The sequence below is a fragment of the Miniopterus natalensis genome, chromosome 2 (assembly GCF_054644295.1).
Source record: "Miniopterus natalensis isolate mMinNat1 chromosome 2, mMinNat1.hap1, whole genome shotgun sequence".
Lineage (NCBI taxonomy): Eukaryota > Metazoa > Chordata > Mammalia > Chiroptera > Miniopteridae > Miniopterus > Miniopterus natalensis.
In genome coordinates, this window is record NC_142082.1 from 11,005,900 (window position 1) to 11,066,847 (window position 60,948).

The 60,948-nt window shown below is 44.3% G+C and overlaps 1 protein-coding gene across 1 annotated transcript; it reads left to right on the top strand.

Annotated features, from left to right (window-relative positions):
- The first annotated feature begins 9,354 nt into the window (after positions 1 to 9,354).
- Positions 9,355 to 60,511, top strand: MTMR7 (myotubularin related protein 7). The gene is made up of 13 exons (XM_016208985.2): positions 9,355 to 9,460; positions 10,607 to 10,769; positions 17,061 to 17,218; positions 24,147 to 24,275; positions 30,500 to 30,634; positions 39,138 to 39,270; positions 50,017 to 50,126; positions 51,367 to 51,492; positions 52,308 to 52,357; positions 54,223 to 54,423; positions 55,851 to 55,991; positions 57,473 to 57,599; positions 59,775 to 60,511. The coding sequence occupies exons 3-13, from the start codon at positions 17,132 to 17,134 to the stop codon at positions 60,135 to 60,137; spliced, it is 1,602 nt and encodes a 533-aa protein (XP_016064471.2). The 5' UTR covers positions 9,355 to 9,460; positions 10,607 to 10,769; positions 17,061 to 17,131; the 3' UTR covers positions 60,138 to 60,511.
- Positions 60,512 to 60,948: the final 437 nt, after the last annotated feature.

Sequence of the window (60,948 nt, forward strand, 5' to 3'; positions counted from 1 at the left end):
TCCGCAGGCTGCAGGTCTTGGCACCTTCTGACCTGAAACACACCAGTGCCCATTTCAAGACCGGCCAGCTAGTCCTGGGCCCCCTGGGGTCCAGGCTCTCCAGGCCACCCTGGGTACCCTGGGGGTCTGCCCCTCCGGACAGGAGGGTTCAAATGCCCCACCAGCTGCTGTCGACTGAGTCATCAACGCTTTAGCTCTAGCCAGGGCTTTGCCCTTGTCAACCATATTTCTTGCTAATTGAAAGTTTAGGGAGAATAGAGGGATAGGTTTTGAACCATGACGCCTTTCCTTACTCTACAGAATTAGGTCTGGACTGAAGCGGTCAAGTGCAGGAGAGGTCGGGGTTAGCAGATATGGGAGCCAGGCACTCCTGGTTTGAAACCTGGTTCTGCCACTTTCTGTCGTGAGGCCCTGGGTGGTCAGTTTACTCTTCATGCCCTTCTGTGTTATCATCTGTAAAATGACATAACCATGTCTACCTTCCAGAGAGGGTTAGAAACAGCATATGGACAACACTTAGTGTAATACCTGGCACTCAGGAGTTGCTCAGTAAAAGGTAGTAGTGAGTGTTATTCTTATGATTACTTTTTCTTCTTTTGCCCCCTCTGGTCAAGGGAGAAGTTAGTTAGGAATCTGCCACAAATGTGCTTCCTTCTTTACCATCAGCTTTTCTGGAAACTTCGTCCCGGGTTGGCCTGCTTGTGATTCTCAGCAGCTAGCCAGTGGGGAGTGAGGGAGTGGGCACCGCTCAAAGCCAGAGCAGCCCCCGCGCCCAAGACCGTGGGCCCCCAAGGGCGGCCCCCTCCCTGGGAGCTTCCAGGGCTGCAACGGACCCACGTTCATTAGCGTGCATTCTGAACTGTCGTGTTCGTGCATATTTTTTGTGCTGTACACATTTTGTGACTCATGCTGTGCTCTGCTTACAATGGAACATTTTAGGGAAAATAGACTCTGCCTTTGCTTTTAGCTTCTCATCATTATAATGGTCTCAACTTTGGTGTCTGCACAAGTCCTCCTTGTCGCTTAGCCACTTTCTCACCACAGGTGTGGGAATTTGATGGGTGGGCACTGAGAAGCCGGGCTGGTCTGCATGCCATGTGGCCTGAATAGCATCATTAGATTGTAAAAATAAAATAAAATAAATTGATGGGTGGATAGACAGATTTTAAAATATTACGGTTTTGGAAATCGGGTTGGCATTTTGATGCAAACGTACATTTTACATAATTCTTTTTTATTGTATCCTAAAGAATTTTATAAGCATTAAGATTAAATGTAGTACTTCTAAAAAGATGACACTGATGTCCTTTGTGAAAAAAAGGCAACCAGAATTCTTTCTTTAACTGCAGTAAGATGCTTTATTAGGCGGTGTGCTTGGGTGGGGCCTGTTCATCTTTCTTCTTTGGGCCCTGAGCCACTTCCAGAGACTTCCAGCATCTGTTTTTGCTGAGGCTGGTGCTTCCTTTCCTTGGGAAATGACAAGAGTTTTGTTGGCCAAGAACATTACTAAGGGGCTGAATTTCTGGAAAGAGAGGACACCAAGCATGCGATTCCATTCAACAAAATGCCAATGTGCAGCCCAGTGTTAGGCTCTGAGAGGAACAAAAGGGTGAAACGATGGAGCTTTTGTCTCTCGAGAATCTTACAGGCTCAGTGGAAAAGGCTGTGCCCCAGTTTAACAGCCAGTGAGTGATTATTGTGTGCATTTTCACAGTTGCTGTTTATGTGCCTCTAGCTTCTCTGCATGTCCCCACTGAGTTGGAACTGTGGCCTGTTAGAATGGAGAAGGCCATTAAATGCCCGTCAGGGCCTTTGTAGGCATCAAAGCCCAGAGACAGTAACTCAGCTGCCTGCGCCCAGCAGTTCAGTTTCCAAAGCAGAACGAGAACCAGGGTCCAGGCCTCCTGACTCACAGACAAGTACTTTGCTCTTCGTGGTGGTAGAGTCAGAAAATGTCACGGTACCAAATTTAGCATAACAAACTATTTATCTAGCTGCTTTTCTTAGATTAGAACATAAACTTGTCTCAGGTTTTGGCTGCTGCAGACATTTTGATTTTTCCCTGTTCAACAACCCCTGGCCCTGTCCCCCCGAACGGCAGTGACCTGCAGCCTCACTTATATGGTACTGAGCGTCTTGGGTCCAAGGAACGCTGGCAGCCAGTGCCACAGGGTTTTTTTTCCTGTCCTTCTGAAGACAAGATAACCCTGCCCTGCACTTTGGGCTTTCTGTCCTGCAGAACAGCTGTACTTTTCCAGATAGTCCGAGATGATTCTGGATCCCAGAATGTTCAGCCCCCCAGTGTTCGACCTGCAGGGGACAAAGTAAAGACCCCTGTTCTGTGAAGGTTGCCGTTAGTCGGTGGAGCGATGGGAGTGGCCCGGAGGCTCCTTCTCTCGGTGATTTAGCGGGTCCTCCTGATTCCAGGCCGACTGAGCTCGGCTTGTGTCCTGCAGCCCCGTGTCCTGTTTCAGGCCCGGCTTTGCCGTGTGGGGCCCGGTGTTCTCACTGGAGCTTTCAGCTTGGCCTAGAAAAGCCAACAACATCTTTCTTTTTTTTCCTCTGATCTAACCTCAACCGAGCAGGGATGGGAATGAAAGGCTGTTAAACTGGGGCACAGCCTTTTCCACTGAGCCTGTATGATTCTCGAGGAGAGACAAAAGCTCCATCGTTTCACCCTTTTGTTCCTCTCAGAGCCTAACACTGGGCTGCACACTGGCATTTTGTTGAATGGAATCGGATGCTTGGTGTCCTCTCTTTCCTCAGTCCCGGGCATCCTGGCATCTCCCCCCCTGGCCAGCGTTCGGGCCCTTGTGTCTCATTCCCAGGCTTTCTGTCTTTGGGTTTATCTTGAAGCATACTCTGATAGTGATTTGTAAATATAGTTTTACAGCACATTTTTTGTCTCGAAGTGCTCTATTTGCAAATACTCAGTTCACTTATAAAGTTGCTTAAAATAATTGGTCCTGGGTCATCTTAAACATATTGGTTCTGAGTAACAGTTAAAATGACGTCAAAGGCCTTCACCAGTGCTCACTGCCTTGGTGGACTTGGGCTTCAGGGTTAAGCAGACCTTAGCTCCAGGCTGGCAAAACCTGTCAGGTGTCCAGACGTAAACTGTGAAGTCAGGATTGTGTAAGGACCTGACTCCTGGGGTTATCATGGGGATTCACTGAAATCAGATATGCAAAGTGGTAGCACAGTGGATGCCATAGATCAGTACTCTAAAATTATTTGTTATTGTTTTTATTATTATTTTGGTAATTTTTACATAAGCCAGGCAGCTGGGATTGGCCGGATCCATGAGATACTGGGAGTTATTTTGAACACCTCTTTCCATTCCCTTTGGGAATTCAAATCTCTCCCCAGAATTTCTGCCAGCTCCCCTGGAGGTTTGCATTCTCAGTCACCTCTGGCATGGTCTTCTGCTTCCACTGGATTTGTTTAGGTTATAGATTGTTTCGTCACACAGTTGTGCATCTATATTATGACACAGCTGTGCAGAATTAGAACCCGCCCCTTCCTTAACGGCACAGCCCGCTCCAGCTCCTCAGGGCATTAAGGGGTAAAGCCCAATCCGTTGAAGATCTGGGGCAAAGGAAAGGTTCATAAAGCAAAAGACAGATTAGACTCTTCCTCCCCAGCCCTGGGATTATCGCCCTGGCTCTTCACTACCTAATCCAACAGCACTTAAAATGAGGTATAAATACACCAAAAGATGAACAGTGCTTATGTTTGAATTATGGGACTAGGGATGATTTTCTTTAGTTCCTTCTATGTTTCTGAATCTTAAAACATTACATAAATAAGTATATGTTTCAAAAAAATTTTAAAGACCAGTTGTTTTAAGCTGGAGAAAGCTTCTTAGGACTAGGGAGACTTCAACATAAGCAGGATAAACCCTTGACCAGTGGTCTTCATCTCCTTTTGCTCGCCCTTTAAAATGTATTTCTCACAAATTCCTCCTAATGGGAGTTATTTTTTTTCCTGTGTGTATCTCAACTTGAGATGCCCCCTCATTGGCAACATTAATAGGCTGCTTTCTTGAAAACATTGTGACATGCCAGTTGCTTCTGGAAAGCTCTTTGTATGCTTTGGCCGTTGGCTGCTTTGGGACAGAGTCTGAGTGGCCAGGCTATCCCCTCTGGTTTCTGCCCAGTCCCAGCCTCACTCCTACAAGGACTAGAGCCTCTACTTTCTCAGCTCTCATGAGCCCACTCCTCTAGCCACTGTCTTATGGCTTCTGATGCAATGGTTCCTGGACCACTCCTGCTAAGGTCACCAGAGTCTTCCATGTTACTGAATTCCATGGGCATGTTCCAGTTCTTGCCTTATTTGATCTCTCAGCAGCACCTGACAGAAACACTCCTCCCTTAGACCTCTGCCTCTGTGCCCTCCCTTAACATCCCGCTCTCCTGGTTTTCCTGCTAACTGGCCATTCCTTCCTACTTTGCTTTTCTGATTTCCTTCTCTTTCATCCAACCTTTAAACATTGGATTTCCTCAGATCTCTTCTCTTCTCCCTCTACATGGTCTCCCTAGGTAACCTCTTTTGGTCTCATGGTTTCAAATACGATTTGTATGCCAATGGTTACAAACTTAACTGTACTTCACAAATCTAGGATATCAGTGATTGTAAGATGCAACAAGATTTTATGTTCCACAAAGAAAGACGAAAGTACTGTCAGTGAAATGACAGTGGCTTCTTACCACATTAATCATAAGGTGCACTGCATTTTCAGAAATGTCAGAATATGAAAAATGTACACCCAAGAATTAGTGATCTATTGTAATGTTTTGCACAGATGAGCTGCCATTTGCAGAGCATGAGCACCTAGTGTGTCTTAAGTGTGGTATTTCTAGGAAAATGCAAATGAACTGCAATAACTTTGGAGAAGCTGGTAGTTTCCTAAGGGTCATATCTCTCCAAGGATGAGAGAGGTCTTATTACCGCATAGCTCATTATATGTGTTGATGGGATAGAATTAAGTTAGCTGAACATTGAGGCAGAGTTACTGAGCCAGTGAGTCTTCAAGATGTTGGGAAAAATTTTGAGATTTATTTTATCTAGAGTTGACTGGCTCTAGAGTCACAGTGAAGGATGTTCTGGCTACCTTAGTGTAAACCACATGGTGGAACTGAGCAGGGCTCCTAGTCTTCACAGATTTTCTCAGACAACTGAATTTTAATTCTCATTGACCATTTCTTTTGTTGTGACACAGCACTGGGAAATTGTGCTGTTGGTGTTTCCCTAATTGTTTTTGTTTCTTTTTCCCTTCCTCTACTTCAAAATTACTTCTGACAGCTGTGGCACCTATAAGAACTATTGCCAAATTTTGAAATGTAATTGTCCTGCAACAGCCTCCAAAGGTAGCATGGAGACATGGGGGGGAAAAATCTCATTAAGTATGCTAATCCACCACCATCTGCAATCCTTGTTCAGTCCTGAGGTTTTCTAAAAATACTCTAAGTGGTATAGCTTCCTTCATTCACTTCTATAGAGAGAATAATTCATACTAGATATTTTTGTCTCAAAATATTACCTTATGTTCAGTATGATTATCTCAGGAAAATGATTTGCATCTCATTCTTAGACATGGACAACTGGTATATCACTCTTGGACCTCTACTTCACTTAGGCATGTTTTAGCATGCAAATTAGTTTTTTTCCCATAGAATGTTCCAAAAATAATATATCCCCTTGCTTCTTTCTTCCCACAACTCTCTTTTATTATATCTTTGTTGGAGTTAGTTTAAAATAGAATGTTTAATGACAAAAGTTCGGATAAAATAATCCAGTCACGTGGGAATTGAAAAATATTCTCCTTAAAAACTCTTGGGTCAAAGCAGAATTTAAAACTCCAGTTATAGTCTATCTGGAAAGTAAGAATGATAATACTGCAAACAAAACTTATAACATGCAGCCAAAGGTTGATTTGGAGGAAAATGATTGGACTTAAACTTTTGTTACTAAAGAAGACTAAAACTTAATAAGCTGACCATTAAACCCAAGAGCTTGGAAATGAACAAAGAAACAAAACCCACATGATATCCCCGCAGAAAGCAAGTTAAAACATTTATTAACAAGCACGAGCAGAATTAACAATTAGAGAAAAATTATTAAGTTAATAAATCCAAGACCTGTCACTTTGAAGAAAAACCTTTGCCCATCTAACCACAGAAAAAAAGAACACAATTTACAATATTTAGAGTGAGAGAAGAGATAAAGAGAGGGATTTACCCGCAGGTAAGAGTTAAAACATTATAAGAATCTGAAAATCAGTAATTAGAAGATAATTTGTAAATAAAATAGATGTCAATGTGAGATTTAGTAAGAAATGTAAATATTGAACAGATTTATAACCATGTAAGAAATAGAAAGAATTATTAAAGAATTATTTCTGTATAAAGAGGTGTCTGTATTTGTTTCAAATAATAAATAATTTGTATGTTAAAAATCTTTCTAAATTGATGTAATCATAGCTATGCTGAATTTATCTAGTATAAGTAGCACAAATAGCCAGTCTCTCTTAAAAGCATAGCTACAAAAGAGAGAAAAAAAACAAGAATGAAAACAAAACAAAATAATCATAGATAAAATGTAAGCAATATTAAAACATCAATACACCAATTTCAAGGTGGTCATATACCAAGAATCTAAGACTTCTTTAAAGATTAAGAAATCTGTTACTATTATTGATAACACAGAACTAAAGCTAGAAAGCAAATACTCATCCAAAATACTATTAAAATGGCATAATGTTTATTCATGAAATTAAAAGAGCAAAACTCTTAGTAAACTAAGAATTGATCATTTCCACATGTGATTTAAAAAAATAACATCAAACTCAATGGTGAAATATTGGGAGTGTTCCCATTAAAAACGGGTGTACATGGAAAGATGCTCAACATCATTAATCATCAGGGAAATGCAAATCAAAATCACAATGAGATACCATCTCACACCTAGTAGAATGGCTGTAATCAGAAAGAAATTATAGCAAGTGTTGGCAAATATATCGGAAAATTGGAACCATCATATTTGGCGGTGGGATATAACGTGATACAGCCACTTTGGAAAATGGTCTGGGAGTTCCTGAAAAAGTTAAACACAGAGTTACCATCTGACCCAGCAATTCCATTCCTAGGAATATATATATACCCAAGAGAAATGAAAACATATGTCCTCACAAACACTTGAACAAGAATGTTCGTAGCAGCAATATTCACAACAGCCAAAAAGTGGAAACACCTAAATGTCCACCAGCTGATAAGTGGATAAATAAAATGTGCTATATCCATATAATGGACTATTACTTGGCAATAAAAAGAAATGTAGTACAATATATTCCACAAATGGATGAATTTGGATTAAGACATAGATTGAAAACACGATGCTAAGTTAAAGAAACCAGTCACAAAGTACAGCATATGCCATTTATAGGAAATGTCCACAGTAGGCAAATCCGTAGACACAGAAAGTAGATGGACAGTTGCCTGGTGCTGAGGTGACTGGGGGGGACTGCTGCTGGGTACAGGGTATTTGGGGAGGGTGATGAAAATGTTTTAAAATTGATTGTGGTGATGGTTGCACAGTGACGATATGCACAATGCTGTGAATGTACTTACAGCCATTGAATAGTGTACTTTAAATGGGTGAATTGTATGGAGTGTGAATTATGTCTCAGTAAAGCTGATGTTGAAGGAACCAACAGAACAAGAGCAACTGTGGCCACTGCTGTCATTATTATTTTGAAAATTCTAGTTCATGTCATTAAACAAGGGGAAAGGAGGTATAAATACTGGAAAGGAAGAGAGATTAGTATAGAAAATATTCCTCTCTACTCAGAAGATCCAAGGGACTTTATTGAAAAAGTTATTAGCATCAATAGAAGAGCTTGATAAAGAGGCAGTTTTATAAAACACATAAAAATTAGGCCATAGGCTACTATCCTTGCTATATAAACTGTTCTGATGAATATATAAGAAATGATGATCACCTAGTAGGAAAGTAAACAATGATATGAAGACCATGACAAAAGAGACACAGGGATGAGCACCCACTGAAAGAATGTGGAACATGTCAGTAGCAAAAGAAGTACTTTTGAAAACCATAGGTTGATAGGTTCTCAAATGAACATCTTTAAGAATCATAGCCATTCACAAGGCCTCAGGAACTGTGCAGCCACCCCAAAGTAAATGGTCTCACTAAAGAAAATATTTTTAAACACCTAATTCTTTATTTACTTCATCAGGTCCCTGGAAGTTGGTAGGAAGTGGGATGGGACCGGGAAGGCTGGTTTGGTTCTAAGGGCTCAGAGGAGACTGAGACGATGGGTGCCTGGAGTGCTGTTTGCCCTTGGAGTTGTCCTGAGCAGCGTTCATGAGGTCGGATACCCACCTAGGTCTTCCCTGGAGCAGTTGAGAAGCCTTGGGCACTCCAGTTACATCAGGACCACAGCTTCTACACTGGGCTAAAGAATGGAGCAAATACGATTCGGGGGTCCCTAAGCTGCCCCGTGGCAGCAAGTGACCATCCTGACTTGCGGGCTGAGCGTTGAGACAGAATCTGTCTTCAGTTTCCACCTGCCCTGTAGAGACTGTCTTGTCATCTCCATTACATTTCCTATTGGAATGATCTCAGTGCACACACCCTTGAAATTGCTCTGCATGTAAGAAATGTATGCTTGATAAAGATTGTTTCCAAGAAATCCCTCCTGACAGTTCAAATTAGCTCAGTGATGAGAATTCCATTTGTTAGAGAGATTGTATTATATATGAATGTGAGCATCTTAATTTGGGAGGTTTTCCTCGAAAACATGCAGAACATTTCTCTGATACCTTTTCCTCCCAGATGTATATTTCTATTTTCTGCTCATTTATGTAGAAGCAAACAGCCTTGAGACAGTTTCTACAACTGAGAAGTACATAGGAAAATACATTTTCTTTTTAATAGAAAATAACTCATACATAGTCATTGTGTAAACTTGGAACTTTGCTGCACATGCTTCCTGCCTTAAATTAGAATTATATAATTACAGTGAAATAAAAATGCTGACCTATTTAAAATACAGAAAAGGTAACCTTAAAAACGGAGTCTATAAATCTTCTGTGGTCCATTTAAGGTTATAGTTAAGTAATTGATAAATTTTTATCTTTTGATATACAGATTCATATCCTGAGATGTAATTAATTTAAGGGGCAAATTTTGGGTTTTCTTACTGGGAGAATTCTCAGAATTGTATTTTGGGTTAAGTACAAGATTACCTACTTGTTATTTACTTTGCGTGACTAGCTCTTGTGCTTTAACTATAACTGTGTCAAACTGCTTTTCCTAGGTCGAAAACGTCCGCTTGGTAGATCGAATATCTTCCAAAAAAGCAGCCCTGGGTACTTTGTATTTGACGGCTACTCATGTCATATTCGTGGAAAATTCACCCGACACAAGAAAGGAAACATGGGTATGCATTCCTTACTTTGGGCTTTATATTATTTGAAGTAAAAAGTTGGATCCTCTGTTCTTTGTCCCCAGGGTGAGGTGGGTGGGCTCCTAGTATTTGAGGATTCAGAGGACTGTTTTGGGAATGTGACCTTCGTCTTTTTCTGTACAGAGTCCAATCTACTTCATCTACTTATTCATTTTAAACCCTATTTGACCATCATCAGAGATAGACCTAGAAATAGCCAGAGATACAAGCAGTTCATGTCCAGCTTTCGAGTAGAGTTCCCATAATGTCAGTATCTCAGATACAGTCATTTTATTCTCTTGCCTCCACTTTTCTGATAATTTGAAAAACAAAAAGAGAAAAAGAAAGCGAGGGAAGAGCCCTATTATCAGGTATTTCTGCAACTTAATCGTAAGACCTCTGGATATTCCTTACTTTATAGAGCCCAGTCACCGTGAGCCAACGACCAGAGCCAGAATCGCTGAGTTGTAGATTTGGCCTTTTCTCTGTTCCATAGACATTGTTAGGTTTTCAGCAGAAGGCGGCAGGTTCTGCTTACTGGAGGGGAATTTAAAGAATGAAATGCTGCCTTTGAGGACTGAGCAGAGACCCTCCTGAAACAGCAGATGTTCCCTTCTGTATGATTTCCCCTAAAACAAATCTGCTCTGCAGCCGGCCTGACCCCCCAGCAGCTTAGAAAACAAGTGCCAGTTGCTGTTGAACTTGAGCATTCCATGTGGAACTCAGGAGCATGACGGCCCCTCCCAGTGGAGTCATCTCGAACTTTTGTTGATTGCAAGATTTATTTTACTAGCTTCTCATGACCTTGTTTCATTTTAGCTATTAACCGCAATCAGCATCTGACTACCAAAATGTTCCCTTACCCAGACTTGTGCAAAAGAATATGCTGAGTAGTTGGCTTCAGACAATGAGCCTGGATACCAGAGAGCTTGGGACTGAAAAACCACATGGTGAATTTTAGACAGTTGCTCCTTCCCCAGAACGTCTCAGTTCTTGTGATCTGAGTGCAGGTGCTGAGCTAGCTGAAGGTTGGGGAGTGTGGCTCGTCGATCTGTGTGGCTCGGAGGAGATCTGTGTTACTCCCTGTCATATTTATCAATCTTTTGCGCTTAGCTTACCCGCATTACCTTTCGGTTGTAGATTCTTCACAGCCAGATTTCCACCATTGAAAAACAGGCAACAACCGCTACTGGGTGCCATCTGCTTATTCGTTGTAAGAACTTTCAGCTGTTACAACTGGTCATACCCCAGGAGAGAGACTGCCACGATGTGTACATCTCCCTGATCCGCCTTGCAAGGCCAGGTAGGACAGAGGAGCTCGGCACTTCACGTGGGCCCACTCAAGAAATTCACAAATCACATTCAAGAAATGTGTTTCAGGAATCATATGCTATCCCAGGCCTCAGATGAGGCCAAGAAATCTCAATAATAGTGCTCCTTGTCTTTGAGGATCCATCCCTGAGTTGTCCCCTATAGGAACCTCTTTCATTTATCTTTATTGTTGAAAGTTTACAAATATCCCCCTTTTTCCCCATTGACCCCCTCCACTCCATCCCACCCCCATGCCTTCTCCACACTGTTGTCCGTTTCCATGATGCATATATGCATATAAGTTCTTCGTTTAATCTCAATTCTGTATCTTGTCTCCCTGTGTGGCCTGTGTGCGCCGTGGGGTGAAAAGAGGTCATTTATGTAAAAGTCAGCCACGAGTGTTACCCAGAAGTCGTTAGTAAGGAAATAGGATATGGGGCTTGCAGTTACTTTGCTAAATGCTTTGTGATTCAGGACAAGAAGTTTGATTATACTCTTCAAGGCACTGGGTTGGGTTCTTAGTTTCTTGTGCTCTGACCATGTCATCTATAGACAGCTAAGAGCTAAAGTTAGGTAATGAGAATGGTGCCAGGGAGCTGCCAGAATCTGATGATGTTGGTTTTATATGCTCCTCTTTGAAGGCAGCTGGTTGAAGTTTTTTTGTCTTACTGTGTTGCAAAGAACTGCAGAGTTAGCCAGGGAAGTGGTTGAACTTTTTGGAGGCGGCACTATAATTGGAACAGAGGTCTGGGAAGATGTGCGTTGGGTTGCACGCAGCCCAGAATGCGAGGACAGTTGTCGGCCAGCAGTTTCTGTGTCACTGATTAATGGGTGTACTGGATAATAAATGTGCTCTGACCGGATTAATGGGATTTAGGAATAGCCTGGAGACCTGGGAAAGGGCTAAACAGCTGGAAGATCACAGGGGTGGTGAGGGCTCTCACCCTCGGTGATGGCGAGGACCCAGACTCACATCGTGAGGGTCCCCAGGGGGGGAAATCATTGTGATCCCCTGATTTTAAAAATACGTGCTGTTTCTTAAAAATGAAATTTTGAGAGTTAAGAGTTAGACATAGCCAGAGACTGAAAAAGGGAAACCATAGTAATGAATGGAATTAAAGCCATTATCTTAGAAGATTTTTAAAAGCCGCCAGCATTTTGAAACATTAGAATTGGAAATGACAGTTTACATAAAACATGGTACTTTAATAAGTGTGGGGAGATGAAGTAGAACCCAAGCAGTTTCACAGTTTAATGTTAAAGGAGATGCTAAAATTAGGACAGATTCCAGCCTGTAGCTTTGGAAGCAGGGTTTTGGATCTGGGTGGAGGTGGGGAGTGGGGAGGGGTTAGGGGTGGCTTGTCAGAACCATCCAAGGATATTTCACAAAATACACCTTCACCCTCCTCCAGTTATAACAGAAAAGAGGGGTGTGTGTGTGTGTGTGTGTGTGTGTGTGGTATCCTTTGAATTCTAGTGGTACAATATAGCTCTGTGCTTAGTCACCAACACAGACCACATATTTTCAGTTTCCCTTTTGGACACAGGTAGCTGCAAGGTCCTGTAGAGGACAATTTTTATTTTTTTTTTAAACAAAAGAAGAAATGTTTGGGAGCCCATTGAAGTCAAGGCCTACGAAGGAGATATTTCCGAAGCTCTCGACATTTCCTTTTCTCTGAATTAGGATTTCTGGGGAAAGGGTAAATCAAATGACTAGAAAACTTGGTGAGATTTTATTGATTTGCCTTTTTTATGAGTTAAGATTGGTAAGAATTTGGTCATGGACTATAAAGTTTGCTGTGAAAAAAATAACGTAGCCAAATTCAGTAAGTTCCTTAATTCTTAGGAAAGAAATAACTTAGGTTAAAATAATGGTGTGGCCCAAATGAGAAAATAAGTTAACCCCATAGATCCAAAGTACTAATCAGGATATACATTTTCCCTGTTTCTCAGAGGGCTTCCGTTTCCCCATGTTCTTTCTCTTCTCCTTCCTCTAATTTGCTTCCTGCTGTTTATTTTTGTATCAATAATCTTTCCCTCTGTAGTATTTGTGGGCCCTTTAACATTTAAACCATCTCTTTTATTTCCCCATTTTTACTAAACTATTTTTGCATTTTATCTAAGTCCCCCATTTTTTCCCCTATTCATTATGATTTAAAAATTTTCATAATTGATATAGTGTCATTTGCTTAATATAACTTTTTATAGTCTCTAAGTCATTTCAGCTTAGGCAGTTTTTACAGTGGTAATTCCCTTTTTTTTGATGATGCTAATCTCTGATCACTAGCTCTTTTCCCCTGAGTGTTAGCTTCCACAGTCCTGATGTTTAATTTGAACACTTGTTTGTTGCAAATACACAGGAAAGGTCTTGTTTTTATTTTAAATATGCAAAATCCAATAATAGCTGTGTTATCTTCTCACCCCTTTAAAATGGTTTTCAAGTTCATTTATTTAAAGTTGCCCAAATTAAGCAGACCATTTGGAGCAACTTTGCTTTCAATTGTTACTTTTGGTTCTAAACTACCCACATTTTTGTGTTCTTCTGATGACCTTTTCCTTCCCTCACCCACCCTTCCCATTCACCTGATGTTGAGTCATGTTTGTTTTTCCTTTCAATTTAAAAAAAATGTGTAAGGGAGCAATCAGTAATATAATTGTATTGTTCATTGTTTACCTTGGTTGTTACAAGTTTCCTTTGTATTTTTAAAGTACTTTTTATTTTAATATTAAATTACATTTTTCCTCCCAGATAGTCGATAAGAACAGGAAATTGTCCCCGTATTTTCCCCCCTAAATATTCTGTTTTCATATCCTTTTGCCTGATTCCTGGGAAACAAGCTAGGTTATTTTTTCTTTCTTCCCTAAGTGCTTTGTTTTACCCATGGCTCTCTCGGCTGGTGGAATGAACACCCACCCTTTCCTTTATTTGTGGGAGGGCATTTGTGGGCTTGGTGGTTCCAAGTCTAAAGAGTTTCCGCTGATGGCCTGTGTCTTCTCCAGGAAGCAGGAAGGGGGATGAGCTGAGAGTGATGGGGTTGGTGAGAGCAGTGGGCACCGAAGCGGTGGCGGTGACACATGCTGTGTTAATGATGAATGTTAAAATAGAACCACGTCAGTCAAAACACGAATCTCTGTGCTCAGGCCACGCTTATGCTGTCTACTTAGTCCTGAGACACTGATTTGGCTTTTCTAGAAACATAGCCAAAGTGCTGTTCATTCTGAATTTAATGTGGAATTTTAGAAATTGTCATTTTTCTTTCTGAAGGATAGAAAAACCTTCAAGCTTGTCTTTGTTTAGCAATTAAATGATTTAAGATGGTCAATAAAGTAAGTACTAGAGTAATGTACACATTCAGTTCACTTCCCCATTGCGAGGCGTGCTGAGCATTCGCTTCTTGTTGGAGGGGCTTCTGTGTCCACCTAGTGATGGGGCCCTGGGCCGAGGCCTTCCATGCACCTCCCGTGGAAACCCGCCGTCACCCACAGCTAAAGGCATTTTCTCTTGAGTTGATGGCTCAGACGTGGTGATGTGAAAAGCCAGTGGAGTTTTTAACACGTCAGTTTTAAGAGTGGTGACAAATCAGGGATTTGACCTTCCTTGAGCAGACAGATATTTTTCCTCAGGACAGATTCTGTAAAGACTAGAGATTTCTCGAGCCCTACTCTAGTTTTTAACTTACTTCCCTGCCACTTACTAAACCTTCTGCTAGGTATTTTGCAGGAGATGGAGGGGAGGGGAACAGAATATTAAGAATGGGAAGTATTCAGTAACGCTTATGAGTGTGTTAATGGTACTGTTTTCGTTCCTCCGAGCAGGCCTTCCTCAGCAGCAGGCTTCTCCCGGGCTGCCTCTGGGTAAGAAGCTTGCCCACATTAGCAAGACTGTGCTTTGGCCGACAGAACTGTAGGTTTCTCTGCCTTCATGCAGAGTTTTACTTAAAGTGGGCCGGAGTGATGGTCGATCTCCCTTTTCCTTAAAAATAACTGAAGGCAAAAATTTCAAGTGGAAACCCATTCTCATGTCTGCCAATTGAAGGGTGACCGTAATGCCTGTTACAAATTATTCTTGCTTTAGTTTATGTGCAGTTTCCTTGCCTCTTGCCAATGACAACAAGCAGAAGCCCATGCGTAGAACACTATCAGTAGTCATAGACGAAATTCCTCTTCTACTTTTAAACCTATTCGTAAATACTTAACAAAGGGAACTTAACGTCCGTGATTACTCCCTGCTCCTTAGCTCTTCTCTCAGGGAACTGAGGCTTTCTCAAGAGATTCTCTTGGCATCTTAAACCAATTGTGGTTAGCGTGATGCTGTCAGAAGCCTGACTCATGATAATGGTACTTAGAGGTGGAAAGGATGTGTCAGTGTCAAGCCAACTGTTTCCAGAACAGCATCTCAATTTTATATGTGTCGGCTCAAGTAGCTAAGATTACAAGCAACACTCCACTGAAGGCGTCTGCTCTGTGTTAGTGCGTGCATGTGCCCGTGTGTGTAGTCTCTTATTTGCTGAAATTACCAGTATCCTAAATTGTGAAGTTTAGAAACATGAGAGAGAGAGACGTCAAGAGAGACTGAAACGAAACGTAGCTTATCTTGCTGATACACCACAGTCTTCAAACTTAGTTTTTAAAGACAGAGTGCACGTTTAATGAAAAAGTCTGGTGGCTCAAATATGATCCTTACCTTCCTTCTCTCTTGTAAATGAGTCATCTCAGTCCTGATTGTGCTGCACTTGAAGCTGAGTTTTGACCTCAGGCTGCCTGTGTGTTACTGTGAGATTGTTGCAGGGCCTGCGGATACATACAGTCAGGAGCTTTACATTGTCCCCACTTAGTGTTTCAACAGATGAAGGAATAAATGTGGGACCTAAGCAAACTATGAGGAGAAAGACAGGATGATTAAGGATATGGGACAAAGGAAGACAAGATGAAAGTGGTCCATCCAGGCAGAAGAGAGAAGGGTCTGCCGTGGAGGAGCAGTGTGTGTGGGGCTGGGGCTGGGGCTGGGGGTTAGGAAATGTACTCAACAGCCAGATTGCCTAACTGAAGTGCACACTCCCCAGTTATTAGCTGTGTGACCTTGGGGATATTCCTCAACCCCCCTTTGCCTCAAATTTCTCCTCTGTAAGATGAGCGCCATCATGGTGCCTATTGGGTTAATACATTTAATGAGAACAAATCTGGTTCAGTGAGTTATCAGCCACGATTTGTGCTTAAATCCACACTATCTGCTGGCCGTTGTGGCTTTAGAGCTGGATGTGGGGCTGAAAGGAGCTCAGATGTGCTGTTAAGTGTGAAATGCACATGGAATTTCAAAGACAGTATAAAAGAAAATATATAAAATATCACTTAATAAGTTTTACATTATGTACATGTTGAAATGATATTTTGGATATATTGGGTTAAAGAAATTATATTAGTAAAATTAATTCCATTGTTTCTTTTCAGTTTTTTAATGTGCCTACAGGACATTGTAGATGACCCACATGGCTTGTTTATATTTCTGTTGGGCAGCTTTGGCCTAGAAGCTGCCCACAACTGAGAAAACCAGAGCATGAAAACCAAATCCTATGTCTTATTGCAGGAGTGGGTGTGGGTATGGCCTCACAGGCATAAAAGGCAAAGAGATCCTGGCAGAACTGAGAGAATTTTATTATATATCTTTCAACTTGCTCCTCTTGACCAGGGTGCCATCCACTATGAATTGATATATTTTTAGGAATCCTATAAATATTCTATGAGCAGTACAATCATGACATTTATGTGGTCATAAAAAGGTCAAATATTTGCATTGCAAACATATAAATATATCCTACTTTTTCAACTGTTTTCTTTTTTAATACTGTGAGCATCCAAATGTGGCCATGGCCTGGGCATCGGTCCATCTCCAGAGGCCCTCCCAAATCCAAGGTCAATGGACATAAACTTGACGTCTGATGATTGCAAACCTTCTTAATGAATACTTATGCTTTATGTTTTATGTGGTCTGGAAAACATATTGGCTTTCAAAAGCAACTAAAACAAAGAAAGCACAAAATGTGGAGGCCTTGTTTCTAAAATGAAAGCAGCTCTTGCAGAGTTGAGTCCGGCTGTCCCAGGCCTTCCTGCCATTGCTGGGAGGAGGTGGGTGACCTGCCCACAGAGACAGGGTGCTCCTGGGTTCCAAGGGCTGAGGCGCTCGGCTGGCCTCTCCGTGTGCTCCCGCCGGACAGAGCTGTTTTGCAGAGATTTGATTCTGGCTTTGCCTGAGTTTGATTAGCCTTTTTTCTCCCTTTTCTTGCAGTTAAATATGAGGAGTTATACTGCTTTTCATTCAACCCCAAGCTGGATAAAGAAGAGAGAGAGCAAGGCTGGATGCTGCTGGACCTCAGTGAAGAGTACAAGCGCATGGGCCTCCCGAACGAGCACTGGCAGCTCAGCGACGTGAACAGAGACTACCGCGTAAGTGGGGCGTTCAGGGAAAGCCCACCCCCAGGCCCGTCGACGCAGCCATGATCTCACGCAGCTTAGCACGGCTCCTGCTTGACCGCCCCAGTGTTTGTAGCTCTTTATGGACACAAACACGTGGATTTCCAAGTCTTTCTTGGTTCTTGCTGGCTGTATTTCGTACCCGCTCCTAGAATCAGAAGGCTTGAACGAGGGAGCCTGGAGACCATGCCCTCCACACTCTTCCTCTGACGGCTGAGGCGGTGGAAACCCAGGCAGGCCCAGCGCACCCCCCCCCCCCAGGCCGCTTGGTGGGAGCGCTGGCCGGGCCCTGTCCTCCCGTCGAGTGTTTTTATAGCGCGGGGAGTGATCAGTGGGGAGGCCGCGGAGACGCTGATGGCAGTTTGGCACCAGCTCTGCTCTGTACTCACTGAACTCTTGCTTGGTACACAAGGTCACCCAGAGGCTTCCCTGGAGAAATGTGGAGAAATGTGTCTCCGCTCGCAGAAAGGAGTGTGGAGAGGAAGGGAAGCGGGGGGAGGGGGGGGCAGATTAATCCCGTGTTCCCCTTCATGATGGGCTTGCAGATCGGTGTTGGTCTCCCTGGTCATTTTTATTTTATTTCATTATTTTATTTTAATTTTCTCCATCACCATTTATCCCCTCTGTGCCCTCCGCCATCTCCACCCACCCCATCCCCACCCCTGCGGTCACCACACTGTTGTCCCTATTGATTTACAAGATATTTTAAGTAATGAAGTAATGTAAGACCATTACTTACAGAGAATTTACAAAGAAGAGGAAAGGGAAAACACACCCACCATCCCATTGCCCTAACCTTCTCCTATTAAGTTTTAAAATTTCCTTCAGATGTTTTCCTCATCTGCATAGTTTAATAGCTTTTTAATGTAAGTAACATATTTCATTATTTAAAATTGGAAAATGTAGAGGAAAGGAACCATTCAAATATATATAACAAAAATGGAGCCATACTGCATATGGCTGTGCTCTGCCTTTCTTCACAGGGCAAATTGTGAGTAGTTTTCTGCCAATAAATATATTTTATATTATTTAAAACATTATATAGTATTACATCATAGGACTATATCATAGTCGGTCTACCTAGCTCTAATTTTTAGACATTTAGATTATTGTTATTTATCATTATTTTAAATAACACAGTGAGAACATTTGGTAACTGTTCCTTTGCCACATTAAAGAATCCTTTTTTTAAAGAAAGCTTCCTGTAGGTGGAATTTCTAGGTCAAAAGTTTACACAGATTTTTGGACATATTGTTAAAATCAATGCAGAAAGTTGTGCCAGTTTCTATAAATTCTCAGCAGTTGTGTATGAGAATGCTTGATTCTTGGTACCCTCACCAATAAAGAGTTTATTTCTTTTTTTCTTTTTAAAATATATCTTTATTGATTTCAGAGAGAGGAAGGGAGAGGGAGAGGGATAGAAACATCAATGATGAGAGAGTCATGGATCGGCTGCCTCCTGCCCACCCCGGACTGGGGATCGAGCCCGCAACCCGGGCATGTGCCCTGACCGGGAATCGAACCCCGATCTCCTGGATCCTAGGTCGATGCTCAACCGCTGAGCCACACCCAGCCGGGCAAGAGTTTATTTCTTAAAAAAATCTTTTGACAACTTGATAGTAAGACAGGTGATTTCTCATTTTAATTTCATACACACACTTTGGTTTCTTGGTTTGTAGCTGTGTATGTGCTGGCTGATCAGTTATGCCTTATCTCCTGCTAACTGACTGTTTCTGGTTACATATTTTGAATCCTGATTATTTTTTCACCCTACCATGAAGATTTCCTATATTGCTACACAGGATGCCTATCAGTCAGTTAAATGACCATATAACATTTTATCAAAGGAATGTACCATAATATAGTTAAGTCTTCCCAATTATTAGATATTTAGATTGCTCATTTTTATAACCATGTGGATTTATGAACTAATTATACACTTAAATTTGAAAAAATGCCGATCTGATTGGTGTGAAATGGGTCTCAGTGCAGTTTTATTTGCAACTCCTTCCTCACTAGCAAGTCTGAGCTTGTGTTTATTGGTGATTCAAGCTGACGCGTCTGTGAATTGCCTCTTCATATTATTGCTCCTTTTTTTTCTATAGGGTTGTCTTTTTCTTATTGATTTGTAGAAGTTCTTTATATATTCTAGATAATAATCTGTTATCATTTATAGCTGTTACAAGCATCTCCTCTCAGAAGATATTTCTATACTATTCCTAGGGTACCTTTTGATCCTCAGAAGTTTTGAGTAGTCAGACTTTCCTTTTTTTGGTTCATGTTTTAGTATATTGAATTTTTAAAAATGTCTGGTCTTTTTACTAACAGTAGAATTTGACACTGTATAATTTTAATAACTACATTTTATTAATTATGGTTTGTAATGAATGTTGATATCCTACAGGCCAGCTCCTTCTACGTTACTCTTCTGCATATCTCGAATTTATAAATTAGTTGAGACAGAATGAATGGTTTCATGATACTGAATTTTCTTCATAATGACACTTAAATCTAACAATCATAACCTTATACTGCAAGTAGACATTTGGGGACTTTTTGTCTCAATTGTTGTAAAGTATCTGGCTAATATGACCAGCTAGTTGGTTCTCATGCCAAAGCCAACCTCTTCAGTGGATTTTTAGCCTTGGAATGAAAGGAAGGAAAACCCAAGGTTAGCAAAGAAAAATTTTTAATATGACACACCCTTGTGTAAGGGAGGAAATTTTGTGGAATAATATTTTCTTGGGAACACAGATTTTTTCTATTTTCAATGAGATTTTCTTCTAGAATTAGCACCACAACCATGACTCATCTTCACTCACTTAAGTCCAACACTGTAGAGGCTGCAAAACATGAGTTTCTTAGCATTTCTTTTTGAAAGTAACACACAGAGAACCAAAACTAACAATACACCGATTGTGTTGAAACAGAAGAGGTGAAAACCCAGAGAAGTTTCTGATTTTGCAAGTATCATTGAAATAGGGAAAAGATGATGGGCCTTTATTATCCATTTAGAAATATTTTTAAAAGTTGGTTCTTTCAAAAATGTTTGACTAATACTCTGTTGAGAAGTTATGTCTTCATCCATTACTTGGGCTTTTAACCTCATGGTTGAGAAAATGTTTACATTTTCTTTCCTTCTGTTATAAGAGCTATTTATTCCTTCTCACAAATTCTTTGAGATAAGTGGAGCTGGAAGTGTCATCTGATGGAGAGGAAGCTATTGTCCGTGGTGGAAATGACACTACATAGAGTACAAAGACAGTTTCCAGGGCCAGTTCTGTATTTCCTATTCACGTGGTCTTGGGCAGGCTAATTATTATTATTGTCTCATCCTCTCTATCATCATAACTATTATTCCTATTTATAAGACACTGTGAATGGTAGTCTTACTCTCTAAGATTTTCTTTTGTACCTAACTCCTGAAATTGTGTTTTATTAAATAACATAATTGACATTCATTACTAGGTTAAAATTTTAATCTTTCTCTTGGAATAAAATTTAAAGTATAATCCAAACCAGTAATTTAAAAAAAAAAAATCTTGTTTATTTTAGTTTTCCACAGCTATGTTTTATGTCATGTATTATTTTATTTATTTATAAATCATTTTATGCTGCTCATACTCTTCTCCCCCATTACATCATAATTTCCTTGAAGTAAATTTTAGGTTCTAAATGTTGAAGAAGAAAGTGATCTATGTAGATATATCTCAGTTCCTGACAACCAGCTCTTCCTTCAAAGTGCTCAATTGAGTGGTTGGTCCTCAGTAAATACAGAGCTCTGATTAAGGTGCTTGGGTGGCATCTCAGATGGATCTTATCTTGCAGTGGAAAATACATTTACTGGAAGGTTACAACCAGGCCAACAAAGATCAGGCCTTGAGGTCAGCAACTCTTTTGTATTTATTACTGCCCTGGCACCTAACACAATGCCTGGCTCATAGTAAGAATTCAGTAAAACTCCTCTAGTGAGTGAAAGAATTACCAAAAAAGAGTCCTGTTGGCAAGGTCAACCAAGACATGCAGGCAGTCCAGGCAGGCTAATTCATTTAGTGCAGGATAAAGAAAGTTGTTTCCTTTTTAATAAAAATATTTATGCAGCAAGCGTTTTAACTTAATCCACTTTCATTGGCTATTGCAATCAGGGTAAAGAAAATTCAAAAGAAAATCTTGGGGTGGTGAACACACAATACAGTGTACAGATGATGTACAGAATTGTGCACCTGAAATCTGTATAATTTTGTTGGCCAGTGTTACCCCAATAAATTCAATAAAAAGAAGGAAAAAAAGAAAAGCATTTTCTACTCTTCTGAACTTCTCATATTTTCTCCTAATTTCTGTATGTGATTTTCCAAACCAGATACATTTTGGGAGCTGCACTGAGTAGTTTCAGAATTTGGTGGCATGCAGTGTACTAAGCTGTACATTATTCATTGTCAGAATTTTGACTATAACTGCACGAGCTCGTGTCAAAAATGACAGTATTCAGTGTTATTCAGGTTTGTTATTTTAATTTCCACTTGGAAGTGCTGTCTGCTTTCATGAAAGCAGGATGAATTTGCTTTTTTCCTGCTTGGTTAAGAAGTTGTATCTTGAAACCCGAGTTAACTGGCATCCCTGAGTCTCACTTTTTCCCCAAGGCATTTTAGCTTCAGTTAGAGCTTTTCATGCACATGCTTATCAGAAAGCCCCATGTTCAAGCTCTGACCCCTGGTCTTTCCCACTAGACCCAGTGTTCTGGGGAGAGCAGGAGTCCCTGGGACTGGCATTGCTGTGTTCCTGGAGGCTGTGAGGCTGGTGCAAGCCTGACCACTGTTGTCTGGGCTTGGGGTGTCCTTGTACCTGCCAGCCACAAGGGTCTGCCTTTTCCTGCTCTGTGGAGAGAGAGAGCCCAGGTAGTATTAGAGGGCAGGAGAGTCTTCCTCTCCTTGTGAAGAGAGATGCCCCAAGCTGGGCATCTTTTGGCCTTAGGAGGCCACCAGAGGATCTGGCAGAAGCTCCAGGGTCCCCAGCTCACCCCCTTGCTCCTCAGAAAGGCTGCTGTAATAAGCATGTGGAGGTGTCTCACACATTTCTTCTTTATTCTTACTTCCTTTAATCATAAATAACTGCAATTCCTTAGTGTTGTTATAAGGAAGAAAGTAGGTAATCCCCAACTTACCGAAAGCTTACCACTTTCCCTTTAAAAACTGTTATTTTAAGAAAATGTTATTCGTCTGATGCAATGACTACATTTCCCTTGAACCTCAGACAAGCAGTTCTGGCCTGTGTCGTAATGTCTTCCTCACTGCCTAAGGGAGGGGCAGACACAGATTTGCATGGGGAAGGGAGCCTGGTGTCCTGTGGCCGAGATTCCAGTAAAAGCTCCCTGGGTCCAACTGGGCTGGGCCGTCTGTTCTTGAAACAGGATTTTCCTACAGAGCTCGGTGCCAGAGCCCAAGTTAAAGTCTGGTCATCTTCCCTAAAATGTCATTGACAGAACGCTGAAATTACTCTGTGCGCCCTTTTTTCCCTCAATCTGGTGACGAGGACCGTCCAGGCAGCAAGGGAAGGTGTCATCACCGAGCAGTGTGTGAACTGCGCGGGCTTGGATCTCAGTAGGGTGGGTTTCTGTTCCCTTTGGTCCCATCTTTCCAGAGTGGAAGGGAGTGGCGATGATGAGGGACAGAGGACATCCAGATAAAGCGTTTCCACTGTCACTGTGCTGGCTCGAGGAGTCCTCTTGAAACACCCAAGAAGAGGCTTGACTTCCAGGAAATAACCAGTTGCTTTGGCGAAGCCCAGAGAGCTGCCATCCGAACCACTTTCACGTTGCAAAGAGATTGATTGGCTGATGTCAAAGCAAATGTGTGTGACAACTCTGTGGGATAATATTTCTGTCTCATATCATATTTAGAGATCAGAAACCAAAACTCCTGGTGTAGCTTGACTTCGAAGGTCATGAAGTTGGCAAGTCAGAGCCAGGCTCTAAAGTGCTGATTTCCGACTAACCTGCAAGATCCTTTTAAGGTGCCAGTTTCCACTGTGGGAATCACTGCCAGGCTGCACAGAGAGAGCGAATCGTTTCTTACCACTTATACAATCGACACGAGAAACAAAAATAAAGCTGTTATATTATGCGGTAGGAAGTCAGATCTAGAAATTCACATGAGCTGGAAGTTCCGGGGGTGGAGGCTTCCTAAAAGAGGTGGAATGGGCTTGGCCCATGGAGAATGGATGAGATTTAGGGAAATCAAAGGAAGGAGTATCCAGGGAGGGCTCAGAGGAGGAATGCACAGTGTGTGCCGGGGACACAAAGGTGACCTGGGGACTTCACTATTGGTGCTTACGTTTTAGGAAGCTGTGTCCCAGAGTCTCTCTTTCTTTGTATATTTATTGGTTTTAGAGAGAGAGGAAGGGAGAGAGAGAGACACACATCAATTTGTTGTTCCACTTATTTATGCATCTTTGGCTGATTCTTATACGTGCCCTGACCAGGGATCGAACTGGCAACCTTGTCGCATTGGGTCTACACTCTAACCAGCTGAGTACCCGACCCTGGCTGAGTCAGGCTATCTTTCAATCAAAACAGGCAGCTAAAGTTTTCTCAGCCGCCAGGATGCAGAATTGCAGTGTGTCCCTTTTTGATGGAAGAACTCATTTGTCACTGTCATACCTCACACGAGGAGCCCTTAGAAGGGACAGCGCACAAGGCAGGATGCTCAAGAGTGTCTTGCTTTCCCTTCACTCGTGATTTTATAGACTTAGCGGCCCTTCATTCCTTTGAAGTGGCTTTGGGTTTCCTCTTCAACTTGGTTCCGAAAACATAAACGCGGCACCTCTAGGCCTGGCGATCGGAACCCGCCGTGGGGTCGCCGAGCATTCCTGGGCTGCCTGACATCCCGCTGTCCTTTCCCGGCAGGTCTGTGACTCTTACCCGACCGAACTGTACGTTCCCAGGTCGGCCACGGCTCACATCATCGTGGGGAGTTCCAAATTCCGGAGCAGACGGCGGTTTCCTGCCCTCTCCTACTACTGCAGAGATAAGCACGTAAGGCCGGCGCGCTCTGTCCTGTGCTTCGCTTCCCCGCGCTGTCACCAGCAGGCGTCCCTGGCATTCTTCTCGCGGGCGTGCGGATATTGCAGTGTGCGGTGGGACACAGCACCGCCCCGCTGGAGCCCTTAGCTCCTGTAGACGTTGACCTTTTGTGTTTATTTGACAATAAAGTAATGGGACAGAGGCAGGAAATGCCTAAACTTAACCATCCAAGGGAGGGGCGGGAGGCGCTGGGCTCGCCCACAGGATCCCCTTGCAGGGCCCACTTTTGAAAAGCCCCCGATGCACTTGCCCTTCTTCTCGGTTTACCTAATGGCACATTTCTGGAGTACCCTCCGCATAAGAAATCTTTGTTATTGGGGAGTGGCTTTGTTTTTTTAATATTCTTTGTAAATGCTAGAATTAGGTTTGTCTGCCACTAAGAACCAAGTAACAGTGGCTTCACCAGGATAGAACTTGACTTTTTTCTCACGTAAATATCCAAAGCTGGGCAGTGCAGCTTGGTGTCCTGGATGTCTGTCACTCACCTGTCAGGGACCCAGGCCCCTTGCACCTGTCTGGCCCTCCGTCCTAGGTTTGCCCTCGTCGTGTGGTCTGGGATGACTTTAGTGCCAGCCTACACCTCCACACGTGTGCTCACAGCTTTGGGGGGAGGGTTCTGAAACTGTCACATGACGCTTCTGCTCACATCCATTGGTCAGAACTGCACGGGACAGGAGAGAAAATAGTCTTGTGGGTAACCGTGTGGATAACTAAAAATCAAGGTTCCATTTCTGTGGGGGACAAGAAAACCAATTTGGGAAGACAGGAGTGGTCTCGCTGCCCTCACCTCAGAAGCTGTTTGACTCTAGCCGGTGCAATGGTTTGGTTTTCCAGCGAGATAATACAGCTTTGGGTTCAAAGCCAAGTGGGGCTGTAGACAGTTGCGGCAGGTATGTGTGTGAGTGTGTATGACGTGCACACACCTGCAGGCAGGGAGCAGGGGAGGGTCTGTGTCAGATGCTAAAGGGAAGCTTCCAAAGTTACTTCCAGCTGTACCAGAGTGAGCAGAAGCCTCTGTGGTGGTTACCTGCCTTAAAGGCAAGTATTCATTTAGCTGTTTAAGTTTTGTTAGTTGAAAGGTCATAAATTGTCATATTTTTAGTTACACTCACTGCTCTGAAATGGAGTCTAAAGAAGGCAAATATTTTATTAATGTCTGTATTATTTGACTCCAAATATATTTCAACCTATACAGAACTGGAGCAATGGTGAGAGTCAAAAGAAGATATGAATGAACAGGGAATTTCATGATGTACTGAGATTAGGATGCCAGCAGCATTTACCTTTTAGTAGTATCCACTGATAAAGAAGCAGGAGAGGGGGATCTTTTACTCTTTTATTATGAGGAGGTGGGGATGCTCAGGTACATTAAAGCTGAGCATAGTGCTGTCCCACTTTTTTTATGTTTTGAAGAGTTTTTTTGTATTTTAAAGGGCAAGCACATCATGTCCCAGAATAGGATCTGACTTCTAGCAGTTAGTCCGCTGAGCCCAGCTGCTTCACCTGCTGCCCCAGAGCCTCGTTGCTCCACTGATGCCCTCGTGTGTTTTTCCTTATTAAATATCCAGGCCTGAAAATGAACTCCTACAGCAATCAGTCCTAGTCTAAAATGATCGACTTCCTGTATTTAAAAAGTTTAAAGCAGACAGTCCTTCAAGTTTCAGCTCTTCTTACAAGGCACAAAACAGAGATGTGTTTCTAGGCATTGCTAAAGGACCCAGGTGCCGCAGGGGATACGTAATGGGCGTCATGCCCACTCTCCCGTCCCTGTGGACTGAGATCTATATCGCAGGTAGAATGGTCACCAAATTTGTGTTGTGTATAAAGGTTTTACTGTCAAGGTTAATTATGTAAATATCTCTGCTGCGAATAGAAATTTTTATAAAGGGAAATATATTATTGAAGGTGGATTTCTGTGGTTAAATGGAAGACACATGAAATATCAAAGCGCCGTTTCGTTGCTATTTGTTGACCACATTTTCATAGTAAACTCTATTCTGACTTACCCTTCACTTAAACTAGCTGTTCTCAGCCTGAAGGTAACTGGTAATGGTTGTGGTCACTAACTAGCTTCATTTCTTAACTACAGTCCCACTAGTTGAGTGAGTTTAGGTGTGATGTGTGCATCCTCGGACAAGTTCTCACCATTAAATATGTTCCCTTCCCCATCTCACTCTTGCTAGAACCTAAGAAATTGCCGCTTGGCAGCTGTCCTTAACTAATATCTTTATCCCAGATCAAGTATCAGATAAAGGCAGCTCAGAAGTGTTCTCTCTGCAGCCAGCGTTCCCTCAGAGCAGCCGCAGACCCCCGCCCCTCTGAAGATGAGAGAAACAGGCCCCCAGATGAAGCAACTCTGAAAGCCAGGCGTGGGGACCTGCTTTCCATCCATTGGACATAGCTTGACTCTTGTCCCTAACCCCCTTGGGTCCCTACTCTCAGTTCATCTTTCTCCTGACCCTCCCCTAGCTGGCTGTTCGGACCTTCAGGCCCTTTTCTCTTCCACACGGCAGTTGGACTTTTGCTGCCAGTGACTCAAGAACTCCACAAGCCTGAAGCAACTCTGCCGGCCCTTCGCTTGCCTTCCCGCTCTCCCCTGCACTGTGCTCCTGAATTCTGCCCCGCCACAGGCCCGGAGTTCCTGGGGCCACTAGGCCGGCTCCCCTCTCTGTTACAGAATGGTGCACCCCCCTCTCTATTACAGAATGGTGCATCTCCCCTCTCTGTTACAGAACGGTGCACCCCCCTCCCTGTTACAGAATGGTGCACCCCCCTCTCTATTACAGAATGGTGCATCTCCCCTCTCTGTTACAGAACGGTGCACCCCCCTCCCTGTTACAGAATGGTGCATCTCTCCTCTCTGTTACAGAATGGTGCACCCCCCTCTCTATTACAGAATGGTGCACCCCCCTCCCTGTTACAGAATGGTGCATCTCTCCTCTCTGTTACAGAATGGTGCACCCCCCTCTCTATTACAGAATGGTGCACCCCCCTCTCTATTACAGAATGGTGCATCTCCCCTCTCTATTACAGAATGGTGCACCCCCCTCTCCATTACAGAATGGTGCACCCCCCTCCCTGTTACAGAATGGTGCACCCCCCTCCCTGTTACAGAATGGTGCATCTCTCCTCTCTGTTACAGAATGGTGCACCCCCCTCCCTGTTACAGAATGGTGCACCCCCCTCCCTGTTACAGAATGGTGCACCCCCCTCTCTATTACAGAATGGTGCACCCCCCCCCATTACAGGATAGTGCGTCTCCCCTCTCTATTACAGGATGGTGCACCTCCCCTCTCTATTACAGAATGGTGCATCCCCCCTCACTATTACAGAATAGTGTGTCCCCCCTCTCTGTTACAGAATGGTGCACCCCCCTCTCTATTACAGAATGGTGCATCTCCCCTCTCTGTTACAGAATGGTGCATCTCCCCTCTCTGTTACAGAACGGTGCACCCCCCTCTCTATTACAGAATGGTGCACGCCCCTCTCTGTTACAGAATGGTGCACCCCCCTCTCTATTACAGAATGGTGCATCTCCCCTCTCTATTACAGAATGGTGCACCCCCCTCCCTGTTACAGAATGGTGCACCCCCCTCTCTGTTACAGAATGGTGTACCCCCCTCTCTGTTACAGAATGGTGCACCCCCCTCTCTGTTACAGAATGGTGCACCCCCCTCTCTGTTACAGAATGGTGCACCCCCCTCTCTATTACAGAATGGTGCATCTCCCCTCTCTATTACAGAATGGTGCACCCCCCTCCCTGTTACAGAATGGTGCACCCCCCTCTCTGTTACAGAATGGTGCACCCCCCTCTCTGTTACAGAATGGTGCACCCCCCTCTCTGTTACAGAATGGTGCACCCCCCTCTCTATTACAGAATGGTGCATCTCCCCTCTCTATTACAGAATGGTGCACCCCCCTCCCTGTTACAGAATGGTGCACCCCCCTCTCTGTTACAGAATGGTGCACCCCCCTCTCTGTTACAGAATGGTGCACCCCCCTCTCTGTTACAGAATGGTGCATCTCCCCTCTCTGTTACAGAATGGTGCACCCCCCTCCCTGTTACAGAATGGTGCACCCCCCTCTCTATTACAGAATGGTGCACCCCCCTCCCTGTTACAGAATGGTGCACCCCCCTCCCTGTTACAGAATGGTGCATCTCCCCTCTCTGTTACAGAATGGTGCATCTCCCCTCTCTGTTACAGAATGGTGCACCCCCCTCCCTGTTACAGAATGGTGCACCCCCCTCCCTGTTACAGAATGGTGCACCCCCCTCCCTGTTACAGAATAGTGTGTCCCCCCTCCTTGTTACAGAATGGTGTACCCCCCCTCTCTATTACAGAATGGTGCACCCCCCTATTACAGAATGGTGCACCCCCCCTCTCCATTACAGAATAGTGTGTCTCCCCTCTCTATTACAGGATGGTGCATCTCCCCTCTCTATTACAGAATGGTGCACCCCCCCTCCCTGTTACAGAATGGTGCACCCCCCTCCCTATTACAGAATGGTGCACCCCCCTCTCTATTACAGAATAGTGTGTTCCCCCTCCCTATTACAGAATGGTGTACCCCCCCTCCCTGTTACAGAATGGTGCACCCCCCCTCTCTATTACAGAATAGTGTGTCCCCCCTCCCTATTACAGAATGGTGCACCCTCCTCCCTGTTACAGAATGGCGTACCCCCCCTCCCTATTACAGAATGGTGCACCCCCCTCCCTATTACAGAATGGTGCACCCCCCCCCCTCTATTACAGAATAGTGTGTCTCCCCTCTCTATTACAGGATGGTGCATCTCCCCTCACTATTACAGAAGAGTGTGTCCCCCCTCTCTGTTACAGAATGGTGCACCCCCCCTCTCTATTACAGAATAGTGTGTCTCCCCTCTCTATTACAGAATGGTGCATCCCCCCTCACTATTACAGAATAGTGTGCCCCCCCTCTCTGTTACAGAATGGTGCACCCCGCTCTCTATTACAGAATAGTGTGTCCCCCCTCTCTGTTACAGAATGGTGCAGAACCTCAGACAGCTGCCCAGCTACGTGTCTGGCTGCTCTGTGCTTTTCGGTCCTGCCACAGGTCCTCCGCGGAAGGATGGCATAGTTAGTGAGAAGCATCCCCGCCCTCCCTGATGAGTGCCAAAGCTCACCATTTTATGGGGAAACTGAAACCTTAGCTAACTCGTCCTGGGTTGGGCTCTAGGGACAGTTAAGCTGTGCTTGGCCTCAGAGCTGGGATGCCTTTTCCTGGAGAGAGCCCTGCAGTGTCGTGCCCTGAACAGGCCCTGCCATGGATATTCTCAGTAAACGTTTCCCGGCTGAGCCTGCCCCGAGCGACAGGGCCCTCTTCCTCCCCATGACCATCACTGTCTCCATCCTCAAGCACAGCGGGCTCACAGGCTCAGTGTAGACTCTTTCAGTCATTCCTACATGGATTGTACTTGCTGATTTGAGTTCACTTTAAATATTAAAATAAACTCTAAATCCATAAAAGGTACTTTGCCACAAAAGTGTAAGTTTTTTAGCTGTGAGGTGTCTCTATACTAGCCTATTAATAATGCTGGGAAATGTTTTGCATATATTGTATATATTGTCTAACAATAATACTGTGTTAGAATTGAGGAATAGGGAAGTTGCAGAATAGAATGCAGATTGAGTCCAAAGACACCCCTTCTTCCACCTCACTTGGGTTGGCCTAGGTTTGTGCCTGGCGTCCTTAGGTGCCCACGCCAGCCACAGCCTGGGCTTCCCTGCCATTGAAAATCCCTCATGCAAGTTTAAAATTGTTTTGGGGCATTTGTGATGTTTCTAAATGGGCTAGTAAAAAAATGATGGAAAGCATTTAAAAATATTTTTTTACTGGTCTTGCCATTAACAGTGTCCTATACATTTTGGGGGCAGAGGTATTTATTTTATATTTCTACCTTCAGCAGGGAAATGAATCCACACTGGTGAAAAGAAAAGTAGGTTATTTAAATGGCCTTCAGTGTCCTCATTTGGAGCCTACCCAAACATCCCTGCACATTCTGATTTCTACGCAGAAAACATTTGCACCCCCTGCCCATGCAGGGGGCACACGTGAACTCGGGGGCTCCTTGTTGGGCAGCCGGCCAGCGGGGGTCTGCTGGGTCCCCGCGCACAGTTGTCTGATGCTGCTGTGTTGCCCGGCCTCTCCCCCAGGCCTCCATCTGCCGGAGCAGCCAGCCCCTGTCGGGCTTCAGTGCCCGGTGCCTAGAAGACGAGCAGATGCTCCAGGCCATCAGGAAAGCCAATCCAGGAAGCGACTTCATTTACGTCGTGGACACTCGGCCTAAAGTAAGTGTCGCCATTTCGCCACTGTGGTGCATGCCTTTGCAGCTCCGAGTCAGGAGCCTGGCCCAAGGCGGAGCGCCAGGACTGCCCTCGCCGCTCAGGTTGCTTCCTCGGCTAGGGGCCCTTCCCCTCTGCACGGTCAGCACCTGGCCCTCCGCAGGGCTGCGGCCTGGGTGTCCTAAGCTCCTGCGTACATCAGGTGCTTCTGATATTTCTCCTGCTCCCCGCATGGTGCAGGGTACACAGTACCCACACCAAATGTGTGTGGTTTAATCTTAGAGATCGTGCTCCCAAATATATAAAATTTGGTTTGTTTCTAAAATGAACTTTTCTTGGTGAAGAGATTAAGCAAAAAACCCAAAACAAACCAAACAAACAAACAAAAAAACCACCTCATGGACACAGACAACCGTGTGGTTGTCTTCCCCGAGGGGAAGGGTGGGGGAGGCAGAGGGTACAGGGGCATGAATGGTGATGGAAGGAGACTTGACTTGGGGTGTTGAACACACAATATAGTATACAGATGATATATTATAGAATTGTACTCCTGAGACCTGTATAGTTTTATTAACCAATGTTAAGATGATGTTAAGAAGAGAATGTCTATGTCATTAGAGACATAGTTTGTACTCATGGGTGATGTGAGAAATTATGAGAACTGGACACTATCCATTGTGTAGACACTCAGACCCCGGCAATTTTCACTGCTTCCCTGAGTCTCATTTCATCAAGTGCTGTGATTCATGGTCTGGGTCACTTAACTTGATGTTCTCCTAGTGTGAGATCAGTGCCTTACTCATACCCTTGATCTCAGAACAGTTCACTGCACAGCTGATGGGAGTGCGGCTGTGGGACAGGTGTGGGTGGGGCGGTGAGGATGCCGAGGTGTGGGTGGGGCGGTGAGGATGCTGAGGTGTGGGTGGGGCAGTGAGGGTGCCGAGGTGTGGGTGGGGCGGTGAGGGTGCTGAGGTGTGGGTGGGGCGGTGAGGATGCTGAGGTGTGGGTGGGGCGGTGAGGATGCCGAGGTGTGGGTGGGGCAGTGAGGATGCCGAGGTGTGGGTGGGGCAGTGAGGGTGCTGAGGTGTGGGTGGGGCGGTGAGGATGCTGAGGTGTGGGTGGGGCGGTGAGCATGCTGAGGTGTGGGTGGGGCAGTGAGGATGCTGAGGTGTGGGTGGGGCAGTGAGGATGCTGAGGTGTGGGTGGGGCGGTGAGGATGCTGAGGTGTGGGTGGGGCGGTGAGGATGCTGAGGTGTGGGTGGGGCAGTGAGGATGCTGAGGTGTGGGTGGGGCAGTGAGGATGCTGAGGTGTGGGTGGGGCGGTGAGGGTGCCGAGGTGTGGGTGGGGCGGTGAGGATGCCGAGGTGTGGGTGGGGCGGTGAGGGTGCCGAGGTGTGGGTGGGGCGGTGAGGGTGCCGAGGTGTGGGTGGGGCGGTGAGGATGCTGAGGTGTGGGTGGGGCGGTGAGGATGCTGAGGTGTGGGTGGGGCGGTGAGGATGCTGAGGTGTGGGTGGGGCGGTGAGGATGCTGAGGTGTGGGTGGGGCGGTGAGGATGCTGAGGTGTGGGTGGGGCGGTGAGCATGCTGAGGTGTGGGTGGGGCGGTGAGGGTGCTGAGGTGTGGGTGGGGCGGTGAGCATGCTGAGGTGTGGGTGGGGCAGTGAGGATGCCGAGGTGTGGGTGGGGCAGTGAGGATGCTGAGGTGTGGGTGGGGCGGTGAGGATGCTGAGGTGTGGGTGGGGCGGTGAGGATGCTGAGGTGTGGGTGGGGCAGTGAGGATGCTGAGGTGTGGGTGGGGCAGTGAGGATGCCGAGGTGTGGGTGGGGCAGTGAGCATGCTCAGTGATAAAACAGATGCCACAGCTAGACTACGTTCCAGAAGATTATATGGAAAGGATTCCTTCCTTTCAGACAAATTCTCAGGGCACTACATATAAGTATGAGCTTCAGACTGAGGGGGAAAAACGCGTTCTTTGCTTGAGGATTTTCACCTAAAGATGCCGGAAACTCTCTGACTTTTACTGTTCTTGTCTGATTTGTGCGTTTCTTTCTGGCTGGTTATGCTCTAGCCCCTTCCTTCCTGCCCTGACTGCTTTCCCTCCTCTAGTACCTTTTGTGAAGGTCAGGTGGAGCTGTTCTGATGTCCCTAATGGTCAGAAAAAAGACTTCATGGTGCCTGCTCCTCAGACACACATACTGAAGATAAGAAAAGGAAGGGAAGACGGGCTTCACTGAATTGGGATGCCCTTCTCCTACCCTGTTTCCCCAGATTTAAATAAAGGCAAACAGATTCGCCTACTCATTGAAGGGCCAGTGAGCCAGGTGTATACTATGTTATGTAAACCTGCTGGGAAATGTGGCAGCTGTTGAGTCTGGCATAGGCCAGATTTAAAATAAATTAATCCAAAGGATTTGATTGGAAGGGTATATTTAGCACTTAGCGTGTTTACTCTCCATGATAAGAAGTTTCATGCTGATCCGTTAAAGAAAATTGGTGTCGAGTATGAGCTGTGCCCTCTCCTCGTGTTTACCTGAGCACCCACGCTTCACGGGAGGCTTACGCTGCCGGCTGAGAGCGTCCACACTTTTAAAGGCCATGCCTGTTGATCTTGGTTCCAAAGTGTGTGAGGCTCCTTGGTAGCCTGGACACTGAGTCACTGTCTGTTCTAGGTGGTGAGCAGTGGGAAATGGGATACTGCCCAGGTTGTTCCCAGTTAATGAAAAAGAGAAAGTCTGGAGGCAACCCAGGTAATTCTTGTCCTTGGAGTAAGGCTCACCACAGATGCTGCCTGCTGACACTGAAATCTCGGAGGGGGAGAAGGTAAAGGCAATGAGGTCCTGAGTATGTATTGACTAGCCACTCAATCAAATGATACCCTGGAGGTTATATATTACTGCAGGATTTGGTGCATAGGAAGATATGAAATAGGGTTGATGCCATCGTTGTGAATTGTAAAGAGTGAGAGAATCATTTTATCTCATCCGTGATCATGGCTTCATCATCTGTTTGTTCTGGGACTTTGCTGAGCTTGTAAAAATGCCAGGTACGTTCTCATTTAATTCTTATAATAATCTTGCAGATTAGGAGGCGTTCTTATGCCTCTTACCTTAGATTTAGAAAGGTTCAGTAATTCACCCAAGGTCACACAGTTCAAGGCAGAGCCAGACCCAAAGCCCATGCTCCTGTTTGACTGTGGTGCTGTTTACAAAATTCTCCGTGCGCACTGTCAGGATCAGGAGGGTTGCCCCCTCTGAGCATGTACCCAGTGAAGCCAGAGGCTCAGAGCTAAAGAACCACCCACAAGCTCATCCAAAATCATGCCAAGGCCAGAGGAACAGGAAGGGCTGTGAGCTGTGCTCTGACGCCAGCACCTTGGGAGGAAGGGCAGAGCCCTAAAGAGAAGGGGTGAGGTAAGGTGGGTTTCTGACTCAGCCCAGGCTCAGTCTTCCGCTCTCATTCCTTGCAAGATAGCTCTGTGATCACCCCTTGTTTCACGATTTTATAACTGATTTTTTAGTTGTGTAATAGGATGTCCTTAGGAAGTTTTTGTTATTACTCTGGAATGAGTAATTATTCCATTACCTAATCATGTGAGGGGGCATCTAAGAGAAATCCTTTGTAAAGATTGGGGTCCCCGAAGAGGAGAATCTGGGACCTCGTTTCCTGGTAGGGTGTGTAGCGTACTTGCTGAGGCCACCATGGCAGTGAGCAGGGGAGAGGGAATTGGAGAGACATCCATGGAGCAGTCTGCTCTCCTCGTTGGCAGGACATGGGTGAAGGAATTTCCTGTAGGGCAAGCAGAGGAAGGAAGTTGTAAATGAGCCCTCCGGAGAGGTCTTGTCCAGTCGGGGCTCCCAGCTGCAGTGACTGTGGGTTACGTGCTGGGGAGTGAAGCTGAAGGGGTTGGAATGGGCTCAAGTCAACACGGATCTCCCATGTCAGTGGACTGCATACCTCCTACCCCAGGCGCCCACATACATGGACGTGCCCTAGGAGACTCAGCATTTGGCCTCTTATGCCAGGGAGGGCAGTGATGGTAAGTGTTAACCAGAAAAGCAGTGACTACCAGTGGAGAGAGAATTGCAGTCTTGTCCCGCTTTATAAGACATATTGACCTCTTATCACTCCTCTGTAACCCCCTTTCCCAGGACATAGGTAGAGCCTAGAAGAAATAAGGAGGGTAACCCAGAGCAGACCCCTCACCAGTCCCCATAGCCTGTAATGAGGGAAAGATCATTTTGCATCATGCATGGGATTGGAGTTTTAAATTGAGCTGGATTGTGGTTTCCTATCTGATGGTAAGTTTGACAGCTCTTCATTCGGCTTAAGATGTCCTTAGGGGGCAAGAAAGGGGGACTGTAGAAAGCACAGTTACAGACAGCAGTTGCAAGAAATAAAATCATCTTATATTTTCATGATTACATTACTATTTAAGGTTTTCATTTCAGTAGTTTTGGAGAGAGTGAGAGGAAAGGACAATCATTTGACACCCTGTGCTAGGATGTGGCCCAACCCTCCTCCTGCCAAGGTCAACTTCTATTCTCATGTCCCAACCACAGAAGGTCAGGGCCTGTTATTATTCAGGTGTAGAATGTACTCTGCTGAAATCTGAGACTCCAAGACTAAGACTGACCAGGCTGACCTTTAACTTGATAGCAAGATGGTCCTTGGCGAAGCTTTTATGGTTTTGCTGTCTGATTGATGACTTAGGGCTAGGGGAAGAATCTGATTTTCTTTCTTTTCATTTTTAGACTGTACACTTGTCAAAGTCATCCCATTATTCAGGCATTTTGGGGGGGGGGGGGGTGAGCCGGTCAATAGATCTTCACTGAGTGCCCATCCTGTACCAGGTCGAGGGCATAGACAAGACCTACAGCTCCCCGTGGAGCTGGGTCCTCCACCCCATTCTAGGCGGTCTTCATGTCACGGACACCGACTCTCAGATTTTCCAATTAAACCTGCTTAGAATCCTTCAGTTGCGCTCCAGTGCCAGATAAAGACTAAGCGTCCTCACTGGGCCTGTTTGTAGAGCTCTCAAGGTGTCCCAGCTGCTTCTCTTGCCGTTGCCACCATGCACGCACCTCCCGCCCCGCTGGCACCGCTTGGCTCGCCCGTACCCACCTGCTCCTTGGATTTTGATCCCTCGCCTCCTCTCGTCCTCGCTGTTTCATCAGGAATGCCCATCGCTTTCCCCCCATCCTTCCAGGTTATTACGGTCCCCCTCAAGTCTTCCTTCTTTCATGAAACATTCCCCCGATCCCCTGGGCCACATGGGGCCGCTCCCAGTTCGAAATCCTGCCACTGCCCTGCCTCCAGGTGCTCGGCTCCTGCCCAGTCCTGCTCTGCGGTGCTGTGAGCTTTCCCTTCCACGCTCAGTGATGAGCTTATGCCGGTCGAACAGCTTCCTACTCATCTTCTTCTTGAGCTCAGTGCCTGGCACACAGTAGGCGTTCATTAAGTGTTTGCTGAGGAATGAGCAGTTTTCTTTTGTTTCATTCAGGAGCTTTTCCAAACCCGAAGATGCCGAGGTCATCGAACAGCAGAGTGATCTTAGGTTGGAAAATGGCACTTTTTTCCAGTTCCACTTTTCATTTGTCTCTTGTGCTTCTTAAGCATTCATTGAAGCTGGAATGTCGTTACTTTCGTTGTTTTATCTCTTGGGGAGTTTTTAAGACCTGAAATGAATAGCTTTTCCTTTGGTTGTGAAGTTCTCAGCCAAAGGGATGGGGGACCAAATTAGATTATTAATAGTGTTTTGTTATATAAGGGACACCTTATCTGAATAGCTATGTAATATATATGTATATATTATATAATAGGTCCAGGATAGCTTCTTGAATTTTTATCAATTTAAAAACTGTATTTTCTGCGTAATATTTGCCATCTTATCATGCTAGGGCCTGTGAAATATGTGGAGACCTTGAGGAAGTACACTTTGGGTGGTAGGCTAAATGGGGCCACCTTCTGTTCACTGTGAGAAGTAACATTGACTTTCAAGAGGCCACGTGTTGCTGCTTTGCTTTTAAAGAAGACCACCCATAAATCCGCCCAGGTCAGAGGTAATCAACTACGTAAAAATGTGAACAGACTCCTGGTTATACGTAATAATACTACTACTCCTAATAGTGTTTTGGGTTTATTCATTGCACTGTTTAAAAAGAGTCTCTCTGCGGCATGAGGTGAGGAAGCTTAACTTATTATTCAAGATAGAGAATAAACCTGAGGTTCAGGCAGAGAAGGGCACTTACAGTGATCCTAGCAATCATTTTATTTTATGAAGTTTGTTGTGAAGAACTAAGCCAACAGCTTTGGAAAACAATTATACGAAGCAGTCATATTTTATAATAGTAAGTTTCTTAATAATAACGTCTAAAGGTAATTGTAGAAACTTTTCCCCCGTTAAAATATTTAAAAAGTTTAAAGCACGAATGTAAGTTGTCTTAAAAATAGCATTATTTTAATATTTTTTCTTGACTAAAGCCAAACCCTTTATCCTTAGCATGCCTGGGAGGAAGGCGACAGTCTTGCATACACTGGAAAAGGGGTTCTGAGGGGCTGATGTGGCCCCGCTGATGTCCCATGAGCTAAGTCGCGGGGCAGGGCCGCTGCGGAAACGTGACGTGTCTGCCGCTGGAGCCCCATGTGGCTGCTTGGTTTATGTTTCTAAAACGTTTGACTTCCATTATTTAAATTACAAACCTAATACAGCTTCTCTGTAATAAGGACTACAGGGGTGTCTAAACTGGTACTGATCGTGTCCCCCGTCATTTGCCGCCTCTGTCTTCTGCCGTAACCTTTGCCACATTGGTGCAGTCCTCTGCACGTTTTCATTCGGCGTCATCAGCGTGCACACACAGAAACACTTACCTGTGAGCTGGTTTCTTTTACAAAGAATGGGTAATTGTAGAATATTATTTTGTAGCTTACTCTTTCACTTCACATGTTAACATGTCAGGGGGCCAATTCCAAGTCTGTCTTTCTGTCTCTGTTGATGATGATAGATGATAGATGATAGATAGATAGATAGATAGATAGATAGATAGATAGATAGATAGATAGATAGATAGATAGATAGATAGATAGATAGATGATAGATAGATATAGATAGATGATAGATAATCTATGTTCTTCTTGGTCCTGTTTGTAGTCTAAGGCATGAATTTACCATAGTTTATCCAGTCATTGCCCTACAGAGATATTTATAGGTTTTCAACTTTTTACTGTTATTAAAAAAAGCTGCATTAAACATTCTTGTACAGCTATCTTTATGTGCAGGTATTTTTAATTGTGTCAGATTCTCACAAGTAGGATATCTGAGTCAAAAAATATGTGTGTTTTTTAAATGTAATTTTACTTTAAAAAACACACACACATTTCTATTGAATTTTAGAGAAAGAGGAAGGGAGAAGGAGAGAGAGAGAGAAACACTGATGAGAGAGACATCAATCGGCTGCCTCCTACACAGCCCCTGCTGGGGATTGAGCCTGAAACCCAGGCATGTGCCCTGACCGGGAATCGAACCTGAGACCTCTTGGTTCATGGGTCAACGCTCAACTACTGAGCCACACCAGGCAGGCAAAATATGTATGTTTTTTACTTAACTTTTCAAACTTAGCTTTTTGAAAAATATTTATTAATATCCTCTCAGTACTGCATTGTGGTCCTAAAAACTGACATTTTTTCTGGTGGTGAGTCCCGGTGTCAGTTCTCTGCCGGGAGAGCCCCCTGTCCTTTGTGGGTAGTAGCAGCGACTGGCCAGTGAATACTGTTTACTAGGATGGGATTACCCGTGTAGCAAATCAGCAGGAATTCTAGAAACCTGTGTATTTCTGAGTGAAGACTTGTCCCCTTCTTGAGTTTAGTTGCACAGGCCTAGGGCAGAAGTCTGTATTTCATATATTTCCTGAAAATCCATTATCATTAAACCCAGTTTACACTAGGAAATCCCTACTTCTCACATACAAAGTTATGGTAATAAAAGTTATCACGGCCCTCTTAACAGGCCTCCAGGTAGAAACAAGGTGGCCGGAGGGCCTTTGGAGACGTAGTGTCCTCACTGTATTCAGTGGCTCCTGCTCAAGGTTTGATTGATGTCTGAGGGATTCCCGGGGGCAGTTAGAAGGGCGCAGCCGTCCCCTGTTGACGGTGCGCTCACTGGCCGCCCCATGCTGGCGGGAGTAATGGTTTAACCCGCCGAGCCCCTTCTGCCCATCTGCAGGGTATAATGCTTGCTGTCAAGTCGGGCAGGTGGGCTCTGTCCCCTTTGCTTGGAACTGTGAATAGAATGCTCCTTCCCAGCTCAGACATGTGCCCCATGTCAACAAGCGTGTGCCGTCGAAGACAAGCTCAGCGCGCGTGTCTGACACTGCACAGCTCAGCACGGCGTCCCAGGGAAGCATGTTACACCTCTGCGCATCACTCTGAATGTTCTTAGGGATAACCACAAAATGTTTTGGTTGTTTCACGCCCTGAATGTAATTGGCCACGGTTCTGTTTTGCCGACCGCTGCAGCTCAACGCCATGGCCAACCGCGCTGCCGGGAAGGGCTACGAGAACGAAGACAACTATTCCAACATCAAGTTCCAGTTTATCGGGATAGAGAACATCCACGTCATGAGGAACAGCCTGCAGAAAATGCTGGAAGGTAAGCCACCTCCTGTGCACAGCACTGAGGAAATGCAGGTCAATGTTTTAACGCCAAAACAGAACAAGATAGCCTTTTGATGTTAAAATTGTGCTTTTACAACGATTCTCTTTACACCGGTGGGATACGTTGGGGAGAAGATCTTATTGCAGTGACTCTTTAAACATTCAACGGCCTTTTTTTATTTTTTGTGTCACTAGGACTTGCTTAGGAGTCAGGCTCGCTCCCTCCTAATATTATTTGATTCACATAAAGCAACCCTCCAGTTAAAGCAACAACCCAGTGCTCTGGTTGGAGATGAGGTTCACAAGCTGAACCTGAGTGGCTGCCGGCCCCTTAGAAGGGAGGGTGCTGGCGGTCCCCACCCTCACCCTGACAGCAGCAGCCCTGGCAGTGCGCCCGCAGCTAAACCACCCCCACTCACCCCACAGTCACGTGCACCACGAGACACACACAGACCCACACACAGGGAAGGACATTACAACGACGGATTATGTAACAGAGGAATCATTCATGTGGCCAAACAGGCCGTAAGCTGCTTAGCAGAAATTCTGCATTTCAAGCAAAACCCACCTCATTTACTGCTTGTGCTCCCTGTGATTGTAAAGGCCGGAGGAAGGGTCTGTTGCCACTGTCCCCCACTCCTGGTGCCCGTGGGAACCAGAACTGAGAGAGAGGGGATTTGCACCCTGGGGACCTGGGGGGCTGTGAACGCTGAGCATGCACTTGGGGGAAGCCGCGGGGAGATGGCGCTGATGCCGGGGCGGCGGCTGTCTGAATGGGATGTGTGGGGTCTGGGTGAAGAGCTGTGGACAAAGAAAGTGCTGAATGGTTGTTTCCAGGCTGCGCCTTTGCTCTCAGTTACTCGGGCGGTTCTCTGCTTACTCAGAACAACAGGGTGTAGAGAGCGCCCAGCGGAGGGGCTGCAGAGACTTGGGTGGTGCAGACAGGCCTAGTTTCCATCCTTTCCCCTGGGTTCCCGGAGCCATCTCAGCCATTGCGAAGCCCTGAACCACCAGTTGCCTTCTCTGGGGCTCTGTTACCTGCTGTAAAATGGGGGGTGGATTAATGGTTTCTAGGGGCCCTTCCAGCTGTGACAGCTGTGACTCTCCGATGTGATGCCCCTGGATGCAAACACGTTAACACTGAGCATTTGAATGGTTAGAAATCTCTTCCTGCATCTGAAAACCTCACGGCCCCAGAGCCATCTCCATCTGACTTCCATCCCCAGGAAATTCTGGAAATTAGCCACCTGTCAGGTCACAGTGATGGCACCTGGGCATGACCATCTGAGCCTCTCACACCTCTGGGGGTTGTCACAGACGGTTTGGCTGTCCCTGTGCTTTTAAGGTTCCAAAAATTGGACATGCTTGGTGCTGCCATTGGAAGGGTATCTAACTTCAGTATGAAGAGCCGTTACCAGACCCACTGAGGTTGCTGTTCTCGGTATTTTTCATTTAGTAATTTTATAAGCTGACTTTCAAGAGCTCACATTTTCTTCTATGCAGAAAGTAGCTCCAAAGAGTGCTCACAACATATTACTTTGGCTTATTAGGAACCGTTTCTCCTGCACTCATACCTAGGGCCTGACTCACTGCTGCTAAGGGACGTGCGCACTGAGCGAGGTCCAGGGGGCGGTCTCTTCCCTGTGTCATAAGGGGCCGTGGTCCTGCATCACTTCTCCAGCTCTGTGTCGCTGAAGTGAGCAAGGACACCTCTCTGGATGCCTTTCAGAGGACTTGACCAATGTTTGACTCTCTGTTTTTACCAAGTCAATGATAAACCACCGCGGAGCCGCCACTGACGAGGTGATGCAAACAGCCCACCTTCAGAGGCTTTTCCTCCTTCAGACAGCCGGCCTTGGCCTCAGAGCCTCCCACTGCTGGTCCCTGGTGGGAAGAGAAGTGCGTTTCACTCATGGTCATCTTCCTCCGTTGTTTCCACCATTGTTGTTGATATTATTAGAATAGATTCTGAATAACGGAGAATTGTTTGCATTCTTGCCGCAAATAGCTCTGTCTGTGAGCAAGAGCTGCAGGATATTTCATCAGATTCGGAAATCTAGGGCCAGGTTTGTGTCCTGTGAAAGTCCTTTCCAGAGCTGATTTAAGTCTGACTTATAAATTCTGAACCAAACTTTTTTCTGGTATGCATACTCCTGATAAATAATAATGACGCCTTCTAGTTATGCAGGAAGTTTGCAACTTATTAAGTGCTTTCCACAGTAGCTTCCCTTTCGGTCATAGAGATAATGGTTTTTCCCTCAAATAAGAAAAGGATGCCCTATACTTTTTTTTTTGAAACAGTCAGTGGAAGAGCCTGGCCAAGGCTGAGGAAGTTATCATCAGATGTAGATGAAACTCACCTGGGGCGTGGTTGGCATTGGGAGGAAGTCAGTGAGGAAGGGGCGGCTGTGCACAGAACTTGCACACCCAGGCTCGTGGGGGTTGTGCTACACTTAGCGCCTCTTCGTAAATCTGTGTCCAAGGTAGGCAGGTGTTTACGGGACAGGCGCAATGACGGCGACATGGTCTTCCTTTTTCAATTATTCACTCCATCTTTTGGGTGTTGCATAGAAAATTGCCCTTCTCCCACCACAAGTTTCACGCCCGGATGCTCCAGGAATATCAGATGACTATGGTTGGCCGTCGCGTCACCCTGTGTGACTGGCCACTTACTCTTCGACTTACTCATTTAACTAAAAATTGAGCAGCTGCTATGTGCTGGGCTACTTGGCATTTTCACTGAAATGATTGTATTTGACTATCACAGAAATAGTGTGTGGTATGTGGGGTTATCTGCACTTGACACAGGAAGAAACCGAGTCTCAGCGAGGTGAGGCAACTCAGGTTAGGAACATTTTAAAAAGAGGAAGCAGTAAGTTGAAACGAATAACATAGAAAGACATTTAAACTTGCTCTGATAATTTAAAAAACAGAAATTAAGCCTTTAAGCTACCATTTTTCACTGCGTTTTTTAAAAGTAAAACATCTAATACTGAAAAGAATGTCATAAGACTGGTACTTCAGATACTTCTGGTGCCGTAAAATTGGCTTAAAGAGACATAATATATTTTGTTTAGAGACATAGTGTATTTTTACCAGGTTGCCTCCCCTTAGGGATTAATCCAAATTATGGTTTAAAAAAAGGAAGACACAACGTGCCTCTTTTGATAGTAGTGTTTTATTTATAATAGCAGAGTTTTGGAAGTCACAGGAATATCCACTAATAGTAAATGAATTTAATAATTTTGTTCCATCTCTTGATAGAAATTTTACATCCATTAAAAATTGTAAATGTGAAGGATATATGTGTATATTGTAACACAGGAGAATGTGTACAATATAAGTGCAAACTTCAGGCTGTAAAATTGTATGAATACTCTGATTTACTATGTGGTAAGTCGTATTTATGAAGAAAGACTAGGAGAGAATGCCCAGGAAAATAATTGGATTAGCAGGGAATTTCACACACCCTCCCCCCCTTTTTCCTTCTTTATTTATAAAATATTCTTTATGGCTGGTATACTACATTTTTTTAAAAAACAGTGCATATTATCCCACAGCTTCTGTGAGGCAGGAGCCTGGGCATGTCTTATATATAAATGAGAACCAGGAAGCCCCTGCCCAGGGTATTACAGGCTGTAGTTAAGGCTGCGTTGTCATCTGGATGCTTGGATGGGGAAGCTGCTGCTTCCAGGCTCTTTTAGTGAGCAGAATTCAACCCTGAGCTTGGTGGCTGTCAGCTGGGTCCCAGAGGCTGCTAACTATTCCCTGCCCTGGGGTCTCCCAGAGCTGTCCACAACACGGCAGGCTGTTTCTCCAAGGCGTGCCTCCCTGTGGTTACAGAGTCTGGTACATTACATTTAAAAAGGATTTTTATGTTACATTTTTAAGAACACATCCTTCCCAGTATGACATAACAGAGCAGAATCAGAGCCTAGTACTTTCCTCATAGTACAGTGATCCTCGTTGAAGTGTTGTTCTGATATTGTACAAGCTCACAAATAACCACCTTACGTGGTCACGTGACATTTTTGGAGTGATTTAATGTTTGATCTGTTTTAATATTTTAAGATGTTTTTATATTCTCATAATATAAAAATATTGTTTAATATATTAAGATATATTTATTCAAGTAATCTATCGCAACCATGGTGTAGCTATTCTTAACATTTCCCATTTTACAGATGAGATTGAGGCAAAGAGGCTAAGAAACTCACAACAATAAGTGGTAGAACCAAGATTTTCACCTACTTAGTATGAATCCAGATACTATACCCATTACCATTTGGCTTTACAGCCTCCCCAGGTAGTGGGTTGGGTAGAAAGCACCTTGACCTAAGTGCCTGAAGATCTGCGTTTGGATTCTTGCCTTTGTCTCTGAGTAAAGGTGACCAAACCTCATTTCCTGTATTTGTAAAACAGTGTAAGCAGTATATCAACTCTGTCTAACTCACAGACTTATTAAAAAGTTCCCTTGCAAACCATAAAGAGCTTTCCAGTGGAAGGTGTGTTATGCTCTCTCTTGGGAAGCAATACTGAGCTTATGGGCTATAGATGAATTCAGCCAGGCAGGTATTCAATAGGTGCTGTGCCTACTTAAGGGTGACTTTCCTTAATTCCTTTACTCAAGAGACATGGAGGAAAACAGCACAGTTTCCAGGGCATGGAAGAGCTTGCCTTGTGATTTAGCACAAGTTCATAAAAAAATTAAGAAACCACGTCAGGCCTCCTGGGCATTTTCTCAGCAGGTTGTTTTACAGAGATGCAAATGTCAGCCTGGTGGCGATCAGATGGGAGAGGGTCCTGAGCACAGGAACAAAGGCCCAGTGTCTACTCAGTACTCTGGGCAATCCTACAGTGGAGGGACCAAGCAGATCCAATGGAAAGATTGAAATCTTTCAGCAGGCCCCAAACTGGAATTGTGGGCACCGACCGTGGAGTTTTGTGGCCCCAGTGGTCATATCTGATACGTGCTTCTGCGTGGAGGTTCTGAGGCCCAATTATGCAGAACATTCATTGGATGTGGAAAGGATGGTGAAGGCTGAGAATTCAAGTTTGTCTGGGAGGCACCACTGCTGTGTGTGTCACGGTCGTGCAACTCCTTGTTGGTCTCCCTGCCAACTTGTCGTGGGCGCACCAAGGTCTGGAAGGGAACAGTCCCTAACACCCCAGCCTCAAGGTTTCCGTGACCCATTTCTCTCTGCTCAGAAGGTCAAGGTTGTGGCTGTCAGTTCAAATGTCCTTTTCGTTTGATACTTCCTTCCTCATCTTTGTCTTTGTGAGGTGATGGCTAATTCTACCTGGAAGAGATGGAGATCAGCCCATTATAGATTATTCATATTTAACTTTTTCATTTTTAAGTATTTCTCTTACATTGTCTACAAGTTTATACCATGAAGTCTAGCAGATATGAGCTCATGAAAGGCTTTGTAAGGATTCATCTTTTTTAAGTTTTCCATGTTTTGACTTTTTACTATTGTTGATTTCCTCAGATTACTGACCTATTGACTGAGACAGCCAATAAGACCAATAAAATCTGGTCGTTACCCTACAGACTTATTAACATGGCATGTGTTTTGACACAGAAAACCCACTACTCCATTAGAATGGAACGAGATAGCTTCACAGAGCAATAACAGTTACAAGGCTTTTTAATGAGTGTTCTGCTAGACCAACAGGTCTGTCCATCAGGCTTCACCAGTGACCAGTGCATGGTCTCTGGAGGAAAGAAATGGATCAAGAGTGTGTACTTTGCTCTCTGCAGTATTGTAAGAAGATGTACATGTGGCTGGTGAGTGCTGGGTGGTATCAGGTAATTAAGACAATAATATCTTAAGCACTAAGGGACAGAGGAAAGAGCATGACCCTTTGGGTGTATGTGCCATGGGATGGATTCCAGCTCAATTATTTACTGGCTGTGTAACCATGGATGACTTAGTAAACCCCTTTAAACCATACTTTCCAATCTGAAAATTGGGGGTAAATAATACTCTGTGTGGTAGATAATTCGTGTAGAGTATCAGGAACAATACCTGCTTACAGTGAGTACATAGTAACTAGGAGCTGCCAGTTATTTCAGACATTCATCTCTTCATCAGACAGTTATTGGGAGCCTTTATGCTCAGCATTGTAAAGAAAAATGCTTCATCCATTAATACAACGTGAAGTAATTAGCTGGTTTTAATATAAGCAGCAACCTCGGCAGGAAGAGAAGGCGGTGTTTGCTAAGCAGTGATGTCACTGAGGGCTGTCCCCGGGGAAGTGGGATGGCGGAAAGCTTTCACTGGATGTCAAAGCTGCAGACTTCATCTCTGGGTGACATTATCAAAGGAGAGGACAAGGGAAAACAAAGTGATTTAATGAGCAAACGGTGACAACTTTTATCCTAATTCTGCTTTATCTTGATGTTCACTGGGACCACTCAAAGACGAATTTAAAAATGTACACCCTCAGAATTGGTTTGGTTCATCATGACAGCTAGTTCTGGACACCTGGGACATTTACAAAAGGGGTGGGTGCTTGTAGAAGAAAGTGTCTCCCATGCTACTACAGATAGACATGATTAATTTTAGTGACAAGGCGAGCTGTTTTCCCATAAGGTGCTGGTTGGGATTTAGCAATGTAGTGCCTGTTGCCAGGGTCCATAGAAGCTGAAGCTGAGATTCGATGAGCGTGTTGGTGCTGGCTGCCTTCTGGCTGGCGGGACGAGCCTGGAACGAGTCCCCACCTGCCACATCCCGCTGCACACGCTGCTCATTTCAACCCTGCCGCTAGCTGCTGCCACCATCTTCACCTTCTGTGATTCCCAGGCCTTCTCTCCAGGGGCCACCCTGATATTTTATATCCACCCGACCCCTAGCCCCTCAACATGTCCTCCCAGTCTGGATGTCCCTGTTTTCATTTGCTTCAAGTTTTCTGTTCAGATTCTGTCATTCTTTAAACCCTACTTTCAGCTCAGTTCCTGTTCATCCTGGCTCAGTTTGTGTACTCAATTATTCTCTATTTGTGGTGAAAATAATATGAAATTGGAGTCGGGGGAACTAGAATGCTATCACAGCGCACTTGCTGGGCCGCCCAAGTCTGAGCTCTTGCCTCTGTAGGTTAAGATAATTTCATCCACTGTAAGATGGGAGGCTGTGTCGGGTCATTGAGAGAAAACCACCAAGTCCCAAGCCTTACATATGGCTAATGTAATATAAATGGGCACATACATTTTTTAATTTATTTGCTGCAAGCTGTCTTTAGACTCAATTCATATGCAAAGCTAATAAGGTATTCTTTTGTCAACCTGCTGCTTGATTTTGTCAGTGGTAATTAGTATTACTAGAACATATGTGTGTATGTGTATGCATTTACACACACACGTGTCTGTAGCTGGACACACACTCATGCACGTGTGTCTTTGTGTATATTCTATGCTACTAACTCAGACAATGCTAATAAATGTATAAGAATGTGGACTTGATTGCACCTTACCATTTTATATTAGCACCAAATTCTTTAAAAGGAAACAAAGTTAGACAAAAACGGCCTTCATGGCATTCTTGTATAGAGAGTCCAGAAAATGGCACCATGATAAAAGCTGGTATTGTTTTAAATAATCATCATCAAAAATTCTCTCTCAAGGGGGCCCACGTTGGCTGTGAAGTAGGGACCAGAGCACCACTCCCATTATTAAACAGAATACAACTTGCTGCGCGGCTTAGAAATTTCTCCTGTCACCATGGTGGGCACAGTCAAAGGGGAGGCGGTAAACCAGGCTTAACCAAGCATTCGCATTTCCTAGGCCGTCATTAATTCCTCTTTGCTTGGCTTCGCCTGCGAGGATGTTCAGGGAAGGGAGATGGTTATCGTTTTGCCAGTTCTCTGAAGACCACTTCATGGGCTTGATTCCAGAGCGAGAGGGACAAATGTCACAGCAACGGAACTGAGCCGGGCGTTGGGCCTGGTAACGAAGGGAGGGCGCGTACATTTCAGCTGCGGGCCTTAGGAGACGAGAAGGACCGATGCCCCGGGTTCAGGCGGAGGCTGTCCCTGCGCCTGACACCGCCCAGCAGCTGCAGAGGAAGAAAAGGGGTTGGTGAGGGAAGGCCTAAGGCAGATCATCGGAGGCTTATTTTCTTCAAAGTACATTTCCTATTTTCTCAGTTTCCATGATGCTATATGTATGTTAGTGTTGCTTATGCCTGTTTATGGGATAAGTTGCCCTGTTTTATAAAACTATTATTATTAGACCTGGGCATTAAACTCCTGGTTGGTTAGCACCGCTCTGTAGTCGGAGGCATATGCCTCTGAGGTCAGCTGAAATGAACTTCGTTCAGCAAAATGGTTTGTAAATATTGGTTTGGGTTTGGCAACGAGAGAGAACAAATCAGTATTTCTGCCTTATCCTGAGTTTATTTAAACAAACCCACCAGTTTTATATTTAAAAACTGAAGCACTGACTGTTCCAGTCTTTAGGGTACCCCCATCTGTCCCCGTGTATTAATCATCTGTAGAGCTGTTTGCGTTTGACACGCCACTCAACATCTCGGGGCGGGGAGACACCCTCAGTGGTGAGCTCGGCCGAAAGCCGGGCGAGGCGATCTCACTGCCAGTCCGGGTTCCAATGGCCCTGGAAGCGGGAATGTTGGCCGGGAGCCGTCCTCGGTGGGGAGGAGCGGAGCTGGCGCCCGGGCTCGCCCCTTGCTGCGGGCGGGCGGCTGCTGCAGGGCCTTGGCCTGCGAGCCATGTTCCCGCATCGCTTTGGGCCTGGCGCGCTCGGGTTAGGTGGAAAGCCTGGCGTCTTCATTTTTAACTGGCTGTCACTTCCCTGCCTTGCAGGGGAGAAGAGGTGGACAGGATCCTTTGTTCTTGGGCTGCACTGAGAGTTTAGATGCCAGGGCATCCCTCAGGCTCCCTGGTCGTTTGAATGCCAGCTCGCCCTGAGCCCCAACATAACCCCGGAAAGGTTGGCCCAGTTAGTGAGAAAGATTGTTTGCAAAAGAACATTCTGGTGGAAGATTGGAAGGAGTCCTGAGGCTGTACGTGGTGGGACGTGTATACTTTAGGATTAAGTGAACACTCTGGGTCACGGCCTGGGGTGACACAGAAAGACCGAACAGTAGGTGGCCAGGGAGAGGCGCAGGCTCGCAGAAGGTGCTGGGATTTCCTGTGCCTCCTGCTGGGCGTGCGCACAGGCAGAGACAGCCTGCCCCCCCCAGGGCCCCTGCGGTACTGCTGGGCTGCGACACCAGGACATCTCTGGGGCGGGCTGGGAAGGCAGGGATTGCTTAGTTTTCACTGGGGGCAGCCAGACTCAGCTGCATGTCTTCAGACTGGGGACACGTCCCCCGAGCTCAGGGGCAGATCCGAGGCAGATCCGGCTCCACAGCTTCCTGGGAATCTGCTCCAGGAGCATTGACATCTCTGTGAATTCCTCCCGGAGCTGCCTTACCCGCCTTAGCATGCTGCTCAGTCCTGGCGCCTGCTTTCCTCTGCCACCTTACAAAAGACAAGCACGCCCTTTCCCACACCTTCCATTTTACTACATTATCCCAGGGTGCATGAGAGGGTCCACTGTTTTCAGTTATCGTAGGGGCACTGCTTCCTTGAGCAGTCTAAATCGGGCTGTCCCATAGGATCATGGAAGTCATGAGTGCAGGCGACGTTTGTAATTTTAAATGTCCTAGTGGCCACATTTAAAAAAATAAAAAGAAACGGGTTAAGTTAAATAATATATTGTATTTAACCCAGTATATCCAAAATTATATAATTTCAACATCAGTATAAAAAACTATCAGGCATTCTACACTGTTTTTTCCATATTAAGTGTGAAATTTGAGATGCACTTTATCTCAGTTCAGAGCTAACCACGTTTCAGGTGCCCAACAGCCACATGTGATGAGTGGTTACTACATTGGATTGCGCAGTTCTAAGTGATGAGGTGATAAAAGGCATAACCTTGGAGCTGAGAGTACAGGGGAGCCACGGAGCGTTCAGATCCATCCATGTGTGATTATGAAAAAGTAACAGCTGAGATTGAGAGGCACTGCTTAAGTGCACGAACCCTGGAGCAAGACCGAATCCCAGCCTCACTGCCTACCAACTGGTGACCTTGGACCTTTGCATTGGTTTCACTTTATAAAATGAGGACACTAGTACCTTCTTCACGGTTGTGAGGAGGTTTAGAAAGCTGTTATGTATCGAGCACTTAGAGTGTGTGGCCTCGGATCAGCACTCTTCAAGTTTCGTCATTTTCAGTTGAGCCCTTTAAGGCAGCTTCGGTGTGGTGGCAAAACCTCTAGGTTTATCAGGGGACTTTTAGGATAGTTGCTGTTTTTACAGTGGTCCCAACTGCAGTGGTTGGACAGTGCGTTCTCACTGGGAAAGTGCTGGGGTCAGTCACGCGATTCTTTCCTCCCCAGCACTCAGCACATGCTCTGGTGGCCCGTCTCCAGTGCTGGAAGGGTAACTAGATCTCTGCCTGACCTTTACTGGAAACATCCTATGATTTGCATTAATATTGGGGTCTAAACTTTACAAACATAATACATCTAAACAGATGCAGGTCTCCATGACCAAAACAGGAGCCTTACTTGAAATGGTTTAAAAGAATCAAGTGTAGTAAGCTTGGGAGTTTATCTGGACCTAAGTCTCCCAGAAAATACTACAGTGGACTCATTAACAAACTACCTGCAAACGTGATCCCATGGAAAATGAGTGCCTTGACTTTGCTTTTACGACGTCATCTATCTTGCAGTGTGTGAACTGAAATCTCCCTCCATGAGCGACTTCCTGTGGGGGCTGGAGAACTCTGGCTGGCTGAGGCACATCAAGGCCATCATGGACGCAGGGATCTTCATCGCCAAGGTATGTGATCGCGGAGAAAGCAAGCGCAGGGGCAGACCAGCCAGCACACTGGGACCTCGGGTGGGGATCCTGCCCCCTCCCACCGGCTGTGCGGCGGAGGGCGAGCTGCCGCGCGGACCTCGTCGCCCGCTGAAGATGGGATTTAGTGAGGCCAGTGCTCGGTTGACGCTACGTCAGCACAGAGGTCAAGTGGTAAAATATGTACAGAATAGTCTCTGCAGTTGGCCCTGGTCCTAGATGGAGGGAAGCATCTTCTACGGAAGAGCACGTCCGAAGGTAAGTCACTCGGGGATGGAGGCTGAGCTTTCACCCGAGTCAACAGTCCTCATTTTCACTGACGGCATGAGCACGTCTTGCTCCCGCACCCGGCAGGCGGGCTCCGTTCCGCCGTAGCAGGAATCTTGCTTTCACACAAGCTGGTTTTGTTGTTCAGATTTTATTCTTAATACAAATTCCTCTTAGATTTGTACCTAAACACAACCATGTCTTTTCTTACGATACAGTATGCACCCCTTTACAATTCATTTATTCAACCAATACTCAGTGCCGGTACTTTTCCTGGCGCTGAGGAAGCAGTGTGGACCCAGCCAGTCTCTCCTCTCCCAGAGCTGACAGTGTGGGGGACGGGAAAGGAGTAGCGCAGGCAGTGATGAGCACTATGAGTCTCCCTTCCCCAGTCCGTTTCCTGTCAGGACACTGAGCTAAATTCTGCGTGCATGTCTGCGATAGCTAATAGTTTTCTTAGCGGAGACTTGCTGCTACAATTTTTACCTGTTTTCTGCCCCTTCTCCCAACGCTGGATCCATTACTTGGCTCTTACCCTTTTATCTCTAATTTTGTTTTACATTTATTGTCTCTTCCTTTTGAAAATAGCTAAGGCAAGTATGAGATCCAGAATTTCAATGAGAAAGGCTTAATGTGGATACCCAGAAAGGAGAGGGGTCGTAAGGTAGATGTGTCCTGGAAACATGTCTGCACAGCAGGTGGTACCGATCTTGTAGTGCATCTGCTTAGGTGAGGTGGCCTGGTGGTGGCTTCTGTCTATAGTGGGAAGGGGAAAGCTTTAGCGACCAGCACCAGACCTCTCCTGGACTTTCCTAATCACGTGGGGACCTGAGTATTAAATGAACAGTTGTTGGCTTTTTCTGTTTCTGCAAGCGTAAAACCAAACCTAGTTCTGATGAGATTTTTCGTGTTTATGGCCATTCTCTGTGGACGCTTTGCTGGTCCTGTCTTCCAGGCAGTTGCAGAGGAAGGGGCAAGTGTGCTTGTCCACTGTTCCGACGGCTGGGACAGGACTGCGCAGGTGTGCTCCGTGGCCAGCCTCCTGCTGGACCCGCACTACCGGACGCTGAAGGGCTTCATGGTGAGGGCGGCTGCGGGCCCCTTTCCCACACACGGCCCCGAACCCAACTATCGGCAACTATTTTTTCTCTCCGAGATCAGCAAGATGAATTAAAGGGGAAAAGGGGAAATAGGCTTGGAGTAAAGGGGTGAATTTCTGAGATGGTGGAACCAACAAAAACCAATGCTATTTAATGTGAATCTGGGGGCAAATATATTTAGTAGTTTGTAAAATAGTGAGTTTTACACAGCATTTGCTCATAGGTATTTCAAATTGAAGTAACATGAATACATAACATTTTTTAAAAAATTTGGAGAGAAAAATTTCTAAATTGAGCCTGCAAAGAAGTCCTGAGAGGAAAACAGTCCCTTACAACTCTGGATGACAATGTTGAAAATTTTGGTGTTTTTGTAGTCTTTGCTGAAACTATGAGCACATCCTTTTAGATATCAAAATGTGACATGTTACTTTCAACTGCAGAATATTTGTATAGCTGTCCTGAATGGCAGAGCTTTGCCCAAGCTGGAACCGTTTTCTTCAGATGGCTGCAGGGATTTCCTAGCGGCTGGGAGATAACCTGGTTCCTGCCTCCTGAACTGTGGTTTGGTGGGAAGTGCTGCAGTGGACCCTGAATCCATGCCAGGGATAGATGCTGAAAGGGGAGCCGAATGGGGTAGCTCTACTGGAAGATCTCCTTTATCGAGTAATATTAGCGGACACTCTGGGACAGTAGAGAAGAGGCAGCTTCCAAGAACCTCTGAATCAACATTATCGGCTGTGGTCTCTTCTGTTTCCTGGTTGCTTCCCTCCTGATATTTGTATTCTTTCTTGTGTAGATACTAATTGAAAAGGACTGGATTTCTTTTGGCCATAAGTTTAATCACAGGTAAGAAATATTTAAAAATCTGTTTTGACTGTTTAGGATTTAAAAAAATCTGTTTACGTTCTCAATTAACTGGGGAAAATAGCTTTATTTTTTAAAGTGTCTTTATGTATCTTCATCAGAAAGTTAAAATTAATTTACTAAGTTATTCCACGTTTGGGGTGCAGACACTCACTTGAAGCTGCAAGTGTGACATGCCTGTGGAAGTTTCCTTTGCTCTTTCACAAAGGGAGTCCATTTGGGTTCCTGAGGCCTTGTGTCACAGGTGACGTCTCTGGAGAGGGAATGCACGACAGTGATCCGGGCTTTGGAGCCAGGCAGATCCAGCTCCAGTTCCAGACTGTGGCATTTACTAGCTGCGTGGCCTTGGGTGTCTGTCCCCTCTGAGCTCTGGCCTCCCACCTATGAAATGTGGCCACCCCTCCCTATTCCACAGATTATAGCAAGGGTTCTTAAAAGTGTATGTAACTAGCCGAACTCCTTGCCTGGCCCATATACTAGGCTTTCAATACAGAAGCCGCTGTTTTTGGAGACACTGGCCTCATTTTGTTAGTTGATAATGCCTGCCTTGTGTTCTGGTGTGCGCTAATCTCTGAGTGCTAAAGGTTGTAGCTGGTATACTCTAGTCCTTTGGTGCTAAAGTTTAAATTTAGGCAGCACGCTAGTAACTTAATTAGATATTTTAAAAGACATTTGACTGTTTCAATATGTTCTCCTGAAATAAACTCTAAGTTCATGGAACTGCCCATATTTATTTTTCTATTGAGCACTGCTTTTGTGCAATTCTATTTTTATACTTACTTACTTTTCCAGGAAAGCACAATGATTCCATTTTACAAATGAAAGAATTAAAGCCCCCAAACAATTAAGTAACCTCCTTAAGATTGTTACCTTCAGTTCTGGGCGTTCTGTCTGCCAGCCACTCAGCGGGAGTCTCTGGGACAGAGGCAGCAGGCACAGAAAGAACATGGAGATGGCCGAGGACCAGCTCTGGTTACTTTACGAGGAGGGTACTGGGAACCCTTTTCAAAGCCACCACTTTTGTGTGTGTGTGAGTAGAACTGAAACTTTAAGAAGTTTCCAGACATTTCTAATGTTTCCACTCTTGGAAAAACTCCTAAACCCACCCCTGCTTGTTTCTATTCCTCAAGTTGATCGTCCACGGCTGAGATGAGGGATGGCAGCCAAACTACCCCTCTTGTACTCTTTCTAAAATCCATACAGCAGTGTAAGGAACCGGGCAGTCTTCACTTAGATTCTGTCTCCTCTTGAAAGTAGTTTCAAGATTCTCTGATGGACTCTTGGAAAACAGATATGAGGGATATAAAGGTATATTAGAACCCATGGTCACATGGAAACAAACTATGTGACAAGTTTTAACACTGCTCTAGAACTGAAATACCCCTGGGCCCTTGGGAAACCACAATTTTTTCACATTGTCTTTCTTACTTAGTCCCTCCCCCCAAAACAATGCAAACGTGAAAAACTCTCAAGTTTGCTTAGATACTTCTTCACTCTCCCACTAGACACTAATTAAAACAGTGAAGATTTATTTCAGAAGTTCTAATGTAGTTTTAAAATTTGAATTAAAGAACACTTTGTCCTTGGAAAGCTTCCTTCAATTTTACCTCTAGCACTCTCTTTTGTAGCTATGAGAATAATATGTCCCTTCTTTACCCAAACCTGCACTATAAAGTTTCTCTTGAAATTGGAATTTTAAGTTATTTTTTCTACTTCTTTGCATTTTATTTTATAAGGTAAGATTTACTTAGGAACTAGGGTTGCTTTTATGATTGTTTTTGCATTTATTGCTTTCTAATTGAAAAAAAGTACTGGCTATACCAATTCTCTAATACCTTACTTTACAGATACGGCAACCTAGATGGTGACCCAAAAGAAATCTCTCCAGTTATTGACCAGTTCATTGAGTGTGTCTGGCAGTTAATGGAACAATTTCCCTGTGCATTTGAGTTCAATGAGAGGTTTCTGATTCACATTCAGCATCACATCTATTCCTGCCAGTTTGGAAACTTCCTGTGTAACAGCCAAAAGGAGAGACGAGAACTCAAGTAAGCGTTTTGGTATTTAATTTTTATCTAAAATAATTTGTGACTGACAATTTCAGATGCCCTTCCATAACTCTGAATACTATTTTAGCCACACACCTATACTAACAGATTTCAGTTCTTTTTCCTGACATCACTTCATAAATGTAGCAGCTGACACAGACAGGTGCGTTCATTTCCCCCTTTCTTCCTGGATCGAGAGGCTGGTGGACCTGACACACTAATAGTGAAAGGAAACTTCCTCGAGTCAAAGAAAGTGATTTTTGCATTTAAAAGGAAACAGACGTCTTTGGGGGATATAATCTCATAAGGATTGTAAATATTAACTGGGAAATCAAATTTGAAACTCAAGTCACTCTTTTATTCAGACTAAAACTCTACTGCCTTTATCCAGAGGGAAAAAATGGATGAAATCTGGACTATTATAAAGTCAAAAACTAAAAAACAGCAAAGTGACTAATGAACTGCAAGTAAGAGAACATTTTTGAAATTTTCATAAAATTAAAGTGACTTTAACTGGGTCAGTACACTATCAGATTTAATTCTGGAAATGGTCTATTCACATAAAATGGACTCCACTAGTTTTATTCTTTTTGAACAGAAAGAAAATGACTTTTTCTCATGGATACTAGTCTGTTCTCTCCAAGGAACTTCCAGTGGGATGGCCAATAGGTGGTAATGATTCAACAGTAGTGGAGTGCGCTCTTCAAGCTTACCTGTGTTCCTAGACAGCTCTGTGCTTTGTTGTGACAGACTAGCCAATTTAGTGGTATTTGTTGGGGTCGGAATCCTGGCATTTCTACTCAGCAGCTATGTGACTTTGGGAAACTCATCTCTCTTAGCCCAGTTTCCTCATCTGTAAAACAGACATCCCAGGAATTCAGTGGGGATTAAATGAGAGAAAACATATGAAGCATTTAAACAATATCTGGCAAATAATAAAAGTTTATGACTACTTAGGGTAAAAAAAACACACAACAAAATTACATAGTTTTATTTTACACTCAGGAATTAAACATCTTGTTAAGCCAGTACAGAAAGCAGGAGTTGAGGTTAGTGTTCTGCTGCTGTACCACGAAGACACAGAGTGTAAATTTCCCTGCTACAGAACAGGGGCACGTGATATTCAGATAACAATCACTGGTCCCCTTCCAGCTTTAATATTACATATTCCACCATTTATAAGAACCAAGATAGCACTGGCTGGGTAGCTCAGTTGGTTAGAGTGTCATCCTGACACACAAAGGTTGTGGGTTTGATCCCCAGTCAGGGCACATACAAGAATCAACCAATGAATGCATGAATGGGTAGAACAGCAAACCAGTGTTTCTCTCTCCCTTCCTCTCTCTCTAAAATCAATTAAAAATTAATTAATTAATTAATTAAAAAACCAAGATAGGTCATTTTCAGGCTTATTTTCTTTACAACAGAATTCAAGAAAGAACATATTCTTTATGGGCTCACCTGTGGAAGAATCGGGCCGACTACATGAATCCTCTCTTTAGAGCAGATCACAGCCAGACCCAGGGAACTCTTCGTCTCCCCACAATGCCATGCAACTTCATGTACAAGTACGTAAACCTCTAGGACCTTACTAGGAATGGTTATGCACTCAGATCCTGGCAGTTTCATACTGGAGGCCAAAGTGTGTGAAACACAGCTCCAAGGCTCTTTTGGACATGAAATATACCAAAGGAGGGTGCTTAAATATCTGACCTGGTCTTTTTGCCAGTGTCTCAACTCCCTAGACTTCCCCTCAGTAAGGAAGTATCTTAGAAGTTGATGTTCTGTACTAATGATAAAGTTCCAATGTATTTAAAAGTGAAAAATGGGGGAGGAAGAAGAAAGGAGGGAAGACAGACGGAATAAACCAAGTGTCCTGTGAGTTAATTGTGGACTCACGTTTAGTGATCACAATACAGTTTACCTTCTTTCTCTGCTAATCAAATCGTAGTGGAACGATTTCCCTGTGGAAATAAATATTTAAGACTGTGTATGTTGGGATGAGGAGAGAAGGGTGGCATCCTACAGATTCTCTTAGGACTTACTAGGCCTGTATGTTATATTTTGTTCTTTGCTGCCTTTCTTTAGGCTTGTATGATACCAAACGATGACTTGGGGGTCAACACAAAGACAAATTCTCAGAATAGATGGAGAAACCATTACTCCTCCTTCCCCAAGTCCAAAACTCACTTTATGGCTTTCTTCCTTTATAGTTTTTATTCCTTGATTTGTTCTTGTTCCGAATTATTTCAAGCCCATCATTTCCCCAGAATTTTATAGCAGAATACCATACTAAAAAAAAAAAGCCTCCATGTTTTGTGTAAAACAGCAGTGTTAGGGGCTGCTGACACACTGTGAATCAATCGTAGTGTAATTAATTTGTTATTAACAGCCAGTCAGCAAATGTATTATTGAGGATCAAGCCCTGTTCTAGGAACTGTGGATAAAACATGAATGACACTATCTCTGCCCTCAAAGTACTTTCTAAGTAAAGAGTGGACATAGGGATACCCCTAGGATACTACTATTTATTCTCATTTGCATTCCAGCTTGCATTGTTGTGCAGGAAAAAGGGAAGGTTTATTACAAATGCAAATGTAACCTTTTGGTTGTAGTGATACAAACAAGCTGTTAACTCTCAAATTTAAATGATTCCCTTTGCAGCTGAAAGATTGTAAATGTTTATACAATTACTAATTTTTCTCAGTTTATTTCAAAACAAAGAGCCATTTTCTTAAACCAAAAAATAGGGGGGAAAAAATAGTAACGTGGCACTTCAATCTCTTTTAGAAAAGTATAGGCCTTCCAATTCAGTACCATATATACAAATTCATGAATTTACTCTCCCCAAAAGAAGTTTACTAACCCCCCCCCCAAAAAAAAAAGAAAACATCAACAAGAAATTATTACCTTAAGTCAGTGGCTTTTTGAGCCTAGAATTTGCCCTTGGTGATTACTGGGACTGTGGGATGGGAGATACCTGAGGCCCTGAGCATGTGAACTCACAGTGTGACGCGGTGGCATCACAAAGCTCTGCCGTCCCTTCCAGGTTCTGGAGTGGAATGTACAACCGCTTCGAGAAGGGGCTACAGCCCCGACAGTCGGTCACAGACTACCTCATGGCAGTGAAGGAGGAAACCCAGCAGCTGGAGGAAGAACTGGAGGCCCTAGAAGAGGTAAGACACACTTGTTCTTGGTGCTTATTTCCTGACCATCACTGCTCCATAGAATCCTGTCAGGACTCAGAACACATGAAATGTAGCAACACAGACATTTCGTATTTTGAGCCAGTGGATAACCTGAAACATAACCCCAGAAAATCAGAGCCCAAACCTAAGCGACATGGAATACATTTCAGACATCTGGCTTGTGGCTCACTTCCCCAGTGCGCTCAACTACCTATGGTAGGTCAGGGCTTGTCACAGCTCTTTGGGAACACTAAAATGAATTCTGGAGAATCTACGAAGCTAATGGTACTCAAAGTGAAAAGAGCAAAATGAGATATATGGGGTGTCCCTAAAAAATGTGTGTACACACTTTTTTCCTGATAGCACAATTGATGTTTCTTTCTTTTCAGATTTAACCCATTGGAATTAATAATTATTCAAAGTGTGTATACATTTCCTGGGGACACCCTATATGTACTTGTAGTAAAAATTTATTCTTCACTTTCAATAATTATCTAATGATATAAAAAAATCCTGATGCCTGGGCTCTGAGCCGCCATGATGGTGACTTGTCACTAGGGCAGAGGGACCTTGAATTGAAGCACACACAGAGAGAGAGCTAACACGAGGTACAACCTAGGTTCTTAGAATTCTCGAGCTGTGATAAAAGCTTTGCTGTCCAAAGTCCACTCATGTCATCCCTAGGCCAGTTTTATCTACTCTTCCTAAAGATATACAAGCTTTATAAAAAGCTGAAGTTTCTTTTATTCTAGCCTAGTATTCTTTTTGTTAAAATACTAATAAAAAATTACTTAACTCTCTAAAAGTACTAGAATTAAAATCTCTCACTCTTTTCCTGTAACAAAGACAAACTTACTTAGCCTGGTATGTGAGGTTTCCCCACACTCGTCTAACTTACTTTTTACACGTTATTCCCAGCCGTTCCCCTTGCTCAAATTGAACCATTCTCTGCTTCCTGTACACAACTGACACCTTCCTTGTGTTTTTCTACTCACTGTCCCTCCTGCCAGAATGCTCTCACCATTACCAGCACGTCCCAGTTTCATTCTTTCAGTCCTGCTCATGCTCCTTCCTCCCTGAAGCTTACTCTGATCTCTTCCCTCTAACCACAGCACCTGTCCTCTGAAATAATTTTTGCCCCTTCCAAGTTCCTACATTACATGGACCCTGCCTCTATACTCAGAGCTCCTTATGGCTGGATTTGTGCTTATGTCTGTTCCTCATATTACCCAGCATAGTACTTTTGCATATAACTTAATATGAATGCTTTTTGAGTGAATATTAACTTTACATTTATATATATGTCACATATACATTATATATATCTTCCTCACTGACACCAAAGGATAAAAGCTGGTAAAATATATATTGAACAACCCAAATGTCCAGCATCTGATCGATGGATAAACAAAATGTGGGATATTTACCCATTAGAATATTATTCAGCCATAGAAAGGAATACAGTATATGCTACAAAGTGGATAAGCCCTGAGAACATAAGTGAAAAAAGCCAGACACAAAAGGCCACATAATATATGATTCCACTTATATGAAGTATCCAGACTAGGCAAGTTCACAGAGATAGAAAGTAGATAAGGGATTGCCAGGGGCTGTGGGGAGAGGAGATGGGAAGGGACTGCTAATGGGTTTCTCCAGAGATGAAAAACTTTGGAATTGGATAGCGGTAAATCCTTGAATAACCTTGTGAACATACTAAAAACTACTGACTTGTATACTTTAAGGGGGTCAGAGTTTTATGGTGATTTATATATCAGTTTAAAAACTTAGGTAACACCTTATTCCTGATTTTTAAAATATGTACTTTGAGTTCATAGGATGGCAATCACTACGTAGATCCATATAGGTATAGAACTAAGAATGACTCCTGATTATCAGGCATTGTCCTATGTTACTGTTTTTGCACTTTATAGAAAACCTATGCTAAAGCAGGTATCACCACCCTTATATTAGAGATGAAGAAACCAAGCTTCACAGAACCTAATCATTTTGTCCAAGGTCATAAAGTCTACCTATGAACCCAAGTCCATCAAAATCCCTGATTCTTAACATTACACCCCGCTGGAAGGTAATGATTACTCAAGGCATGCATATGTAAAACAGGTAAATTATTTATGATTTCCCCTGAATCTATTTCCTTTTTAGAGGCTGGAAAAAATCCAAAAAGTCCAGTTAAACTGCTCTAAAGTAAAGAGCAAGCCAAGTGAACCCAGCAAACACTCGGGGTATCCCACCTCCGACAACAGTGCAGCCAACACTCCCCAGGACTACAGTGGGAACGTGAAGTCATTTCCATCCAGGAGCCCCTCCCAAGGCGACGAAGACTCTGCCCTGATCCTAACCCAGGACAACTTGAAAAGCTCCGACCCAGACCTGTCAGCCAACAGCGATCAGGAGTCAGGGGTGGAAGATTTGAGCTGCCGGTCCCCAAGCGGAGGGGAGTGTGCACCCAGCGAAGACAGCGGCAAGGACCGGGACTCTGATGAGGCCGTGTTTCTCATGGCCTGAGGCTTCCCTTGGAAGTTCCAACATAAAGGACCCACAAGAAACACTTTCCAAAAATAAGGGAACAGTGCAATTTAAGGTAAAAAATAACTCAAGAAACGGTACGTGTCATCGATAATTATAAAATATAGCAACGAAAAGGGGGGGAATCCAACTCAGTTTCTTTAGATGACGAACAGGAAGTAGCCATTTCTTTTGTCAATAAATATTAAGAAAATTACCCTATTGTGAAAAATCATTCTAGACTACGAATGTTTTATTTACTACAGAGCAATAACCTCTAGCATCACTTGAGGTTATCAACACACCTTCCCTGTCACAGCACCCATCCACTCGGCTCAAAGCACCGGGACCCCTACTGAGCACCTGGTACCATCCTCATTTCACTCCGATGCATATTTTGTTTCCTAAAACATTTGAGGCTACCTTCCTTCCTGTCATAACTATTCCTTCCGCAACAGAGGGTGTTGCGGAGATGCACCCTTTTTGGTTAACAGGTTTATTTCTGTAACAGAGGAGCTCTGTAACTGCCTCAGCTTATCTTTCAGGTCTCATGATCACTTTAACTTTTCCTTAGATGATATATTTTGAATTGTTATAACAATTTTGTTGTCTTTTACTGGAATCTCTTATTTCTCAACATTTAAAAAATGCTAAAACTTATAACTCACTTTTTCCTCTAACACGGGTCTCATACCTAATAAAGTAGAAGCAATGTTTACTCTCTGGTTCTTAAATATGAATTCAGATCACATGGGCTTTTTATTAATGAGCTGTTATTACTGTTCCAGAGACTACCTTTCCAAGATAGTAT

Excerpts from the sequence above, each read along its gene's own strand:
- MTMR7 (XM_016208985.2), top strand. The coding sequence starts at position 17,132 with ATGCTGCTGGACCTCAGTGAAGAGTACAAGCGCATGGGCCTCCCGAAC. Across the intron at positions 24,276-30,499 it reads ACTACTGCAGAGATAAGCAC|GCCTCCATCTGCCGGAGCAG; the intron begins GTAAGGCCGGCG and ends CCTCTCCCCCAG. Across the intron at positions 50,127-51,366 it reads CAGGGATCTTCATCGCCAAG|GCAGTTGCAGAGGAAGGGGC; the intron begins GTATGTGATCGC and ends CCTGTCTTCCAG.